This window comes from Cupressus sempervirens, chromosome 8 (assembly GCF_028749045.1).
Source record: "Cupressus sempervirens isolate cs-2001-9-10 chromosome 8, ASM2874904v1, whole genome shotgun sequence".
Classification (NCBI taxonomy): domain Eukaryota; kingdom Viridiplantae; phylum Streptophyta; class Pinopsida; order Cupressales; family Cupressaceae; genus Cupressus; species Cupressus sempervirens.
In genome coordinates this window covers 804,620,307-804,692,395 of record NC_143125.1, presented here as the reverse complement: position 1 = coordinate 804,692,395, position 72,089 = coordinate 804,620,307, and the positions used below count along the sequence as shown (strand labels likewise).

The 72,089-nt window shown below is 34.5% G+C and overlaps 1 protein-coding gene across 1 annotated transcript; it reads right to left on the bottom strand.

Annotated features, from left to right (window-relative positions):
- Positions 1–23,285: 23,285 nt before the first annotated feature.
- On the bottom strand, positions 23,286–54,035 carry LOC149544841 (coatomer subunit delta-2-like). The gene is made up of 12 exons (XM_089795413.1): positions 53,715–54,035; positions 52,631–52,745; positions 27,070–27,109; positions 26,566–26,789; positions 25,861–26,103; positions 25,589–25,763; positions 25,155–25,459; positions 24,802–25,000; positions 24,308–24,461; positions 24,103–24,165; positions 23,862–23,958; positions 23,286–23,754 (listed from the first exon to the last, which is right to left on the bottom strand). Exons 2-12 carry the CDS (start codon positions 52,631–52,633, stop codon positions 23,665–23,667), a joined length of 1,593 nt encoding a protein of 530 aa, XP_089651539.1. The 5' UTR covers positions 52,634–52,745; positions 53,715–54,035; the 3' UTR covers positions 23,286–23,664.
- Between the last annotated feature and the right edge of the window lie 18,054 nt (positions 54,036–72,089).

The window sequence follows — 72,089 nt, the reverse complement described above, 5'->3', positions numbered from 1 at the left end:
TCAGGGTATTTTTTTGTACTGGAAGATGAGAAGAAAATAACAATCTTTCTAGATAGCAACTAAGTTCCATAGATTCCACTCCAGTCAACTGTGATGACTCGTTTAGTGATAGCCCTCCAGATTCTAGCATATCACTATTGAGGAAACTGGACAGGAAATCATCTTGTTTTCAGAATAATGTCTATACTAGATATCTTCATATAGGAGGATGATCTACTTGGATATTGATAGTTCAATGACTACACTATACAATAGTGCAAATACATTGTGCTGGTAGAATACATATGCAATGGTGTAAGTTAGAGAGTTAATGTGACCAATATACGACTCCTACACTTAGGTATTAGGGGACTACAATTTGATAGAAGGATGGGTGCTAGCAACATCAAGGTGGGAGTATCACAGTTGCAATGTAGTAATGTCAGGGCATATGTCTAAATATGAGCATAGGAAGGACATTTTGCCCATTTCCAACTACCCCCAATAGTCCCTCAATGTTAACAAGTTGGTTCATATTCATTATCCTATTTTAATTCAATGCACTATAAAATTTGAATGTCCCTATATTCTAGAATTTGTCATTCACAAATGTATTAATGGTACTGGTTATTAGTTTGGTTATTGACTATCACTTCAATATTGAGTTGCCTTCATAACATTATTCTAAACTGAACCTCAAAATTTAACTTGTTATTTATATTATTTGGTATGAGAAACTAGTATAGAATTGGCAGAGATAATATTTCTTTAAATACTTGGTTATCGGGCAACTATTTGATAAAATTTATGTAGTTCAAGATTAACTTTTTTGTTTTGTTCAATTTTGTCCAAGAATATTATAAGGGTGTAGGCATAACCCAGAACCAACCTTGAGTTCAAACTCCAATAATAATAGAGCTGAGGTTTCAAAGTACAATAAATGAATATAAGAGTGAAATTTGACTTTGAAATCAACTTGTGGTGAAGTGACAGGAAGGGCCAAAGAAAGAATTTGGCGGCCAAAAAGATCATCATTATTGCAAAACCATTAAATAGGCATGGAGGAGAATAATCATTGGCATTACAAAGCCCAAGGAGCCACTTTGCATTAAATGAATAGTTCTAATAATGTACCATGGCCGCAACAAATCCATTTGCGCTACTATCAAAAAATGTGGGATGGGATAGTACAAAATGCTAACCTGCCACAAAAATCACAGAGTTAACCCATGTGAGATAAATCAGATCTGCCCAAAAAATGATGACCATAGGTGTAGATCTCTTTGTTTGAATTGGATGGCTCAGATGCTACAAGAAAATCCCCAACGCATGATTAAAACACAACCCTTGATCAATATTTTCTTTATATCAAATGGATGACTGGGATGAAGCAAGGAATCTCCCAAAGATGCATCTAAATTTGATGGCCATCACATCTTCATAAAAGACCCAAGAAATAGTAAAAAAAATACTAGTGCCATTAGATCAAAAGAATCCCAGCAAGATAAAGATCCACCACTTGGCACTAATTCATTTGTTGGCACATTTCCCAATACGTGATTGAAGAGGTAGCATACAATTTTGCAATCTCACAAAAGCAAGAAAAGTCACTCTTTGAAATAGTGAAAATGGTTAACATGATATGTTAACCCCTGCAGATACGTATGCTAACCCACAAATTGGCACATGAAGAAATCGAGCTCACTTGGCCAAAGAACAAGTTGAACCAGCTTGGCCAATGAAGGAACCGAGCCAACTCAGCTTATGAAGAGACTGGGTTATCATGAAAGTTAATACCAACCAAATCATATGTTAACCCACATCAAAGAAACTAGGCCATTGAAGATCTCTTAGATTAGTTATCAATGATGGGCTGAATGGAGGGCATAAATGGCCAACAAGACTATTAGGGAGGGAACAATCAAAAAAGAAATCATCATAGACAACACACAAACAAGATAAAGTTCATCATAGCTCATCAAATTTAATGTTTAAGTGCATGTGTGTAAGTCACATGGCCATTTCTTCAAGACTTGAATCTGATAGTGAGAAATATCATAACATCCTAAATTGCAGGTAGAATATCTAAAAAATGTTGAGAAACACTCAATGTCAAGGAGAGTGTTGAGAAACATTGTTGAATGAGTTGCTAAAGAAACACCAATGCAACAAGAAAACCCTAATAAGCTATGCAATTCATGCCCCTTAGACCTAGAAAAGAGTCAGTTCCAAGCTAGGCAACACAAAACAAGATGAATGCTATATGAGCACAAAGTGAGATAGAAATATACATAAGTGCAAGGGTCTCTAGTAGTGTCTGTTTCTAGGTTTGCACCACTTGGCAAAAAAATTCAAGACTTTTTTCAATTTTTTGAATTTTTTGAGATTTTTTTTTTGTGTGTGTGTGTAATACATCAAAGCACCTATTGCAAGGTTTTCACTAAGATGGTCATTTTTTTCAAGACATTTTATACTTTTTAGGATTTTTTCAGTATCATATATGATTTTTTGGATGTTTTAGAATGCCTTAGAGATTACTCACTCTCAAGAAAAATCACATCAATTTGTCCCAATGTCTAGAAAGGTGTAGAATATGATGGATTAGCAAGTTGGTGGATAAAAAGGAATGGATGGAGCAAGATGAATGAAATCCTCAAGGACTGACTCCTTAAGAGTACTCAAGCTAGGGAAAGATAGCCATATGAAGCAGGCTTTGGATAAGCAATGGAAGCAATGAGAAAGATAGCATGTAGGATAAGTATTAGAGGCCACTAAGTGAGATTGCATATAGGATAAGCAGTGGAAGCCAATAATCAAGATAGCATGAAACCATGTAATCCAAAAGAGTAGACATGTCAAGAGGCCTACGAACCATGTTTTTCTTTATTGTGATTAAGACCAAGGGATCAATTGGATAGGATAGTGATAAGATAGAGAAATAAGAATGAAGCTAGCTGAAGGCTATGAGTGAATGAGAAAGCACAATAGGAAACTTGATGGATAAGATAGTCAATATGCAAGGATAGCTCAACATTGTCAAGATCAAAGATGAAGAGGGAATAGATGGATGATGGAAGAATTACACATGACACCTATTTACCAAGTTTTCATCTTGATACTTATCCAAGGTGCCACAAGAAGTGGTTTTCAGCATAAGATGAATTTATTTCTTTTTACTTTTGCTACCAAGGTGCCGCAAGAGGTGGTTTTCACCAAGGAACTTTGTTTTTGAATTTTGAATTTTGAATTTTTAGAAAGAGCTCGAGCTTAGTCAATTTGGATAGTTCTCCTATAGGAAAGATAATTCATGATAATCCAAGACCATAGATAAGTATGCCCAAAGATGTTAATAGGGTGAAGGAAGAGAGATGGTAGTAGGATAAGTCTATGGAGGATAAGAGTTCATTCCTTGAAAGGATTGTAGGAGTATGGATAGTAGGTAATTGTAGCATTAAAAATATTTCATAAGGTGGTGAAAAAGTGGGGAAGATCAACATTGACACACACCTTGGAGGGTTTTGGAATGATAGAGGAATGATGCAAGAAATAGATTGAGGTTTAGATGTACGAGGTGGTAGGAGAATTTTAGAAGAAGATGTAGTGGAAGCCTTCAAAAGCTTTTGATGAAGATGTTTGGAAGAAGATGAAGTGGAAGCATTTGGAAGCTTGAATGTCAACTTAGATTTATGTTCAATATTCAAGTCTTTCAAGAAAGACTTAGTAATCCATGTAGCTTTAGATTTTTCTTTTCCTTTGGAAGTTTTAGAGTGTGTTTCTTCAATAATGGATTTAGGAACCCATATTTTCTTTGATTTAGCTCTTTGGTTAGTGGACATTTGTAGTCTATTGAATACTTATTCTTTATTTTCATTCACATGTTGATTAGATAGGACATTGTGATCTTCATTTGTAAACATATTCTTGTGTTTGTTCTTAAGTTGATCATCCAAATTGCTTCTAAAAGACTTGAGATTTGTGGATGAATAAGGCTAATACAAGTGGTTTATATGGATAGATGGATGGACATTGTTCAAGGATGTGTCTCTTTGTTGATCTTGAGGTATGATAGGAGAGCTAAGGGATGAGCTAGGAGTGAATGTAGGAGATGGAGGAACATATGGTCCCAATATGGATGGAAGGTTGGAAGGTTTTAGCTTAAATGGATAAGGACCAAGGAGAAATTTGGGAGATGTAAAGGGGTAGTGGACACTAGTACATTTGGCTTCTATTTTTTATGAAAGTTTTTAACAAGGGGCCAAATTGGCTTGTGAACTAGTTTTTTTGTTTTGTTTATGCTCCTATGTTCATTGAAATAGCCATGAACATGGGATTATATTTGAAAAAAATGAAAGTTGAAACACATTTTTCATTGTTCACAGGAGGAGGCTAGGTGGGTTTGCAAGAGGAGGCAGGTTCACATACAAAGGTAGTAAGTTTTTTTTGAGGTAATGCATTGAAATGCATAAAAAATCATGCATTCTTTAAAATCTCTACATAGAAACCCCATAGATGGCTAATTTAGGTGATTTATTTTCTAAATTATGCTTATTTTATACACATGAAATATCTTTTCTCCTTGCACAAAACCCTCTAATTTTTTTACAAGGCCATAAGCGTATTGTTTGGTAGGGGATCCCTTGAGGGCAAACCCAAATGCATATTGAGAAAGAATGGGTTACCCTCACCAAAGAAGAATCCCCACAAAATTGTTCTTCTCAAATGCATCAAGGTTAACCCAGGCTAACTAGAGAGCATTCCTTTGAAGATTGACTAGCAAATCTTTAATCTAGGGTAACCCAAGATCATTCCAATGTAATATTTTCCATGATTTCAATTGAAAATGGAGAGGTGTAGATAGAAAATTTCCAAGTAACTTTTAGGAACCCATGCAAGGAAAGAATGTGTATTTGATTACTAGAATGTGACTAGTAAACTATCATAGGGTAAGGTTTTTGAGTGTGTGAAATTGCAATAGGGCTTTGTCCATTAGATGGGTGGTTAAAATATGGATATAATATTGTGAAAATAGTATAATAAGAGTATATTGATGTGTGAAAGATCTGTATTAAGTCTGAAAACAAGATTTTTGGATTGGATATAAGAAATTACAAATTTGGAGTAGACTATCATGCAAGGGATAAAACTTGTTTTTATTTCATTTGATTAAATATATTTAGTGTGTCAAGATGGTTGGAGTTTTGGAAAATCAATAGAGATGTTTAAAAGTGTCTTTAATGGTAGGGGTAAGGAAGATACTATATGTTAAGGTTACTAGATGGTTGTGTTAACCTATATGCTAATAGGAAAGTTCAAACTTGTCAAGTTTGGGTTATGGGCAATGTAAATGCTGATCACATCATGATAAAAGTGTCTTTAGTGGTAGGGGTAATGAAGATACTATATGTTAAGGTTACTAGATGGTTGCGTTAACCTATATGCTAATAAGAAAGTGCAAACTTGTCAAGTTTGGGTTATGGGCAATGCAAATGCTGATCACATCATGATTCCTTGTAAAGTATTCCAAAGGTATAGCTTTTCATCAAAATGAACTTGTGGAAGGGCTTAGTATCCTCATTAAGTCATGCAAAGCCTGATTAGATTTGTCATGTTTTGTTGTGAAGGATGATTGGCCTGAAATAGGATAGTGTTGTGGTAGGTCAAACAAATAGAATCATGATGAATGCAAAGAATTAAATAAGGAGAGAGACAATGAACTATGAAAGAGTTTTCAAATGATACATTAATGATGTTTATGTGTATATAGGTGAAGATTGAGAACTAATCTTGTGATAGGTAATATGTATGAACACAAAATCCTGCAACCAAGTGAGGAAATGTTCTCATGCAAGTTTTTGGTTGGTGGATACAATGTTAAGGTTTGGTAATCCTATGGTCTTGATTGCAGGAGTTATGGATGATACCTTAAGAAGATAATGTTTAAAATTGCTTATGTAAAATCATTATCCATATTTTTATCAAGGGTTTCAATTTATGTCAAAAAAATTCAATTGATATTGGGATTATTCTTTTTTTTCATTTTGATAATGGATCATTAAATGTGTTTGATTAAAAAATGAAAATGTTTAAAAGTAAAAACAATCATATTCTAGTTTATAGATTGTGACAACTAATATGAAGAATCGTTTAAAAATAAATCATTAGTCCTCTTTCTTTGAATGTATTTACCATCCAAGTTCAAAATCTCGTGCTCTCTGAGCAACATCTTGATCTTCAACTAAATCTGACATTGGTTCAAACCACTTGGCGTAGAGAGTTATGCCAATGCACCCTCTTTGTTTCTCTTGCATGCAAGAAACATCATTTAACTTGTAAGATCTTCTAAAAAGTTTATACTTAGATTTGAGTCATAGTTGATCCATGAAAAGCTCACAAAGGAAGTATTTTCCTCCATTGAGTTAGCCTTCCTCCACAAGACCTCTTTTCATTGAAAATAGAAATTTGAAAAAGTAGGTTGAGACCTTGAAATGTGGCCTATACATATTGACAGCAATAGAATCGAATAAAAGTGTGTTGTGAGAAACTATGTAAGGTTTTTTTGAAGAGTTCCCTTGCTTACAAAGAAAGTGAGAAAGTATCGAACATCTTCCTGAAGCTCAACCTTAGATGAACACACCCACCACCTTTAAGAGGAAATAGTTCTTCCAAGGAGCTCTTATCAACAATAATTGGGGTTACAATCTTTGCAGATGAGTTCATATTTTAACTTGATGTGCCAAATATTTCAAACATATTCTCAATCCTATATATCAAGACGAAACTCACAAAGTTCTTGAAAAACAAACCTGTTTGAGAATTGGTGTCCCCCTTGCTATCAAGAAGTAACACCATTATATTGTCTTGAAGATTCAGTATAGGGCTGCACCAAATTGATATCATTAACAGAAATAAGAGAGTAAAAATTATAGTTGCAGAAATAGTCACTTACAAAGCAAAATTTGAATTCCACGCTGTTGTTTTTCTTCCATTTACTTCAGAAGGACTTGTCTAGAATTCTCTTTTGCCAATACTAACTAAATACAAAAGGAAAACCAGTATCATTTCTTTACACTTTACATCCATGATTCATTTTTAGCAAATAAAAGAAACATCTAATGGGTTACTCAAAAGGTGAAGCCATATGTTGGACTACAAATAAATGTGTAGTCTCAACAGCAGACATTTTAGAAGTATATATGTACAATTTAAAACAACATACCTTTAATTGACACGTATTTTCCTCTTATTCAATGTCAAACAAAGTGCTATCAAAACCTTGCTAGATGGTCTTGATAATTCATTATTGCACCATATTTGCCCCAAATTACAAACCAAAATAACTAAGGAAGGTTGAAAGGATAGAATTAGGTTTTCTTGTCTATGTGAAATTTATTAGTCTTAAGATTTGACAAGTTAAAGCTTTTCAATGGGCAGGATGTTGAATATTCAAAAGTCATTAGAGTGGATTATACAGGGCACATCGATCGCACATAGTTTGACAACAAATTAGTATCTTTTAACTTAGAATGGAAATGTTGATTAAATCAAGAACTTTCAAAATAAATTTACCAAAAAAAAAGGTTGATTGAAGTACTTTTTATTTCTCACCTATAGCTTTTGGATGAAAATCTACTGACTCAAGAACTGCATAAATGAAGAAATAGTAAAAGATTTAGTCCATATGATAGCATGCTATTCAGATATATAATTCACTTCAACCACTCAATGTTTTTGTAGAGTCTTGCTCACGCATGGATGGTAGAATCAAAATCATTTAAGTTGATTGCTTGTTAAACACATAAACTAAAAAACAAGTGAAAATAAATTACATATGCTCAATCCACCATAAATTCAAACTTAGTTGAGATGAGTTTAGGAAAGACACCTGATACTCAGATACTTCCTGGTATTGGATTGTTTCCCTCTTAATTGCATCTGCTTTCATTTAAGTTACAATGCAATTAGAACCTAATTTGATATCTCTCTATGTACAGTTTATCCCGCAGAAGGGTATCCAAACAAAATGAATGAATTTCTTGCTCTTTCAAACTATTAGTGATACATCCCAAGTTGCAGGTAGAGAGCCCTGTGCACAAAAATAAATAGATTATAGTTTCCCATTTATGTACAAGAAATGGTCATAGGTGAAGGAAAAATAAAATTGAAACAATTACGAATCCTATTGTCTAATAGATCTAAGAAGCTACTCTTTACAATTGTCTATAGATTTTAATAAACAAGTTGTGTAGGTGGAAAGAGGATGCCTTTTTCTTTAATTTTGGTAATCATAATTTGTTTTTTGGTAGGGAAATTGATTTCTCTTTGAAACTTCTATAGCACTATTCCAATTGAGATTATTCCTACACCAGCTTGGGAGCTGCAGCTGAAAGACTAAAGAGATTATTCTTTAGCATTTTGCAAAAGCAAGATTCCTTCACTTTGCACTTCCCTTGTCAATAGAATTAAGCATAAACCCACATGCCTAAAAATCCAAACAAAATTCATTTAGCTTTTCACGTGCCATATGCTTTCACAAAATTAGTACACCGACATGCTCAGTAAAAGCTTTACAACTACAAGGCTAAGACTTTGAGCTTTAGGCTGCACTTAATAAAGACCAAACTATTTTTCAAAAATTAGGGCTCCTTGGAAGAACTATTTCCTCTTAAAAGTGGTGGGTGTGTTCATCTATTTGTTTCATGTATTGTTGATCGATACTGGTCCCTACCATAATCAATGATTATATTATTATTGGTGATGTAAAGATATTCCTAACTAGTCTTGTAAAATAATTGAGAAATAATGCAAGGTTAGATAATATATGATTAGTTTATAATGTGAATATTAATGAGTGTTAAATATTAATATATTTATATATTATTTTCAATCCAACTATCACCCACACAAAGGCATATTGATTATTAATTTTGGATGTTCTTATAATATACTTGATATAGAATTTGCAAGTTACAAACAAATCATCCTTCTTCCACCAATGAGTCATTCCATTCAAGAAAGACCATGTCTGACAATATCAACGCACAAAAAAATAGGGAGACAATTGCTAGACTGTGTTCTAACTTAAAAGGAAAAGGTGATGGAAAATGTTATTGTCCTTGCAAAAATTGTAAGGGCTTAAAGACTCGAAGATATCTAATCAAAACAGCCGAGGAACATTGTAAGCAACATGGTCACATTAAAGGGGGAAACAAATTTCATCCATTGGTATGTGTTTTAATAATTTATAAAATACATAAGAAATGATTTGATGGTGACATCATGGTCATGGTTAATATAAGGTCATCATTTTGATATAGGCCAACCACCCTGGGTTTCATGTTATGGACCATGACAATTTGGAGAATGTAGATTTTGAAATGAGGAAACATGGAGGTGTGAATATAGAAGTAGAAGGTAATGATCCAATTGAAGAAGATCATGATGATCAAGATGATGATGATGATGATATTGACACAAACCTTGATGTACCTATACTTGAGAAGGCACACAAGCCCTTAGACGAAGGCTCCCAAACAACTCTTCTTGTCGTTGTATTGTTGGTGGTGAACTTGAAGGTTATGAATGGTTTATCCAACATAGCAATGACACGTATGTTAAGGTATGTCATCTTTTTTCATTTTTTTATTCGTAATTCCCTTACATTTAACATTGGGTGAATTGTGTGGCAATTAATATTCTTTATATTAACAAAAAAAAAAATTGTCGTAGGTTGATAGGTGAGTGTTTGTTACCACCATCAAACATTCTACCACTCGTACCAAGAATTAGCTATCGTTATGAAAGATATTAGAATGAAGTATCAAATAATACATGCATGTTCAAATGATCATATTATATATCATAGACAACATGAATTTGCAACACAATTCCCTATTTGTCATATTAGTAGATATTGATCAGATTGAATAACAAGAAAGGTGCCTCACAAGGTTCTTTGGGTTATTCCCGTTATTCCACATTTGCAACAATTATTCAAGTGTAATAGCTCAGCACATTTTATGGATTACCATGCACCCAATAGAAGTCAAGATGACATTATGAAAATTCCTATAGATGGTTCAACATTTAAGGAAATAGAGGGCAAATGGCCACACTTTAAGGAAGAACCTCATAATCTCAAGCTTTCATTAGTAGCAGATGGTGTTAGTCCGTTTGGAGAGATGAGATCTACTTACTCGGTGTGGCCTGTTTTTGTTATCAACAGTAACATTCCTCCTTGGATGACCATAAAGAGGGAGCACATAATGTTGGCACTGATTATTCGAAGTATTTTTTCATTTAATAGTCATCTAAATTACTTTATTATAAATAATCCATCAAAATGGTCATAATAATTATGTAATTTTTTTGTTCATTCAACTAGGTAAGTAACAAGTTAAAGATATCAATGTATATATTGAGCCCCTTATCGATGAGTTGATGGTGTTATGGAATGAGATCACCATGTATGATGTCTCTAGACCAATAGGATAGAGACAATTTCAATTCCATGCATTGCTTGTATGGACAATACATGATGCCCTTGGGCTAACACATTTTTGTGGTATGTTCTCTTCTTAACACCTCTGTTTTGGTATGTTATAGTGCTAACACAAAGTTAACATATTTAATCCAATTATACATGATTTTGTAGGTCTTCAGACAAAGGGGAAATTTGTATGTCCAGTTTGTGGTCCAGAGATGAAATCTTGTCATTCAAAAAGTTTAGAAAGTAGGTGTTCGATGAGAATAAACACTTTCTCTACAAAAATCATAAGTACTGAATTATCGAAAAACATCTTTTCAATGGGAAAGATGAGACTACATCAAAGCCATGGAGAATGACACCTCACCTATGGAAGTTGGAATACAATAAAATAAATCATAGAGGTAATGTCATTCCATCTGATGGCTTTTTCTTTGAAATTCATATTTTGATTTTGTTTACTAATGATGTAATTGATGCTCTTGAAGGTCGTCAAGGCATTAATGACCAACTTCCAAAAGAAGTAAAAAGTTATCCTACGTAATTTCGTAGGTTGGCGTACTACAAGAAACTCCCAATCGTGCATTTGTTTCATCCTATGCATATTGGAAAGAATGTAACATAGACATTATGGAAAATCATGGATGGAAGGCATAACAAAGACAAAATTGTCAAAGTTGTAGTGACATTGAAGAATCTAACCATGCAATGAAAAATTTCATTTGATCAAATAACAATCAAGAATAGATTGATACAAGTGCCCTTAGTTATTGTTGGAGCAACAAAGAAATACTATAAAAGAAGTCATTAAAAAAATATGATTTCCCATAGGATTTTTTGTGAACATAAACGATCTCATATCAAAGAAAAATGAATTTGGGCCAAGGATGAAAACACATGATTGGCATACATTTATTAAGGTGATTCATGTTATTTTCTATTCACTATATATTTGTATACTACATGTAGTTTTCATTGCATTCTTTTGTAAAATATTAATAATCCCATTTTACAAATATTGCAATATGTTCTACCTCTATCTCTCCCACACCACTTCAAGAACAATGTCAAACAAGTTATATATGATCTTGGAAAAAACATGAGGTGGTTTTCATCAAAAGAAATCAATAAAGAAGATATAAAATATTAGAAGAGAAAAATTCGTCATCTTATGTGTGAAATGAAAAAGTGTCTAACTCCAACTTTTTTCAATGCACAAGAACACTACCTCATACATCAAGTTGAGGAGATTGAATTGTGTGGACTTGCACCAACTAGGTCAATGTGGATGGTTGAGAGGCACTTGAAATTTTTGAAAGGCTTGGTTCGACAGATAGCACATCCTAAGGGTTCTATGGTGGAAGGATATATGGTATACCAAACCATGATGTACATTAGTGAATTTCTTCCTAAGTTTGCAGCAAAGATTCATGTAGATCGTATTTGGGATCAAAACTCCATTAACAAATTTGAAGGGGAGTACTTGATGGGAAAAGGTGGATTGAGGAAAGTGAAAGGTAAATATAAGATGTTATTGTAGTTAATTAATTCTAATAAATCTTCAATATAAGTTTTTTATGCTTGGTGTATATTTTTAATACAGCTGGTCAAGAGTGGGATGCAATACGTTTGTATATTGTGAATAATCTTGATTGGATGATGGTATAGATTGAACGATGTCAAAAAAATGGTTGTGTATTAACATGGGAAGGTGTTGCTTCATTGGTTACAGAAGTCCATCATAATGGATTTCAATGTTAAACTGATGGTAATTGATCTAGTAAAGGGTTTAAGAGGTGGACAGGTACGTACAAATTTATTAATGATCATCACTCATATGTTTCATATCAACTCACAATGCAAATAATTGTCACACGCTTTAAAAATTATAGGTCAAGTACCACAAAGCTATGTACTATCATGGGCACAAATTTCGCATAAAAAGCTAGATGACACTAAGAAAACTTGTGATTCTGGGATAATTGTTGTTTTTGAGGTCACTAATATATCATCTAGAAATGACATACATCCTCAACAATCTCAAAATCAATACTATAGCATCTTGGATGATATAATTGAGGGTGACTTTAACTCCTTCAAAGTAGTTCTATTTGTTGTCAAATGGTATAGGCTATGACTGAATCAAAATGATCTAGATAGAACTGTTATTCAACATGATAATGGATTTACAATGATTAATGCAAGCTCGTTTGAGCTAGTTGGAGATGAGCCCTATGTTCTTCCAAGCCAATGTGAGTATGTTTTACTCAGAGGATCCACATAAACAAGGTTGATCATTTGTTGTTAGACATGAACCAAGAGGAAGGTCGATAAAGTATAATGTTATGGAAAAAGAAGATGTTGAAGATGATGAAGATCAAGATGATGGTGATGATGATGACAATGTTGGTGATGATGATGGTGATGGTGATAGTGATAGTGATGATGATGATGGTGTTGATGATGACAGTGATGATTGTGATGATGATGACGATGACGACAATGATGATGATGATGATGATAGTGATGATGATGAGACAGATGAAGAAGATGATCAATGACACGATTGAAATGTACAAGGCATGTGATCAATGATTCCTACTATGCTTTGATCGCTAAGTACAACATACACCAATTTTTTTTTCAAAACCATATGTGCATATATAAACATTAAGTGCAACATGTCCAAAAATTTTAAGATATACATGACTCCTAATAAGCTTTTATTGTTGAGTACAACATGCACCAAATTTTTCTTTCAAAACCATATGTGCAGATATAAACATTAAGTATCACATGTCCAAATTTTTAAAGATATACATGACTCCTAGTAAGCTCTAATCATTTAACATGTGAGTGTCCTGAAATAAATTGAGTGACATGTTCATGTTGTCTTCTAAGTTATTTGTAGCTAACTTAAGAGAAATGATTAACATATGTAGGAAATTTAACCCCTTTAGTGAGGATTGTGCACAGTGACATGGATCAAACATAATTTTCTTATATTCTTCTTTTTTAAATAGACAAAGAAGAACCATACAGACATGTAATTATATAATCACTTTCAACTTAGTACATTTTATATCTCTCACATATAGACAAATAAGAATCATACACATGGGTCATGACTTGATTATTCTATGTATATTATTTAATTATTATCAAAATTCTCTAATAGTTGAAGCCAGGATGTGACAATATCTCATTTGATGGATTGCAGGGACCACCAAATAGGTACTTGTCAGATCTATCTACATCAAATGAGGGAAATGAGGGAATGGTAGATGAAAGTTCTACATGTACTATGGCCAAAATGGGGAGATCAACTAGAGGTCAAAAGATTTTTAAAAATTCAATAAATGCATGCAATTTCTCCTTGCTAAAGGGGGGTCATGTTCTTATGATAATGAGAGAAAAGGTGACATCAAAGTGCCCATTTGATACACACATATTGAGAAAGAATGGGTACCTAATGAGCTACCTCCAATTAACACTAATTTTTATGTTAATGAGAGGATATATCGCATAGCTTCATCCTCATTACATGGTTTGGGCCTATTTTCCATGGATGGGATAAAGGTATGTTACAACAAAGTTGTTGAATTGATGAAGTATGTCGGTCCTTGATGAAGTATGTCGGTCCTTCATCCTTGTAACATACAATCATATCAATTATCCATCTCATTGATAGAAGACAACATATTGCCTCAAAATGTTAACTACTATATAGAACATTTGAAATTAGGAGTTATGAATTTTTTTAAAAACAAGAATAGTGATAAAGTTTGCTAATGTAATGTACTGTTTTTAGTTTCAAATTGATGTATGTTTGTAATAATAATATATGATAACTATTTAGATGCATATCAAAGAAGGTAGACTTTAAACATGAACAAGAAGATCATAAATCATATCAAATGATATATTGCAAATGATAAACTTCTGACTTGAACAGTGATAAAGTTTATTGTTAATCAATCTTGTATCAAAGTTTCAAACTGATTAGGTATTGAATTAAGCTTGATAAACAACAAGCTGATACATAAACAAAAAACCAAAAAAAAATCAAAAATCTTAATCAATATCTTTAGCTATGATTTGGAGTTTTTATGAAAGTTTTACTAATATTTCTGTCACAATTTGAGTTCAGGATCGGGGAAGAGCACCTGCAAGAACAGAGGCAGCTACTAACCCTTCTGATGAGGATATCGCAGATGTCCCTAATTTAACATACAAGATGAAAATAAAAATAAAAATATCAATATGTAATTAATGAGAATATTTTATGATCACTAAAGTTTTTATATTTAATCTTTGTCACAAGACAATATGGATCCCCCACAGGATAGAGGCCATGAGGATGCTCTAGCTCCCACCCATTCCTTAGCGATGATAAGCCTTATTGAAATTATACAAATTAGATAGTTGAAAAATGTTATATTATTATGTTATTTTATTTAGGGTTTTGGAGTTTTTATGAGAGTTCTACTGATATTTTTGTCACAATTTGATGTTCAAGATAGGGGAAAGCACCTGCAACAACAGAGGCACCTACCCCTTCTAATGAAGATATCGTAGAGGTGCCTAATTTAACATATATGATGAGGAAATTTTTTTTTAAAAAATCAATTTAGAAATTATGAGCATTTTTGAAGATCCAAATCCAACAGAGGTGTTAAAGACGCAACATGAATTGATGGCCACAGCACGTCATTTTGAAGTAAGTATTAATGAATCTTTAATTATAACAAAAGTTCAATAAAGGTTAATTTTATGTTGTGAACTAAAATATGTATGTGTTCTTGTTGTAGGATTTTTTGCAAACTCGAGTGCCTGGTCTAGGACATCGCGGTGAGGCCGATACTAGTGGAGCTTTGACTGCCTCAAGTAAAATAATCCTTAAGTTGACAAGTTACAAGGAATTTTTTCTTTGATCGAACATTCAAAAACTTCTTAACTCTTACTTTTATTATATCATAATGTCTTTGCTAACAATGTATTGTTCACTAGGTCATCGTGTTGGAGACTCCTAGGAGGTCGACAGAGGTCCATCAGAGATTGTCAACTGTAATGTCGACAACAAGGGCCATGCAAACATCGACGCTTTCACAATCTATGCCTGATATATCCTTGTTTTTCTATATTTGGTTTTGTGTTAATTATGATTTGATAATTTGTACTTTAATCATGGGTGCATCTAGTAGTTCATTCATTGTCGAGGTTTGCAACACCAAATACCGATCATAGTACATGTATTGGTGATAATTCACCATCATTTTATGGATCTACCCATGTTTCTAGAACGAGAGCTATACGGACATCATTGTTGATTGACAACAATGAATTGATGCCTTTGAATGTCCTAAGCTTCCTGGAACTTTTAAATTATTATTTTTTATATTGTAATATGCATTTACCTATTCATAACAAGTTTTGGATTGATGATCCCATTGATATTTTTTGCAGGAAATAATTGCTTTTATAAGATGCTTTATGACCATGCACTAAAGATATTCGAGCCCAGCATACGTATAAGGTACACAACTTTTCTTTTAGTATATTCAAGGTATAGAACTTTAGTTAATTTTTCTATCTAACAATTGTGTTTTTTTTCTTAAAAGGTGGAACTTGCAAGATAAAAAATTAAAAGATCAGTTCATTGTAGATTTAGAGCATGAGTTTGGTAAAAAAATTAAGGAGAAGAGATTTTTGGAAAAAGCTGCAAAATATTTGAGCACTGTGAGGGACTCCTATAGAAGGAGTCTTGTCCACAATCCAAAGTACAAGTGTCCTCCCTTTATTTCAATGAGGGATTGAAATGCCTTCATTTTGGATGCAAAGGAAAAAATGGATGTTAAAAGAGGAGTTACACCTGCAAATGAGAGAAGGCATGCAATAGTATTAACCACAAGTACAATGTAATAATGCACTGATTAGGCATCTCTATATCTATATCATCTAACATATTTCAAACTTTTCATAGGTTGTAGGATACGTCAAAGGCAGCAAAGGCCAGGCTGGAAAGGATTGGGCAACACAAACTTGGCTCTGGTGGATATTCGAAACTTAAAGCATGAATTATAAGTAGGAGTAAACAAATTCCTGAAAAAAATTATTTATAAAATGGAAATTATTTTGTTTAATCAATAAATGTAGGGCTTTGAATTTAATTTAGAGGCCATGAGAGAACACCAAAAAATTGCCTTCAAGGAAGGCTATCAAGCCATGGCTAAATGCGTACGCCAAGCTTCCACTGGCCCAACCCAAGAGCCCCCTGCATCATGTGAACAGTTAAATATGCTATATATATATATATATATATTAGAAATTGAATACTTGAGCAACAATCTATTTGATAATAATGTGTGCATGACATTGCAATGCAACCTCCTAGTTGAAACACAAATCCTTATTATACGCCACATGATGAAGCCCTTGATGTGCATCATAATGTTGATGGAGGTGTTCATTTTCTATTTAAAAATAATTATGTAATTATTAATACAATTTAAGATCTTAAATTGAACTTGGTATAACCTTTTTTGTGCATATTTTAGAGGATACAGAATGTCATGTTGAACGAGTGCCGGAGGATGTTCAAACTGATCACCATGTAGATCATGTGGCACATTCAGGTAAAGAAAATCTATGTTTTGTTCATTTAAAAAATTTATCTTAGAGTTTATTTTGGTTAAATATTTAGGTTATTGTCATCATTATTAAACACAGAACTTGCAATTTTTAGGCATTGTCTCTTGTGTAGGACATGACACCCTTTTCTTTTGCAATTGATCTTGCGGCTTTTGCATCCAGAAGGGAGTATTTTAATTTGGAAACATGGCTAAATGACAATTTGAGCACTAATAGCGATACCTTATTTCAAGTAAAGGTTTTGAATGATGCTTATCCCTTTCAAATTGGTTACAATGAGCAATGTTGTATGCTTTTTTTAGTGACATGGATATTATTTGTTTAAAATAAATTTTTATTTAAAGGTAGTTTACCTTTCTAGTGAAAAAAAGGTGACCCAACAAATTTTTTGGTCATTAATGCATACTATTTCATGATCATTAATGCATACTATTTCATAACATTGACTGCTTGTATGTCTTTTAAGGGCTCTTCACCTTTCTAGTGAAAATAATGACTGAACAAATGTTTTGGTCACTAGTGCATACTTTTTCTTGTCATTGACTACAAGCCTATATGAAGTTTTTGAGAGAGAGAACATTATTTGAAGCATCAAATGATGCACTAGGAAATTTAGCCCAACATTTTGGACCTATAGTCAATATTTCTTTGGATACCACTGCAAGCTTCTTTAAGGTTGGTCATATTTTTCTCTCCCTTATATATTTAGAATGAATGAACGTATCTTTCTTTGCTATAGGGCTGTGATTTTTTTTCAAGTGCTTCAGTCTAATGTTGGCCAATTGGAGTTCTGAGATCTTGTGGAAGAAATGAAACGGTTACATTCTACAATGGTCCGTGTGAACCCCCAATTATTAAGTATTGGTGTTACAGAGTAGTCACCATTTGCTACTAATATTGATGAAGAGTCAAATTCTTATTTTTTGAAGATCTATGTTGGGCAATTGACTATTGATTCAAAAAAGCATGCAAACTATCTTAAATTTTTTGATTTTGTCTTATTAATTTTCAAAACAAAGCTTTCAAAAAAAGCAGTGTGTAACTAATCACATATTTTAATACCAAAATTGACAACTTTAACATCCAACTTTAATATTCACTTTGTGCTAACTAGTTTAAACAATTTTCATTTTTTATTTTCCATATTTAGGCAATGTTTAACGTGAGAATCGATCCAATTGAATTGCAATATTTTCCCCTAAGAAATGTACTCTTAGGCTGAAATATGTGAGAACGTGACAAAGTTGTTTTTATTTTTTTAATATCAGAGTACATTTCTTAGGCTGAAATTTCTTTGGTTAACCAATCTTATTTCGTACAATGTAGAACCTTACATTTTGCAAGATCTATTCTCTTATAGCCATGATTATACATTAGTGTTTATCACAAACATTCCCTCTTTAAAAATTTTTTTTTTTTAAATATTATCAGTTCAGCAAAGACACCACTGAACCTAGTTCAAACCATTTTATAAATGTATTTCAAACATTTGACCTTCAAAATGGGCAAGTAGGAGATCTTTTTCCATAGAAATTGTAATATTGCTATCAGAATTTAACTGTGTGGTTTTTGAGTTAAATTCATTAATCTATGTTTCATGAGTAGTGATTTACATGAATGCATCTCTCATGAGAATAAATGGAACACTTGGCACTCACTAGATTTAGGTGATGCTCACAAAGGTGAAGCACACAAACTTGTCATAGAAGTCACCCATTCTAGTACTACTCCAGATTGATTGCGCTTAACTGTAGAGTTTCCTCCATGGTTAAACCCACTCTTCTTGCAAGCCTAGTTGCAAATCTTCACCAAGTGTTGTATCTTATGAACCATTCATTAGAAAGCCCCTTAAGCTCATCAAATGATAAGACACAACACTTGGTGAATTTTTTTCCAATGGAGTTGCAAGCAGAGTGGGCTTAACTATGGAGGAAACTTTGTGGTTAAGCATGCTCAAGCTGGAGTAGCACTGGGATGGGTGACCTCCCAGAAAGTCTTGTTGCTTCACCTCTATGAGCATCACCTAGATCCAATGATTGTCAAGTGTTCTATTTATTCTCATCCAAGATGGATTAATGTGAATCACTACTCATAAAACATGGATAAATGAATTTGACTCAAAAACTACATAGATAAGTCCCGGTGGCAATATCACAAGAGTTAACTATCAATTATGTTATTTTTTACTTCATACAGAAATAAGATTAGTTTTTTTCCTTTCAGATCATTTAATATCATGCTAAGAATATATGTACATTTTCACTAGTATCAACCTACTAAGTCATATGTGGGCATTAATGCATTTCATTCTTTGTTTGCCACAGACTTGCTTTGAAAATAAAGTAGTAGGTAGAAATGGAACAGTATTCCAGTGCCACAAACACAAGGGGTGCTTTGGAGTCTCAATTTTTGGAAAATAGCAATGGAGTGGTATGTTTAAAATAGGACGGTTTATACATCACACACTAAGGCTTGATTTCTATGCTAAAAGTATTAAATTATCAAAATTGACTTATTTTTCCAAGCTTAATTTTCCCATTAGTATATAATGTTTAAGGGTGACCCTTTAAAATATGCCAAGTATTTTTTTATAAATGGCTAAAATAATCATGAAACTCCATCAATGACTAGAAACCATCTCTTGTTTTCTACAAAACTTTTACAATTTCCTACATGATGATTCTTGTAGTTCTACTAGAACTGTATCCTCAGAAAAAGTCTTGGTGAAAAGACTATCAAGTAGTACTCCTCATCACTACATACAATATCTAATCTCTAAGAAAGGAAATGCTCGGATTAAACAAGCAAGTTATTCAAGTTTTTTCAGTGTAATGAATGGGCCCATTTGTAAGAAACTCAACATCATCCCATCAAACGTAATGTAAGATCAATTTTTTTTAATGAAAAGATTGTTGAACTACTCAAGCATAGATTTTTTTATTTATTTTTAATCTTCATTAAGCTCAGTAAAAAAAATTTGTTATTATTATTATTATATTTTGTAATGACTAATGTTATTATTATTGAGGTAGAACACATTCCTTCTGCATTTGAAATTCATACATCATGAATTTGAAAGGCATTACATATTTTAATCGATAATATAATGTTTAAAAAAAAAAAAAGAACCAGACATCACAATTTTCACAAAAGGGACCATAGCATTTCGATGAGGATGCTATACCTACGACTTGAGTTTCGATGATTATTCGTGGAAATTACGACGAAAGGGACCATAGCATTTCCATGAGGATGCTATATGTGCGACGTAAGTTTTGGCGACTATTCGTCACCATTTTGATGAGACAAAGCATAGCATTTTGATGAGGATGTTATTTGTGTGACATGAGTTTTGATGCGTATTTGTGTGACATGAGTCTTGATTATGAGGGTATTCCCTTCAGATGCAGGAAATGTTGTAAGACCGGCCACCTCGTTGCACGTTGCTTCTCTGAAAAGGTTAGATCAAAGAAGTCACCTTCTTGGTGAATGGGGGTTTCGAATGATCACTACACAGTTTAGAAAGTTCCCTCTGGTGGGGATGGTTTGGTTGATTCTTCTCAAGATTCTTTGGTGGTGGATTCTATTATTGTTTCTGATGATTTAAATGTTACCCCTACGGCGGTGACCAACACAGATGTCACTCCTTCAGATGTTGCCACTGTTGATTCAAATGTTGCCTCTCTTGCGGCTCTATCTCAGGACAGAGCAACTATCCCTCCTACTGTTGTGGTCCAAATTTTGTGTGGTGGTAGTATTTCTTCTCTTGTTGTGAGGGTTTTGGGGGTTGGTTGTGGTGTGGTTGACTTTACGTGGCAGAAAGCTACTAGGAAAGTGAAGGATGGATGGACAACAGTAAAAAGGAAAAAAGGTCAAGCCCTCCAATCCATCGTTTGATATGTCTTTACATTCTCAAAAAATGAGACTGAAATGTAAATCTTGAGGCTCAATTTTTTTATTCTGTTGCTCGCCTAATCTTTTTGAGGCTGTCCCTTTTTGTTTGGTTCTCTTGGCCCTTTCGGCATGTTGTTTCTTTGTAGTTTGACATAGTTCAGGACTAAATGTCTTCTTTTGCAACCATGGGGTTTCAGGGTCCCATTCAAAACCTGTTTAGGTGGTAGTAGTGCTCAATGTTACTAGTGAGGCCACCTTGGTCACCTTATTTTTGGCAGGCAACCTGTTTCACCTAATGAATGTTGTATTTTTTTTGTTTGAGCTTCATTTAAAATTATTTGATCTATAAAGGGTTTCAGGCACCCTTCAAAACTTGTTTTCCTTAATAAAAAATAGTGTCACTTCTCAAATTACCCATGGTGTCTGATGAATGAGCATCCACCTGTGTAACAACAATTTTGTATCACCCAATAGTATGCCTAGAGACAATTTATATTTGATGTGTTTGCATTTTTGGATACCCTCCTGAGCAAAATAGAGACTCCAACTCTCATATTTCCATTGTTACTTTTCTAGGTTAGTATTTTGGCACAGCTCAAAAAGCGTGCATATGCAAAAAATGGATTATTTTGTTGGCAGGCCATAATTATAAAGAACTAGAGGATGTGACTTTGAGGGACAGTTGTAATTGAGTATTCAAGCACTCAAAAAAAATTAGGTCAAAATGTTTAATAAAAAATTATTGCAATTCTAAAATGTTTGAAGACCTCCTAGAAACCTTTCAGAGTTAGATTTCAAGCACTAAAAGCCTCGTACAACCACAAAAAATGTGGGACGATCATATGCCATCTATAGAGCTATAGAACACTCAAAAGAGCTTTTCGATGATGTAAATAGTTTGAAAATCAAAGCCCCAAAGCAAAAGTTGGATTTTAGAACCTATGTTTTGGTGTCAACCGCCTAATTTCAAAATGTAAATTTTATTTCTTAAGGCCCTGTTTGGTAAGCGGAATAAGAATACGTATTCTAAGATACGTATTTTGGAATACATATTCTGGAATAGAACGTATTCCTGTTCTCCGTTTGGTTCAGCCAATATTTGATGGGAATTTGCGAACCCGAAAATTTATGTTTTCTAAAATTAAAAAAAATGGAATAGGAACCCATATTCCAATAACACCTATTTTGGTGGAATTGCAAAACCCCATTTTTGGGCCAAAAATGGAATACGGATTCCATTTTTGCTTTGTATTCCAATCCCATTTTGGCGCATCCAAACGAGGAATTCAAAAATTTTGAAATACGTATTCCTATTCCGCTACCAAACGGGCCCTAAGATGAAAAGGCAATTTTTAGAGGAGTTTGGGAAAAGATATTGTGAGAATGTTTTCTCCAAAATCTAATAATATTGTAGCCAATAGGAGCAAGTAATTGGATCTATTTAGACTAAATGCAGATAATTTCTTATTTCAGATAATAGCAAATTCCCTTTTCTGTTGAATTGATTTTTGTCTTAGAGATGTACCCTCATCAATTTCATACAATTAAAAAATATCTTCCGTTTGTTATTTAATTTTACGACTCAACTTTAAAATCAATCATTGTGTGTCAAATGTCTTTAATATTAAATCGATCCACCCTTACATCTTAGACGTTTCTTTTCAATGTACTAAAATAATTTCCAATGTTAAAATATAATTTTATATTAAAAAAATTTAGAACATACATGTTTTATTTGACTACCTAAAAAGTAAATTTCTTAGGGGAGAAGACTAAAACATTCTTATTTATCAAAATGTTATTTTAAAACTTTAAATTACTTTAGTTTTCGTAGCAGCTTCTTTGGCAACCCTCTGTTTATAATTAAGATTTCAGGTACAACTTCCAAAGATGAGACCAATACCTCTACAGTCATGTTTTATTGATTTGTTAGCTCTTTAAATTAAGAAATACAGTTCATTTACTTATGCTAGTCATCATCAGCGATAACTACTTCCAGGTCACAACTATTGTAACTACATTTTCAAAAATATTGACAATTAAATCAACAAATGTTAACTACTCGGTTCTCCTTCCTAGCCCTTATTGTTATTTCAAATGCAAAATATGTGTGAATATAAAAACACAATCAAATTCATAAACCGCGGGAAGAAATTGATGGTCCCAAGTTTCTTAGTTCCTACCCAATTACAATACAATGAATTTCTGTTTTTTATATATTGCAAATATATGGCTGAGCTTTCTGAGCAATACATGTGTGCATGTGATTATACATATATAATGCAAATAGCAACTCGTCACTGTATGGCATTTGATCATAAAAGAATGTTGCTGTTCCACCAAAAAAATATCCAGAAAGTAAAAAGATACAAGAGTGAAATATTCCAAATATGCAACTCGAATTTGGCAGTACTTAACAGCACTTAACAGCAAATGCTGGTTGGAACTTGGTTCGCGCAAAACCACATTACCTAGTTAAAATTTTTTGAATGAAAAATAGCATCAAATGATGGAGGGGTGATGAATGAAAAAATCTAGTGTGGCTGGATTATAAATTCCAGAACAATTAAAAAGCTATAGCCGAAAATGAAACTCTGGAACGCATGCCTTAATGATTCTCATTTATGACACAATACTACAAAACATATTCTCAACTATCATACGACCTGGTAATTCTCTGTTATCATCTGCGTCCTATACGCAAATTTTGGGGATGGTCCTCCCTTTGTTGGCAACACGTTAGTTACCTGCAGTCATGTAGCAACATAAGGTGAACAAATAAAATCAAACTGTAAGCAGTTCTACACTGTTGTTAATGATCTTTATAACATATACAGTACAATATATGAATCACCTTGACATCACAGAAAGTCCGGGCTGCTGTGAATCCCACATCAATTGGAAAGAATGTGGATGGATCTGCTTTGGGCACAACAAACTCCATAGATCCGCTGCATAGCACAGAAATTTGAAATATGCAGATGCAGGGTAATACTGAAAAACTAGACAAATGAGAAGGAAAAGGAATCTCAAAATTCAAATATCTTTTAAATGAGCGCTAGTCATTCAAACCAATTTAAACCTCTTGTAATTACCTAGAATTAGAGTTATCTATGAGGAGGAGGGTCCACTCTAACACAGATCTCCTTGAGTCATATCTACATGAACACAAACAAAGGTTGGCCATTAGAAAATATATGCTGCGACATTCAATGTAGATATTGTTGAGCAAATTTCATATAAACTTTGGCAAAAAAAAGTAGTTACAGAAGGGAAAAACAATTTCTCAGATTTACTAACCTCCAATCTCCATCAACTTGATTGACAGTGGGTGGGTCTCGAAGAGCAGGCAAAGGTATTGAAATTATAACATTCTGTAGTTCAAACATCTTTGATGCTTCATATTCAATATTAACAAATGTTTCCCCACCTGAAATTGATGGCCAGCAATTAACTGCAAACAGTACAAGATTAAAACAGATATTAGATTCTCTATCCGGGTTAGTGTTGCACTTATTTTATGCTACACCATATGTGCCTTAAAAACAAATTAAAAATTAAATCTGACAGGAATACCACTTATGATTTTTATCTCATTTCATGTCTGTTATTGATTGGATGAATATCTCATTTCATGTCTGTTATTGATTGGATGAATATGTTTTAGATAAATCAAAACAGGTTTTAGACCATAAATTATAATAATAATTTTCAATAGCACTGAGATTGCAGAAATCGCAGAAAATATTTTAGAATAAAATATTGATATATAGTTATTTAATCTAGAATCTTACTACTCAAAGGGACGAGTGCCTCATCTGAACTTTGCATTCTCCACTTTAACAGACCCACACCCAGTGCATCTCCAGTTGGACCAGCAGGAAAGGGCCTACTAGGATCCTTGAGCCCCAGTAAATTCTCATTTGAAAACAACTCCTTGTTAATGTTTGGGTGTGTCTTGAATTGAAACCCATTATTTGCTCCTGTCTCTATCTGAAATGATATAGAGTTTAAACAACTGTCCAACTTGTTCCAACCTTTTAAATATCGAAAATAGCAATCTTTGTTGCAAGACACAAACTTGGCAATTTCACCAAATTTCCATGCACTGTTCAATTGCAGAAAGTGAAGATAATAATTTACATACCTGAACCTGTATAAATCCATCCTCCTTCTGCAATATTTGAAGAGCAAGGGTGCCTTGCAATTCTAAGTTATTCAAACCACCATCACGTTTAAGAACCACAGTGAGCTTTTCTTCTACTGTTATGGTAATAGGATCTGTTGCTAGAGGAACAGAACTTCTAGATTGGCCCACAACAGGCTGGACATCCTCGACAATGACTTCACCTTCTGCTTTCAAGGATTCCAAAAACTGGTTCGTTCTTTGAGACTTTCCTAGCTGCATTCCAAAACCCTTTGAAGGGACAGTAGCAGCTGACGAAGGTCGACCTACATAATAGGAAAAAACACAAATTGAAGAAGCATGATACCTGGATATTCAAAATAAAAAGAAATTCATCAAATGTTAAATTGGTCTTATTGTGCTAGAAATAAAATTTGTGAAGAGTGTTATATAACCTTTTGGTTTGCTTGAAAATGAATCTAAATCCAAACTTGGTCCATGACTAGAGTTGCTCCCAAAGCCACCTCCACTGCTTGATATACTTAGATCACCAAAACCACTCTCCAATCTGGTTGAACCAGTTGATTGCAATGACATTATGCCACCTTTATCAGATCTGTTCCTATCAATCTGTGACAGGACAAATGACCATAAATATTCTATTCACAAAGTATATAGTTTTTATAAAATACAATCTGATTTGTTTAAAAAAAATCTGACATCATACCCTGCTTTTATCAATCTCACTTGCTTTTCGCTTCATAACATCTTTAGTCTCATTAATCTTGCTTTGCATTATCAGCTTGTGAAGTCGTTCTTCGTGGCTTTCCATTTCACAATATTGTTTGACTTGTGCAATTGTCACACTTTCCTTGTGACCTGTTGAGATAACTTCATCAAATGCAAAGATCAGCTCAAAGGCTGTGCTGCAAACACCTTCTTCATCTAATGAAGTCGAGTATTCAGGCACCTAAAAATGGATTAAGGCATTAACTATAAAATAACAGAGCAAGAAATGATCCAAGGCAATCCAAGTTTTTTTTAAATAAAGCACTACTCTATGTATAATTGGAAGAAGAAAGATGTTAAGGACAAAAAAGACTAATTGACTAAAAACTTTAGGCTTGTTTATCTTACTAAAATTATTCAAACCTGCAACTCATATCTAATGCATGATAGTTATGAAATACTAATATCTTGCTATTTCAGCTTATAGATTGTCCTCCATTGATTTCCCTATAATAAACTCCCTAATAGGCTAATTATTGTGATTCCATCCCATGTTTACCATATGATGTTTCACCTTCATAAGGAAGGTTGAAGTGGTTTTATTGGAATGACCACCATTTTGGGATATGGAAAAAGGACATTTCAATGCAGTACCAGATCATATCATTAAGGAAAATTCGGCCAAAAACCAAGTTAAGGATACAAGCTTGGAAAGCAGTCTTAGGGTTTCCAGATCCTCCAGGATATTACTCTGCTTATTAGTTACAAGCAACAAATACAAAGCTTCCATAGGCTGGTACACATAACGAACATTCTCTGTCTCAACATAAGTATGTTGTTTTCCAATGCCAACTAATTTAGGGAAAGCTGCAAGTAATCCTTCAATCCTGATCCTAGACATGTCAACAAACTGCCTGGAAACCAGAGCTGCAAATCCACCAGAGGAATATGTTAAGATAATAGATTAACAGAATTGCACACCAATTACAAAATATTTTGATAAAAGCTTCACAAATTATAGTGTTTTCATCAGCTTATATTTAATATTTGCATAAGATGTGTAAATTAAGGAGGCTTTCACTTTGTTTTGAAAAAGGTGCAACAGAATCTATGATGAAAAAACAATTCTATGAGCAAAAATGGTATGCCAAAAACAAAATTTCTTCCTTAAAAGTTAAAACGATACGATACGAACTCATTTACATACCTTTCCCTGTTTTTGTAATAATAGATGCTGCTAGAACCACCTGGATGAGGAAAAACAAAGTACAGATCAAGAACAAAGAAGATAATGCTATTTAGTATAGGGAAAAGCATAAAATAGTTAAATATTAAAATCATTGCAATTTGATGTGTACAGGGCATTGTCAAACAAAGAAAACAGAGGATATCAAATTATCTTAAATTCAAACTGCTATGATCATCAATATTTGACACAAGTTGTTGCCAAAATAAACGTTTACAAAGTTAAATATGTGCTTTACAACATAGGCACAACCAGTTAGAATGCTTGTTAGCAGTTGAGAGCTTCATGATGATAGTGTGCCTATACGATCTGCATCCAGGGCAATGTGAATTGGATGGAAAAGAAACTATGTACATGCACTAGCCTTGTAAGTAGCAGCAATTTGCAACCCTTTGTGCAATTTTCACTACTCAGTCATGCCAATTTATTTCATGAACTAATTTGTTGCATCTAGTATCATGGTTGCCAGGATACATGAATACCATTTTAATAATTTAGGTTTGTGCCATGCACCTAAGTTATGTGTTTGGAAGTCAGGTTTTCAAATGGAAAGCAATTTTATTCAGGGTGTTCCACTTTCAAGTTTTCAACACAGCAGACTGAACCTATTGATTATTAAGATAATATCTTATACTTTCTATAATAGTCAACTACTTGTCTGTAGTCTGTCTTTCAGTCTAGATAGGAATGTTTCCTATCCTGTCTCTTTTGTCTTCAGTCCAGATAGGAATGTTTCCTATCCTGTCTCTAGTTTTGTTTCTAATTCCGTCTTATATCTTATACTTTCTATAATAGTCAACTACTTGTCTGCAGTCTGTCTTTCAGTCTAGATAGGAATATTTCCTATTCTGTCTCTTTTGTCTTCAGTCCAGATAGGAATGTTTCCTATCCTGTCTCTAGTTTTGTTTCTAATTCCGTCTTCAGTCTACATTGTTTCTTTTAGAAACAACGTCCTTGTAATTCTTTATAAGGAACACATTTGTTTCTCTGTTAATTAATTAATCATCCGGAAATCCGTTAATCTACCAACTCTTCTTGAATCTTGTAACATTGTATTAGAGCTAACACTTAAATTTTTTTTTGGAAAAATTTATAATTTCTTCTTGAAATTATTTGTTTAAATTTTTTCAAAAAAAATTTCAGTTAATTTCTCTGAAACCCGCCTAGGGTTTTCTGCCTAGAGAAAATTTGAAAATCTCAAACTAGGGTTTTACGGATTCGTGACTAGTACAAATCACGATTTTTTGGCCGAACTCCTTTGCAAATCGCATTCGACCTCGTGCCCACATTCGTTTTGGCTTTCTTTGCTGCAAATCGTGTTCCTTTTTTCAAGTATCTGCAAGGAGCTCGCAGATATTCCTTGGCGTTTGTTTCCTTGAAAAATCGCAGACGTTTTTGGCTGCCGTTTTCAGACGGCTCTGCTCCTGCTGAATCTGCATTATTTGAGATTCGACCTCCACGGCCGCCGCCTGAATTTTCACTCGAAACCCTAATTTTTGGGGTTGAAAAAATATTTTGTTTGCAGATTTTTGATGGGTTTTTCGAGAGCTCAACTAGGTTGTCGTCCGTTTTTTTGGGTGCCTCGATTTTTGTGCCTCAATTTTCGAGCCAGCGGATCCAGAAAATGACAGCAGATTCCTTTTGGATTTTTCGAGCTCTCTTCTCAGTCATTCTCTGATTCTTCTGGGTCTTTCGTATTTTTGCCTCGAACAATGTGCCTTCACAAATTTTCACAGTTGTTCATTGAAAAACGTGCCATGGCATCTCTGACAAATATTCTGCTCGAGCATAATTCCAAATTCAATGGTCGCAATTATGGAACCTGGAAGCAGCGCATCATCGCAATCTTCGAATATCGAAACACCGATCAACTTGTTCTGGGTGTTAGGCAGCGTCCGACTTCTCCGGGTCCTGATCAAGGCGAAGCTGCATTTTTCGCCTTTTGAATTTGTTTATGTTTTTATGGGTTTGTTGATTTTCTCCTCAAAAATCATTTCAAGTTGTCTGTAATATGCAAGGTTGTGTGAGATTCTGGGTTTTACCGTTTTTTCCACAAAAACGAAGTTTTGTAAATGCAACTTATTTTGAGTCATAGCACTCTTCTGGCAAAGCTTCTTGGTTTCAACATTCTGTAGATCCAAGGAGGGTCTCAGTTATCACAAAATGTTCCGACATCCGTACGTTGACCATTAAGGGAGGGTATTAAGATAATATCTTATACTTTCTATAATAGTCAACTACTTGTTTGTAGTCTGTCTTTCAGTCTAGATAGGAATGTTTCCTATCCTGTCTCTTTTGTCTTTAGTTCAGATAGGAATGTTTCCTATCCTGTCTCTAGTTTTGTTTCTAATTCCGTCTTATATCTTATACTTTCTATAATAGTCAACTACTTGTCTGTAGTCTGTCTTTCAGTCTAGATAGGAATGTTTCCTATCCTGTCTCTTTTGTCTTTAGTCCAAATAGGAATGTTTCCTATCCTGTCTCTAGTTTTGTTTCTAATTCCGTCTTCAGTCTACGTTGTTTCTTTTAGAAACAACGTCCTTGTAATTCTTTATAAGGAACACATTTGTTTCTTTGTTAATTAATTAATCATCCGGAAATCCGTTAATCTGCCAACTCTTCTTGAATCTTGTAACATTGATAATATTGTATACAATTCTTATGGCCTCAGACCAATGGCTCAACCAAGACAATTCTTAGATATATGGAAGTCTGCCTCAATATAAGCACTGCAATTTTTCAACCACCTTTGCTTGCGTGGTGGTTCTGGTAAATTATTATCTTCCATGCTTCTCTCAAGATTGTCTTACAATATGTCATCTCTGTTAAAGTGTAGCTTCAGTAGAAGTGAAATATACATTATCACAAGCATGTGAATTTGTGATTATCACTCACACACACACACAATCAATTTTATAAGATTATAAAATCTGTATTTCATATGCTCATGTTAATGTATATACTTGTCCATTCATCAGGCTGTGTTAATACTAATCAGGCTGAGTCTAATACTGATCGGGCAGTGCTAATTATAACTGGGCTGAGTTATGTTATCGGCCTCCTTAACTAATGTAATTCATGGCACCGTAGAGTCATGACTCTACATGGCCCTTGTAAGTCATGTCCCTACAGGGTCATGAAGTCCGTCTACTCCATATTTATAGATGACCGATGGTGAGATTAGGGACATCAATAACACTGGTAATGCTCCCTCACATCTGCGATCTGGTCTTAAAGTAAAGTGCTAGATAGTATCAAGAACAAGTCATAGTGTATACTTCATATCCATATAAAGCATACAGCAAGCATTATTATTAATAATATATAACAGCCTGAATTCTGTAGTGTATATTATATCTCAGATTAAAAGTAAATTTATTTCCTATTAGAGATCCTACTTACTTTTACATGATATCAGAGCCAGCCTGATAGAGAAACTTGATCTCAGAATTATTGATCTCAGAGTTATCAATTTCAGAATTATTAAATCAGATTTCTAAATTCAAAATGGTGAATCACGTAAGGCTAGCGCATAGAGTTGAAGGAGCTTCTAATTTTACATCATGGAAAATTCGAGTTATGATTGTACTAGGAGAGATGGAACTAGAAGAATATGTAGAGTCAAATAAACCAATACCAAGAAATGATCTAGATAAAACAACATGGAAAAGGCACAACAACAAAGCCATGAAGATTATTATAGATTTTGTGAAGGATCACATTATCCCCTCTATATCTAGTCTCAAAACAGCTTTTGAGATGTTTTCTACAATTAAGAATACTTTCGAAATCAACAACACTAGTAGATTGCTAACATTGAAGCAAGATCTTCTATATATCAAATGAACAATGGAGTATCAATCACGTCTTATGTCTTAATAATTTCTGAGTTGAAAGATCAACTTGCAACCATTGCAAGTCAAGTAGATGACAAAGAACTTAGCATTATAGCCTTAAAAGGACTACCAGTACCACTATCTTGGGAAACTTTTATTCATGGTCTAAGCTCTTGACTTGATCTTCCTAAATTTGAACTACTTAAAAATGAATGCACCCAAGAAGAGTTGAGATTAGTTTCTAGAGGAATCAGCCTAAATCAAGAGGGAGACATTCAAACTCTTCAAGCTAATACCAACAATAAAGAAAAGAAAAGTAAATTCAAATGAAACAAAAAAGAATTCAACAAATCTTACAAGAAACGGGATTGGTCAAAAGTACAATGTTTCAAATGTGACAAATTTGGTCACACTCATAACTTATGTCCAAAACGAAAGAAAATTCAAGCACCTCTAACAGAAATCAAAGAGGAAAAAAGATGAAAAAGAAGGAAACATTTTATCTAGTACTATCTAGTGAATTAAACCCCAACAAGAATACTTGGATTATAGACAGTGGAGCATCACGTCATATCACAAGCTTTAGAGATAAATTTGAAAGCTTCAAAGGATACTCCTCTAAAGAAGTAACCATTGGAGACAAGTCTACACACCCGACTAAAGGTATTGGATCATGTTCAATTCAGCTAAATTCAGGTATTACTCTCCAACTTAAGAATGTTTTATTTGTACCTGGTATAAAGAGAAATTTGGTCTCTATCTTCGTTCTTGTTGATCAAGGGTATTGAATCACCTTCCAAGAAGATAAAGTTCTATCTTGGCCAAAGAATTCGAATATCAAGAAAGCTATATCCATTGGATATAGTGATGGAAGTCTATACAAACTTCGTAACCAGCAAAATTTAGCTCTAAATCATGAAACATCAAACACAAATGAAATATTGCATAGAAAACTAGGTCACTTTCATTTCTGCGCTTTATCATCAATAGGAAAAATTATAACAGGGTTACCTAGCCTCAAACCTGATCATTTAGGCATTTGCAAAGGATGTGCCCTAGGTAAAAACACGAAAAAATCCTTTCCCAAAAGTGTACACAAATCAAATTTTGCACTTGAACTTATTCATATTGATCTATATGGTCCTATGTCTGTACCTTTCCTAAATAGATGTCTCTATTATGTGATCTTTATAGATGACTATTCTAGGAGAACTTGGATCTACTTCCTTAAACAAAAGGAATCAATTGAAGTATTATCTAAATTCAAAGAATTCAAAGCCCTAGTTGAAAATCAGTCCAATCATAAAATCATAACCTTAAGATCAAATAATGGAGGTAAATACATCTCAAAAATCTTTAAAGATTTTTGCATTACTGTTGGGATTAAGAGGGATTTTTTCTGTACCATATAATACTCAACAAAATGGAGTCGCAAAACGAAAAAATAGATCAATTATTGAATCAGCAAGAGCTATGATGCATGACCAAAATCTTCATATCTCCTTTTGGGTTGAAGCTTCAGGCTTTGAAAATCAGTCCAGTCATAAAATCAAAACCTTAAGATCAGATAATGGAGGTGAATACAACTCAAAAATCTTTAAAGATTTTTGCATTACTGTTGGGATTAAGAGGGAGTTTTTCTATACCATATAATACTCAACAAAATGGAGTCGCAGAACAAAAAAATAGATCCATTATTGAATCAGCAAGAGCTATGATGCATGACCAAAATCTTCATATCTCCTTTTGGGTTGAAGCTTCTAATACTGCAATTTATATTTAAAATAGATGTCCTCACTCAATATTGGAAAATACAACTCCTGAAGAAGTAGTTACAGGCATCAAACCAGACTTAAGCCACCTAAGAATATTTGGGTGTCTTGTTTATATTCATATTCCTAAAGAAAAGAGAACAAAATTAGAACCATCTGGAAAGAAGGGTATACACATCAGATATAATGAAAATCAACCAAAGGTTACAAGATCTATGTCCCTGGTCAAAGAACCATCGAAGTCAAGAGAGACATGAAATTTGAAGAAGACATTGCCTTTAAGCTTTCAAAGAATATTGATGAATCATACGCAAAAACTACTGCTGAACTAGATGAGGATCGTTCAATAGAGAATGAGAGGAAGAATGATACTGAGCATATTACACCTATTATTCCAAATTCAAAGAATACTGAAAATCCTAACAACTAAAAGAGACCACTTTGAGCTAGAAAAATGATAGAAGAAAATCATATAGAACTTGATGAAGTGGTCAGAGGAAGCAAGAAAACAAGACATCAATCATGCTACGTAGCACTACTCTCTGAAAAATAGAGCCTTCAAATGTCAGAGAAGCCTTATCAAGAAAATCTTGGAAAGAAGCAATGATTGAAGAATATCAATCAATACTAAAAAATGATGCATAGGATGTTCTACCCAGACCAAAGAATAAATCAGTGGTCTCTTCTAAATGGCTATACAAAATCAAGCATGCACCTGACAACAGCATTGAAAAATACAAAGCCAAATTTGTAGTCCGTAGATTCTTGCAAAAGGAAGGAATTGATTATGACGAAACATTTGCTCTAGTTGCCCATACACATCTACTAGAACCATCATGGCGATTGTAGCATCCAAAGGGTGGAAGATACATCAAATTGATGTCAAAACAACATTCCTAAATGGTGAAATTGAAGAAGTATATATTGAGCAAACAAAAGGATTCATCACTCGTGGAAAAAACTCTCATGTGTGCAAATTAAATTAAGCACTATATGGCCTTAAACAAGCACTCAAGGCATGGTATGAAAAAATAAACAGCTATCTCGGAAAATTAGGGTATTCCAAGGATGAAGCTGATCCTAACATTTACTTTAAAATAAATGGAGATGATATGATTATTTCTTGTATTGTATGTTGATGACTTGCTTATAATAGGTGAAAAAACATCTCATAGCTAAATGCAAACAAGAACTAACAGCAGAATTTGATATGAAAGACTTAGGACTTCTTCATTACTTCCTAGGTCTAGAAGTCTAGCAAAAGGAAGGGTACATTTCTTAAATCAAGGAAAATACATTGTTGATATTTTGACTAAGTTTGGAATGATGGATTGTAAACCAGTTACTACTCCTATGGCAGCTAACTTACATAAATTGAAGAATGACGGTTTTGAATCTGAACTTACTGATCCTACTTACTACAGGCAGATCATCAGATCACTAATGTACTTGGTTAATACTCATCCTGATATCAATTATGCAACTAACACATTAAGTCAATTCATGTGTGAAACAAAGAAGATACATCTTATGGCAGCTAAGCACATCTTACGATACCTAAAAGGTTCAGTTGATATGGGACTCAAATATGATCAAGTTGAAATCAATCTTCATGGATATTCAGATTCTAACTAGGCTGACAGCTCTATTGCAACAATTTTTTGGTTTAAAAGGAAATAGTCTTTAGTTGCCTCAAGCTCCACTGAAGCAGAATATATAACCTCGTCCATGGGAGCCAGAGAAGTTGTATGGTTACAGAAGTTGCTAGTTGGCTTGTTCAAGAAACCTTTGAAGCCAACTATCATTCATTGTGATAATCAAAGTTGTATCAAGCTTTTAGCAAATGCAGGTTTTCACAATTGATCTATGCATATTGAGATACCCAATCATTATATTAAGGACATGGTTGATCGAGATGTTATCAAACTAGAGTACATAAGTACAAATGAGCAAACAACGGATGTTCTTACCAAACCTCTTGCCAAGGTTAAACTGGAATATTTCAAAGGTAGACTTGGTATGATCAAATTGTAATTTTCGAGTTTCAATTTATGTGTGTGTTTATGCTTCTAATGGAATAGTTGCATCAGATATGTAATGAAAGATGACAAACTTTCTTAGACATATATATTCAAAAGGTAATCATTGTAAGGTGACAATCTTACAAATGATAGGCATGTTATCATGACAGATTATGTTATTGTTCTAGATATGCCGGAAGTCATTGATAACAAATGTATTATGATTAATCTAATTATTGGTCCAGTGTGCCAGAGATCATAATACATGTTATGATCATGTTCATAACATTGAGATTATGGTTATTTGACAAGTCACTATTTCAGAGTGTTAAAGTCAAGTAATCTGATATGTGTATGGATATGATTAATGTTGATATCATGTTGCGGTTCTTGAGATATGTTGATATTTCTCTTCTCCCTTCCTAAGAGGGAGTGTTAATGTGTAGCTTCAATAGAAGTGAAATATACATTATCACAAGCATGTGAATTTGTGATTATCACATATATATATACACACACTAACGTTATTACTATTATACAATCTGTATTTCATATGCTAATGTTAATGTATATACTTGTCCATTCATCGGGCTGTGTTAATACTAATCAGGCTGAGTCTACTACTGATCAGGCAGTGTTAATTACAGCTGGGCTGTGTTATGTTACCGCCTACTTAACTGATGTAATTCAAGGCACCATAGAGCCATGACTCTACGTCGCCCAAGGGCCACGTAAGAGTCATGTCCCTACGGGGTCATGAAGCCCGTCCACTCCATATTTATAGATGACCGATGGTGAGATAAGGGACATCAATAACATTGGTAATGCTCCCTCACATCTGTGATCTGGTCTTAAAGTAAACTGCTAGATAGTATCAAAAACAAGTCATAGTGTATACTTCAGATCCATATTAAGCATAAAGCGAGCATTATTATTAATAATAAATAAGAGTCTGAATTCTGTTCTGTATATTATATCTCAGATTAAAAGTATATTTATTTCCTATGAGAGATCCTGCTTACTTTTACAATCTCCCCTTTTTAAAAAGGGCCATTTACTAAAAATAGTAAGTCCGGATGTCTCAAAAAAGCAAATCAAAATCAATTGACAGTTTGGACTATTTGAAGTCTTGTTTTCCTCACAAAATATATTTAAATAAATATTTTCCCTCTTTTTAAGATGGGGACTTGGGGGGCTTCACATGGCCTGTTTGATTGACATTTAGTGGTATTTGATAATTTGGTGAAGTTGGCACTTCATTGGGAGTTGTAGAAGTTTGGAGACATTTGGTAATTCTCTCCATGGGCGTGAGATTTGGGCAACCAAATCAAGTGCTTGAATGTGGTTTAATTTATAAATGGTTTCGACTCGAAGTTTCATTATTCACTTTGTCATTTGCTAACCAAGATTGTGCTCTTCTCTAGCGAGTGTCAAACCAGTAGAGAAGGAGACAAGAGAACGGGATATTCAAGGTTTCAAGGTAGTCTAAGAACAGGGATCAGAAGATTACCAAAGGGTAGTCTAACACAGAGATTACCGGCATCCACAGCAGATTCGAATTTTCTTCACTTATATGTATATTATTTTGCAGGATAGTTCCAGAAGGTTAAGGTGTGTTGTTTGGTATTTCACTATTCTGTTTGTTGCAAAGCTCCATGGCAGCTGTGAGGCTGTAGGCTTGCTGCATTTTATATGTATTTTGCTGGTATTATTCAAATAAAACTCATTTGTAGAGTTTGTAGAAGTTTCTTGAGTAACAGTGCTGTCAACTGTGTGATCACTGTTTTGGGCCTCAATTTGGGTCTCAATTTTGTATACAGCAGTATATTACTGTTTGCAGCAATTTATGGTGGAAAATATGATATATTTACCAGATACAAATCTGTATTTTTTGTACCATATCAGTTCCAAGAAGATTTGCTAAGTTGAGTGCATTTGGTGTTCATTTCTTGAAGCTAGTTTGTAATTGTTTTTGGTTATTTGGGCAAAGTTTAGTTCAGGAAGCTTTAAAAGGTATTAGATCTGATATATATATATATATATTTGTCGAGGGACATTTCCCAATATTTAATAGCCATCCCTATGGGTCCCTTCAGATGTGACTTGACCTAACAGATACGAGGAAAACACCAAATTTGTCATCTTCTCTAGTTTCAACCTTTATGTTTTGTGTGAGAGCCTATTGCTGTTTCAAAAAAATTAACATGCATTAGCAACCATTTACTTTCCCACTTGCGTCCTTATATTACTGGCACTTCCTATCAAACTTGGCAGGTTTGTTTCTGACAGGTTGAGTGTTTTTTCTAGAAGTAACAGCCCTTTCCGTGGAGAACTTGGCTCAGCTAAAATAAGAAACACATCCCTTCCCCAAAAGACAATGGAATGTTTCACCAATACAATGCCACAGCTTTAGTTTAGACTAAATTCAATGATCAAACATGATAATGATCTTTGTAAAAGGTCTTTGATTTTCCCATTTATGGAAATCTGACTTCAGAACAGTCAAAATATGGATGATTGCTGATTGGAAGCTTCAAGAATCAAGATGTGTTAGCCAGCATAAATCTGAAAAGCACACTGTTATACTAAGAGGGGGGATGAATCAGCATAAAAACATATTTTACTGAATTAAACTTTAACCATCACAACAGCATCAATTACTGAATTTAGCAATTATGCACGTAAGAACTCAATAACACAATGTTTTTGTGGAAACCCAATGCAGGAGAAAACCACAGCAAATAATTGCTTTTATATTATTCTTTTACAATGGTTGTAGGCACCAACATACTAGAGGCTCCAACCTCCAAATCTATGAGCACAAACTCATTGGAAGTACCGAATCCCATAATTTGTAGCACCAACCCTTACCTCTGAAATTGTGAGTGCCAGCCAACTTCACACAAATCTGATTTTCCACCTTGACAATGTTGCTTACTCAACTGATGATGGATACTTCTCCAAACTTCTGCTAATAATTCTTCCAGAAATCTGCTATGCGCACTTCAAATCTACTATATTCTTTTCTTCAAATCTGCTATAAGTTTTCCACACATTTAGCATATGATGACCATAATAATCTCTTATTTATTTCACCATAAGTCTTCAATGATCTTCAACAATAATTGTGAGTGCCAACCCACTTCACACAAATCTGATTTTCCACCTTCACAATGTTGCTTACTCAACTGATAATGGATACTTCTCCTAAATTCTGCTAATAATTCTTCCAGAAATCTGCTATGCGAACTTCAAATCTAATATATTCTTTTCTTCAAATCTACTATAAGTTTTCCACACATTTAGCATACGATGACCATAATAATCTCTTATTTATTTCACCATAAGTCTTCAGTGATCTTCAACAATACATACATTTAAACTTAGTCTATATACATTTGATCTTCGTATAAAATCTGTTATGCACACCTCTTCAAATCTGCTACAAGTCTTCCACACATTTATCATACAATGACCATAATGGTCTCTTATTTATTTCCCCATGTCTTCAATGATCTTCAACAATACATAGTACATACATTTAAACTTAGTCTATATACATTTGTTCTTTATACAACATATGCCACTATTTTATAATTTTGATATCCATATATCAGATTGATAGATCTGATTATATATTTCCCTCACAGCATGCTCTTTTCTATACCCACTCCTTTCTTCACACCCTACCTATTCAATCATCCTCCCCTTATTATATCATTTTCTTTTGAATAGACATCTTCTCTAAATAGTCACATCCTTAAATAGGTTACGTCCCCATTTTAATCGCACCTTCTCAGTTTATATTATCACTGCATTGTAGTTAGTCAAGTCAAACTAATTACTTGTTGACTTCTAATTCAACCACTTTGTGACTTAATCAAATCTCTTGTTTATCATTGTTAACTTTATGTTCTCTGTACTAAAATCACTGATTAATATCAACCATCAGTTCACATAAATCACAATTTAAATAACATTAATATATTTCCTTCATGCCTTCCAATACTCTCAAAAGGTTCATGTTTTCTTTTATCTCTGGATTAAACACATCTCACTGCCTTATTAATATCACACTTCATTATACTCACTGACTTTGTGAAATGCATAACCTCTGTTTTATTCTTATAAGTCATTGGATCATATATAAAATGATATGTCCTCCAGAAACTCCAACTTGAGATGATGTGCCAGGAATAAAATATTTCCAGAATATTTCATTATGTGTCATTCACAATATACAGTGTTGTGGGCCTTGTGGCTGCTATTGTTTTAAGGATGAGGTCGAGCATCTGCCACCAGCAATGTTTGAATATTATCTCTGTCTTCACCAAAAAATCTCACTGCCTTAATATTGTCAATGACTTTGGCTGTACTTTCATGTTGCAATAGACAAATAAACTGCTGCCTTCTTTCTCTATTAATCAAACCACTGCTATATCACTGCCTACCGAGAAAGCATCATTGATGTCAAGCATGGAAATTCTTGATAACTGTTTTCTAACTTTGTTTGGTATTTGATATCCCAAATTAGTGGTTGCAATGTTTGAAAAAGTCAACCACTCATATGTTGAGCCTTTTGACCAAGGAGTATTGGATGAAACTTCTTTAACAGATTATGAAGCGTCATCTGCCATCTGATCATGATATATATCAATGATATAAATTAATGCTTTATGTATATAAATCATTTCTTATCAGGATCACTGTTCATGATAGACATTAACATTTGGATAACATGCTCACTTCTTAAATCAGACTTTAATCTTGTTTTCTTAGTTGTTTTGAAGTGTATAAATTACGGTTTCTTGATCACTTGTAAATGAACACCTCCTTTAATATTATCACTGACTTTGCTTGCCCAAATATATAATCACTGTCGTCAATAAACATTGTGTAGCCGACGGGATGTATGTCGTCGGTAAATACTGTGTAGCCAACAGGCCCTTCGGTAAGGTTCTTGTTATGTAGCCGACATGTTGTATGTAGCCGACAAATAAAGGATTACGAGCTCTTTCCGAGCTATAACATGTTAAAGGTCAACGAAGGTAACAAAGAAGAAGGAAATGAATGTCCGAAGGGATGCAAAGTAGAAGAAGGAAAGGCGGTTATGACAAAAGCTAAAGAGAAGAACATACAGTACGAACCCAAAAAAAGGAACATTCCACCATACAACTGCGCAAAAAGGAAATGTTATGTCGAACCACAGATATAGCAAAAAGGTGCCAGCAGCAAGGAAGACACATTATACGGTTTGCACAAGAAACAAAGAGGAAGGGTTTAACAAAAGCTTGTGCAATACGGAGTAAAGGTTCTAAAATCAAGAATACAGCTATTGACAGCAAGGAGTGGCAGCCGACGGAATTCATGGTACCGAGTGTCGAAAACAAACTAGGCAATATGGAATATCAGAGAGAGAGATCGTGTAACTTAAATAAACTTGATGAGCAACGATTGCAAGCGCAATGGGCCACGGAGGTGACACAGAACAAGCGCAAAGCATGGCATGATATACACCTGAAACTGAACAAGTTCCAACCAGGGCAACTAGTGTTGAAGTATGATGGACGGAACGAAATCAACCCAGGCAAGTTTAAAGTCAAATGGGTCAGGCCATACCAAATTTGGGAAGTAGGCGACAACGGAGCGATCAAGTTGTGGACGTTAGACGGGCAAAAAATACCAAAAGCAGTCAACGGTTCAAAGTTGAAGACATACCATGCTAGAATGATCCCCTTGTCATTGGAGAAGGACGAAACTCGAAGGGAGAATTAGATGTATATGTGAAGGAAAAACAAATTAAAAAGTCATGGAAGTCACCGTACAGCACTTTGAAGACATCGTACGATGTCAAGTAAGTATATCGTACGACATTTTGAGCACCACTGTACAACATCCTCTTCTCATGCACTGTACGACATTTTAAGTCCTGCACTGTAAGGCCTCATGTTATAACTCGGCAAGAGCATCATAACCGTACGGTATAGGATATGCATGGCAAGCTAGGCAAAGTCTTTTCCTCAGGCACCGTACGAAAATCTAATGACCTCCTAGAGACACTGTACGGCAGCATTATGTCCTTCAATAGACACCGTATGGCACCATGAAGTTCTCCAAACAGAGATTGTACGGATGTATGAGTGCTTCCTAGGGGTACTGCACGGCAATAGGAAATCCATAAGGTATGGCATCCAAGGCATTTCATCGTACGCAACCAGATAAAGGGAAAGGAGCTTTAACATAACATGAAGCATAGCCATACAACATCCAAGGAAGGGCAATGTGGATTTTGGTATTGTTCTTCGACCAGCTACCGTACGCAATTTAGGGAAGGAGAAGAATTTATGTGTCAAGGGATAACTAGCCTAACCCAGCAGAGGAACAAATGAAGTCTACAGGAAAAAGGAAGTGGAAGAGCAAAAAAAAAACAAAAACAACAACGACAGATCGAAACAGTTCAGAATGAGTAATGTATGATGCTGAAGGGAAGGGAAAGACAGACGCAAGCAGTTGCCAGAAAGAGTGTGGAATCGGAAGAAAATGACAAAAATGGTGTGTTGCATAGCCTTTTGTGTAGGTTTGAGAGTGCTAATTTGGTCTTGGTGGTAGGGCCACTGCCACTCGACCCCGCCCTATCTGCCCCTCGACCCCGCTAGGGGCGATGCCCCCTAGACCCCCAGTCGGTGTGATTATCAGTCGTGGGAAGTGTGACCAGTTGATGAGACCTGGAGCTGCTACAAGTATGGAGTGTCTATGACCAGAGGCACTTGGAGTAGGTGTTGGATGTGAAGTTGTCTTGGTGGATGCTTAGAGAGCTCGAGAGGAGTTGATCATCCAGTTAGAGGCAGTACAACGACACTTGGCTCAATGTACCCAAGAGTTGAAAGCAGAGAAAGTGGCATAGGTGGCTACCAAGGTTAGCTTGATTAAGGAGACAGTATTGTGTTAGCAGAGGCTATAGATGCATCGTGGGTTGGAGACCAGTTTGGTGCAAGCACAGGACAAATGTGAAGTGATGTGACAGAAACAGATCTGTCTTGTTGAAGTTAGTCAGTTAATGTATTTTGTTTGTTAATTTGTCTCCGATATTTTGTAATTGTCATCCAAAGATGACTTTTTCTTTTTTGGGGGGATGATGTCGTCGGTAAACATTGTGTAGCCAACAGGATGTATGTTGTCGGTAAATACTATGTAGCTGACGGGCCTTTCGGGAAGGTTCTTGTTATGTAGCCTACATGCTGTACATAGCTGATAGACCCCTTCGAGAAGGTTCTAAAAAGTATTTATACACCCTCTAGGATAATTGTAATCATCAGAAGCATTATGTAATCTCTTGGCATATGCGAATAATACAAGGAGTTCTATTGTTTGTGTCTATGGTCTGTATGCATTAATCTATTTACCCATGTGGTAAACAATCACTAACTTAGATACTTGTTGCTACTTAGAGACCAGTTATTACTGCAAAGATTAATTTGGTTTCCTAACAGTCTTCGTAATGGTTATCACTCTCTTAGTCACTACTTACACTTGCTTCAAATGTATTAAAACTGCATGTTCTTTTTGTCCCAAACTTAGCCATTTGTGTTTAGCAATGAACTCTCCTCTTTGATTACTGATGCATACATCTCTATTTATTCCTCTGCTCTTCATTGTAGTCTTTGCATGCTATTAATTTTATATTCATATATTGTAATCCTTCAAGCAGTCTCTTTATTATTCTCACACTAATAACAACTTACAATCGCCCGTGTACTCTTGAAATAGATGACAACAATAATTTGTCTGTATGACTTTGACATCAATGAAAATATTTCAAAACAATCTCCCCCTTTGTCATGACAATACTTTCTCATTTCTTCTAGTTCTCCCCCCTTTCTATATCTCTCCCCGCTTTGACATTGATGTCAAAGGGATGTTCATCAAGCTTTTGTCAATGATTGTATCATTAGAATCATCTAAGTGCAAACTCACATCAAATGCATAAGAATATACGACTCTCCTTGTCAAGAATTTTCTAGTGCTTCCCTTGCAAAGGATTCTTTAATGCTCCCTCTTGCTCTAGTTCTACCCTTGATGTAACTACTCCTTTAAAAGATTTCTCTTGCGAGCTTTGACATCAATGCAATCATTCCTATAACTTTCCCTTGTTTTAAAAATCCTCCTTGGTATTGACGATGAAGGAATGCATATTATACTATCATCCATGTCTTCTAAGGCATCACTATATTAGTCATTATTCTTTTAATCCTTTTCTTTTTCTTTTGCCAACAAGCATCCTTATTTTGTCTTATTCCTAGGGCTGTATGATAGTGCAGTTACAGGATCCCCCTGAAATTGTGCTATATTTTTTCCCAAACTCTTATAGGCCTTTCCCTTTGTTTGTTGTTGGCATATTTTCTCTCATATTATTTATGTGGTTCCACAAGGCCATATCTGCAATGTCACACTACGTGCCAATAGGTATTGCACTTATAGCATACAAAATTAAAATTTACTTGTAAAGGATATCAGATATAATTTCTACTTCATCCATGAAAGTTTCCAATTCGTGTATTGAATTCTCTTGCCTTGTGACCAAAGTAATTGCATGGGAAGCAATATCCATAGAAGTTATGCTGGAGTCCATATAAATGTGCTTGACTTAAAGGGAATGTATAGTTCTTAGCTTTTGGAGATGTGAATGATTTTTATGGAACTTCATCCTTTTCGCTATTTTTGTCTCTAATAGGGTTTCTCAACACTTCCAACATATCTTTCAACTTTTTTTTTAAATTTATTAGATGAATCTGCCATGCTCCTTCCTTCTTGGAATGTATAATCATGATTATTTGACTTTCCTTCATAGCCTGTCCCTGATTTGCTAATAGATGGCCTCTGGCTATCAACGATATCAATTTGGGTTTCAAAGCCCTTCTCAAATTTGAGACTATTATTGAATTCAATGGTGTTTTCATCTAAGTCCTTTTTCAAGTTTTCAGTTTCTTGTTTTAATTTAACACAATCCTCCTTCTTTGCATTTACTTTATTTTTATACTTCATTCTCAGCTTGTTTGGCTTCTTCTAGTTGAGTCCTTATGTCTTCAATAATTTTGTTTGAATTCTCTAAAATTTCTGAAATTTCTTTAACTCATATCCTGTGCTTAGTTTTTTCCCTCTTAATTTCTTGTTTTGTTTGTATGCATGATGTACCTCTTCCATGATATCTGCATCCTCTTCTTCACTTCATGCCTCATCAACATCTTCTTCTTGCTCATTGTTTGTCATCCATGACCAAAAAGAGTATTTCTTCTTCTTCATCACTACTTTGGTATTCATCATTACTTTCTTCTGATGAGAAGCTTTCTTTCTTTGGATAGAAGTTCTTTTTGTATTTATAGAATTTCTTCTTTTGATTGTACTTCAAATTTTTCTTCCCTTTTTCTTTGTATATACTTCCTCTTCATCTTCACTGGAGTCACTACTGTTTTGGGGACATTTGGAAGCATAATGCCCTACTTTTCCACAATTGAAACATTTGAAAGGAAATTTTCTCTTGTACTTTCCATTACCCCTTTTCAACTTCCTCATGAAATAAGCTTCAGCTTCATTGGTTTCACTACTTGAGCTTTCACTGAAACCCAGTATTTATTTTTGTCTTTCTTGGATGCTTTGAAGGATATTTCCTTCATAGGCGATTTGTCTTCAATCTGAATTTCATAAGCAGTAAGAATTCCATGTAGTTCATCCTTTAATAGTTGGTCTAGCTCTTTCATTTCTTCAATTGCAGACACTTAAGAATTAAATCTCATTGGCAAGGATCTTAACATTTTCTCAACAACTATTTGTTCAAGGCCCTTCATTGAATTTAGGAATGTGGACCGTGGCTATCTTTGTCATCTTTGTCTCATATCCCTTTCTTGACTTGCAATGCATGACTTTTGTGAATTCAAAATCTGGTAGATTGCAGGGTATGGCATGTTTAGCTTTGGCATAATATTCACTTTTCCTTTTTGCGGCTTCACTTGTTGGTGGTGTTAATAGAGGTGCATAACTGTCTACAACTGATTATCCAACATCAAATCCAATAGCATTTAAATAAGCTTCCATCTAGATACTCCAAAAGCATAGTTCGATCCATCAAAGGTTGGTGTTTTATGAGTTGCATAATTATCGACCAGCTGTGCTCTTTAGGATCTTCCTTTAAGTGATGAGGCTTTGTCCAAAGGAACCTGCTCTGATACCAGTTGAAGAACACACGGTTATACTGAGGGGGTGGGGTGTGAATTAGTATGAAAACAAGTTTTACCAATTTAAACTTTAACCACCACAATAGCATCAATTACTGGATTTAACAATTATGCACATTAGAAAACAATGTATACATGGAAACCCAATGCGAGAGAAAACCACGACAAATAATTACTTTTATATAGTTCCTTTACAATGGTTGTGGGCTCCAACCTCTAAATTTATGTTCTCCGTACTAAAATCACTAATTAATATCAACCATCAATTCACATAAATCATAATTTATGTGACAGTAATATATTTCCTTCCTGCCTTTCAATACTCTCACGAGGTTCATGTTTTCTTTTATCTCTGGAATGAACACATCTCAGCGCCTGATTAGTGTCGCATTTCATTATACTCACTTTGTGAAATACATGCTGTTTTATTCTTATAAGTCATTGGATATATATAATAATCGATATGTCCTCCGAAAACTCCGAGTTCAGATGACGTGCCAGGAACAAAAGGTATTGGTTAAATAGCAAACTAAAAAATAAAATTTATCAAAGCAGTTTGAAAAGAAAACTAACTGTCCCCCCTGGTAAGATATGCATTTTAGTTTGCTGTTTAGATGATGCCGGAACAAATTATTTCCAGAGTATTTTACTATGTGCCATCACAATGTACAGTATTGTGGCTGCTGCTGTTTTAAGGATGAGGATGATCATCTGCCACCAGCGATGCTTGTATATTATCTCTGTCTTCACCAGAAAAACACACAGCCTTAGTATTGTCGATGATTTCTGCTATTCATTCATGTTGCAATATACAAACTGACCATCGCCTTCTTTCTCTATCAATCAGACCGCTGTTGTATAGCTGTCTACCAAGTAAGCATCATCGATGTCAAACTTGAAAATTCTTTATCGTTTTTTCTTAACTTCGTTTGGAATTTGGTATCCCAAATTAATAGTTGTTGCTGTTTAAAAAATTCAACCACTCATATGTTAAACCTAAGTTACCAGCACATCCAGGAAATCACCAGATGCTGGTTCTGGTGCTTTTGGATGCGTGGATGTCTTTGGATGCTGCACCGGTGCTCACTGGAAGCTCGTCCAACGCATGCGGTGGCACGCAAGATGCATTTGATAGCATCCAAACTTTTTCAATGCCCATTCACTTTAAAAGTGTTTAATTGATTTTTTTAATTATATTTTTGCTCCTTTTTGCCTCAAAACCCTTAAATGGCCCTAAAAGAGGAATGGTTTATTTTTGTAAATTTCTTTGCATACATAAATTATAGTATACACTATATACATATTTCTAAATGTATATAAATATATATTTATATTTATATGTATTTAAAAAAATATAAATTTATATATGGATGCAACCAAACACACCCAAAATCCCCAAAAAAAAAAATTGTGCATCCATGCAACAGCACCCCACACCCATACCAGCATCAGTAACTTGGTGTTAAACCTTTGGCCAAGGAGTATCAAGAGAAACTTCTTTAACAGATTATGAAGTATCATCATCTATCTAACCATGGTATATATATATATATATGTCGATGATATTAATTAATGCTTTATGTATATAAAATATTTCTTATCATGATTGTTGTTCATGATAGACATTGACATGTTGATAACACACACACTTCTTAAATCAGAACTTTAATATCCTTTGCTTAGTCATTGTCAACTGTATGAATTACGGTTTCTTGATCACTTGTAAATGAGCACCTCCTTTAATAGTATCATTGCCTTTATAAACCTTGCTTGCCAAAATATATAATCGCTGACTTGGATACTTGTCGCTACTAATAGACCTGTGATTGCAGCAAACATTGATCTGATTGCTAATAGTCTTCATCAAAGTTATCACTCTCTTAATCACTGCTTTCACTTGCTTCAAATATATTATAACTGCATGTTATAATTGTCCCAAACTTAGCCATTTGTGTTTGGGAATGAATCCTCCTCTTTGATACATACATCCGTATTTATTCTGTTGTTCTTCATTGTAGTTATGCACGCTGGTAATTTTATATCCATTCATTGTAAAACAAACTCCAATTGCCAGTGTATTCTTGACATCAATGACAACAATAATTTGTCACTGATATTAAACTAAACCTTTAATAGTATCACTGCCTTAACAAACCTTGCTTGCCAAAATATATAATCGCTGAAGGATTATATATTTTATATCCATATATTGTAATCCTTCACGGAGCCTCTTCATTACTATTTTGACATTAATAACAAACTCCAATCGCCTGTGTACTCTTGACATCGATGACAACAATAATTTATCCTTGACATCAATGACAACAATAATTTGTCCTTCACATCAAGGACAATGTTTCCAACAAAACCTTCCTAGACAGCTTCAAGGTTAATTACCCACCATAAAGCTTCCATGAGAGTATTTTATGGTAACATTCACAAAATCCAAAGATAGGGAGTATGATTTTTCAAACTATGGGTAGATTAAGGCTATTTTATTGTGCATTAGGTTTCAATCCATTAATAGATTGCTGCAACTTTTCTTAAACAAAACTGGGAATACCCTAAATAGCATTAGACCACATCTCCTAGTGAATAGTATAAACCCTGCATGAATAAGCACTGCTATGAATATGGATAAACAATACCAGCTATAAAAAGATCTTTAGTTAAAGAACAACATATTTACCAGAAAGGAGAACAAGAAAAGGCAACATGACAAACATGGTGTTTTGTCTGTTGTGGATAAGAATTGGGTTTTTGTACACACACACACACACACCAATATTTTGAAATCAAGCAGGTTTTTACTACTCAAACATATTAAAAAATGGTGAATGGAGATACACCAAATTTATCTCAGAATTAGTACAATTGTTATAATTTTAAAAAAAGGTAATCAAACATGACCTTTTATCAGTAAATCATAGGTGGACAGCATGTTTCATGCCCCCAAAAATGCAAATGATAATAGACTGAAAAAGCAACATCACAGTCAACTAAGGGCATAGTATGTCCTTACTGATACCGATAATCTCAAATACCTATGAATGGCTCGATAGAGAAACGTCAGTAGAGCATACCATAACCATATTGATATCAAAGCATACCAGCTTTACAAACCACATAACAGGCCTCAAGGCCGAACTGTCAAGCATGATAGCCACTTGCAGAAAAATAAGGAACATCCTATCTCAAACATACCTTCAAACAAAAAGGGCATATTAGCACAATTAGAAACCATCCTTAGAGAAATGCAAACTAAGTTCAACATCATCACAAGCTCTGCCATGACCAGCAAAAGAATCGAAGCCTTGCAACACATTCAACTCTTTCTAGTCTCCTAGAAACATATGCCGATTCAACCTTCTTCAACAATGAACAGCTCTGTTTCTAGCAGCTTCTTTTCTCTGTGTTTTTTTAAACACTCCTAGCGTCTTCTGCCATTTCTGGATGGCTGGGTGCCATTTTCAGGATATTTCTGGATTGTCAATAGATATTGGAGACAGATTGGGGGCATTTCCGATGCATCTCCAATACATGATGGAAAACCCCTAGTGTATAATTAATTGTAATGGAAAGTGTGTTTTAAAATTTATTATACAATTTCATAAATACAGAAAAAGCAATGCTCCCTAGGGATGTGTTCTTTGCCTAAAATAAGCACCTCCCCCATGGGGGATGTTTTGGGGACATGGAGACAAATAGGAAACAACAAATATTTCTGAAACAATAAGAGCAAGTTGAACATGTGACTATAATATTGACAAGTAGTTGATGTTTGATATTGGCCCACTCATCCATAATAATCTAGCAGGCATCCCTGTCTGTGAACTCAATTGCCACTTGTAGAACGTTAAAGTCCCCAAATTCTTCTATGACATCCTTCATATTTTGAAATTGGGATTTTGTATGATTCCTCTTGAACAATCAATAGTTCTACAAAAATATAAGTGAGTTACACATGGGAAAATGATGTTGATGAGGGAGGGATTGATGTTTGATATTGCTTCATTCATTCTTTACGATGGAGCAGCCATCCCCTGTCCATGTTTGTTTAATTTCTTCCATCAACCCACTCACCTTATAATATTCTCTATCAAGGACGGTGTTGCATATGAGCTCTAGTTATTTATCCATTTCAAATTTTATCTACTACTCTCATTGCTACTCATTGTTTTACAGTTTTAGTAAACACCTCTGAGACCATCATGCAACTAAGACTTGAGAACAACCAAACAAGTTAAAAAGCAATAGCAGACTTTCCATTTGGAAAAAACACAGCAAAGAATTGACTGTCTTCATTTTTTCTGTTGATGTGTTTCTAGTATCTTCACGCCAAATTCTAAAATCAAAAGCATCGGGAAAGTATCAAATGTCTTTCCAAAGAACTTGTTAACTCCCGTATCTGTTTCTGCAAAATCTCTGTGGTTGTACTCTCATGTTCTCATAACCCTGTGTTGTTAAGCAATCTGAGATGACTTATCTGGGGCTTAATATGTTTTTCCAATCAAATAACTGTACTTCCAATCCTGATGAAACATTCTTTCTCCTCTTTGCCCTTTCCCCCTTCTCCAAATCTATTTTCCAATCAAAAAATTTGTTTTTCCTTTTTCTGGGCCATTGAGCAATAAGTTTGCTATCTATCGAAATAAAATTGAGAAATATCACCAATAATTTACCAAGTTCTCTGCAATATTTTGAAATTTCTATGTGATGACTTATCCGAGATAAGTTGACGTTACTTCTAGGGAGCCAAAAAATATCACAATAAGTAGACTTATCACAGATACTTTGAATTAAGGTCTGGCTTGTGTCTCAATCATCAATGCTAGTTATTTATGCACACAGTCATGAAGCAAGAAGTGGGAGACAATCAGATGGTCAATTCAAACAAGAAAGAGAAAAAAGTACATGCAAACAAGGAAAGAACAGATTTTGCTTCAGAGACTTTTGAAAAGAATTGCAACAAAAAGACACAAATAAAGAGAACAATATCACAGATCCTCAATGGCTAGAGTATGCAAAGCAACTATATGAGAGAGTACAAAATAAAGACATCCCTCTAGTATTCAATTCGAGAGCTAAGCTCTTCTCTTCAAAAAACATTGAAGAAGGAATTAAAAAACTTGCAATGGCTTAGGATCAAGACATAGATAGTCTCCACATGGAATACTTAAACTAGGGCTTGGAAGTCCTCACGCCTCACATCAAAAGAATTTTTAATGGGGTTATTCAATATGATTTTCTGACAAATTGAACTAGTGTTGTCATTCCCTTGCTCAAAAGTGATGAACTTTACCACATTATAATAATCAATCCTCTTTTTGATAAACTTTATAGGAGCATGATGGAAAGATGAATCAGTATTTGGCCTGAAAAGGAAGGAAGGGGGCAAAAGGGCAAACAAGCTTTAGGCCAAAGCATTCTATAATTGACCATTGCATTAACTCGGACACTTGATTAAGAATGCTTGGGATATAGAGGGAAGAGAGATCTTTTTGTGTTGCTCAAGAAAGCCTTTGACATGATACCTAGAAGCAAACTTTGGAGTAGAATGGAAAAATTGGAGCTACTGTCCATAGATTGTATGACCAAGTCTGGGCCAAAATTTAAACCAAACTAGTATTATCAGAATGTCCATTATCTCGTGCTCTATTTGGGATGCACATTGACAAATTAGAGAAATGGATAGACAAGTTTAGTGATTAAGGGTTTCACTTGACCAGCTATGTAATAAATCTACTTCCATATTCAGATATTCTTATTTTAAAGGAAAAAGCAATACAACATTCAAGGAAACACTTGAAAGCTCTAGAACTATTTTACTACGTGAGAATGCAAGTGAGCACTAGCAAAACTAAGGTCATAATATTTAACTTCAAGAGCAAGAAGGTTCATGAAAGATTTATTTTGGAAGACCCCTTGCAAGTGGTCAATGAATATAAGACCTTGGTTTACACAATAAACTCAGTTGGGGAACATGTAGATAGAAAAGGATACAAGGAGGATGGAAATTCTTATACTCATTACAAAAGATGCAGAAGAGCCAAACTATGGGACTGGAAAATTAAGAAAACTCATTTTGGGCTTCTAGTGGTTCCAATGGTGCTATATGGTTGTGAGGTATGGGATAGCAACATGTCAGCAAGAAATTGGAGACAAGTAGAGGGATTGCAAATATGTTTAATCACAAATAGCCTCAAGATTAAATCATTTATTCCATATGAGATTTTTTTGGCATAGGCCAGGGACTTTCCCTATTGAGGTGTCAACTATGTCCCGGTTGCTAAGTGATATAGGAAGATTAAAGAGCATGGAGCTGCATAACTAGCCAACAACTGCAGCAGATGAGAAATTAGACATAAGGAAGAGTGTGTCAATAAAACAAAACAACAAACAAATTTATAAGTGGGGTAATAGAAAAAAGGGAGTGCCTAAAATTACAATGGCGAAATAAACAATTATATACAATGAAAATTCAAAGAAAGTAAGCGGCCAGGGCAACTTGGGAGGAACAAAAGAACTACACGGGAATAGAAATGAAATGGAAAGCAAAAATGTTAATCGTTCAAATTAAAATAAGAACTAAGTTTGCACCAACTTAGATGTGAAACAAGATGGAGATACCTAAAGAAGATGTTATTGCACTTAAGAAGCAGTGGAGACAAAATGGCATTTGCCATCACATCGTGGAGTGTTCAGCCTACAAGGATACTCAGATCAATTACAAAGAGACACCAAATATGAATGCCTTAAGTAATCCATTTGAAGAAGAAAAGATGACAAGGGTTGCAGATCTTTTTATCAAGATACACAGCAGAAGATCCAAGATGCAGAAGGAAAAAGAGCATCAGTTAGCACCTTGTTATAGGCTTTTCTGTTTTGAGCTTTGCGTGCTTGTCTGTTTGCTCACTATCCATGGCTCCCATAGGCTGTTTGGCCTCACTAACATTATTAAAAAACATTCATTCATTCTCCTTCAATAATATTGCTGATGATTGGCCTTCCAAGAAAGCTCCACATCTTAGCCATAAAGACAGGATTTTGAAGATATCAATGCTACACCTAAAGGAACCATTTAACAATGGATCTCATCTAATCTACTAATTATTCAACAAGAAACAAGAAACTTGGGCAAATGGCCAGCACCGATGCTGCAGCTTATCAATGACAACATTGAGATGAATCTGCACAAGGGATTCTAAGGTACATTTCCAATCACTTGTCAAATTACAACAAAGCTTATCTGATATAACTACCTTCATAAGAAGTTCCATCAATCAATTCTATTAAAACAAGTCAAACATCCAATTTCTTAAATGTTCTCTAGTTAAAATAGCTGGTAACCCAAATGAAAGAAGTCACTAGTAACTAACACAAAAGTAATCGTTCTGATGCATCCTTCACTGCTGATAAAATTGATCCGTTTAGAGAAGCCTGATTTATTATGTCCAACGAGGCGTTCCAGCAGCTTAATTTTCTTCTAACAATGGATCTATATCAACTAATTCTTAACCAGATTAAATTTCAGTTGCAAATATCAATCAAATTTAGCATTCCACTAGTCAATGTTTTTTAGTTAAGTACAATCCAATTTACAAAGTCAAAAAACAGCAATATTAAATTCCAAAAATAAGGGTGACGATCAATAAGAAATCTACCATTGTGAAGAGTCTGATGATTCCAGATGTCTCTCGATTGATCTATAGAAAACTTTAATGGATGAGATCAAGCGATTGAATCACAACTACAAAACATCCGCCATAGCTTGACCTTCTGCACATTAAATGATTGCAAATAATTAAGATAATGAAACAAGAAAATGATGTGGGTTACATAGTTATATCTGTGTTTAGTGTGTTGTGGTGAAAAAAACTGGAGAAAGTGATTCAGTTTCTGTTACTCTCAAAACGTTTATCTCAAGATCAAAAAAAAAGCATAAACAAAGTCTGATGAACTCTTAAATCAGTATACAAGTGCAGAATGATCTATTAGACTTTACCAAAGAAAAATTGCACAAGATGAAAGGGATGCATAAAAATGAAATTTAAAATTTGCATATTAAACCCAAAGCAAATTCAGACTAAAAGTACATTGTTCTTTCTCGGATCTGATTTTGCAAGGAATTTAACAACTGAAATTTACATTTCTCCATGCATTAAATGGAAAAAAAAAAGAAAGGAAATGATAGCAAAATGTACAATTAAAGTCGAACAGACCATAACCTCAATTAAAATAGGATAATAGTCCCTCAGATCTGGTGGGCAAAATATACAAGGTGAAAAGAAATAAAATGTGTGAAGACTGAAACTCAACTTCGGAAGTGTATTACATGAAAAATCGAAACTACAACAAAATGCACAAAATAAGATATGTCGAACCCAAGCCTGAATTGAAAGATTTTTTAAATGTGTAATTAATAGCTATAGCAGGGGAAAAAAACACTACGCAAGTACTTACTGGAAGTCTTCGGCACATCAAAATAAAAAGCAGCAATAAATAGCACAAATAAAGTGTGGTGAACCCTAATTTAACTTCAGCATTATAAATATAATCTAGTTCGTCAGATCCAGCGAAAAAAAATTGGATTTGGTCGAAAGAACTGTATGCGAGCTGAAATTTAAGTGAATCTGCCAAAGGTAAGGAATTCGTTCGCTATGTTTGACAGAGAATGCATCAATCGATTCAACAGAAAACGAGGTTTCAGAATGAAAAGCTCAAGGATTCTAAAATTCAAGCACTGACCTTGTGAGATTTTATGGATCTATAGATTTCTCGCAGAATTCTTCGCTTTTGTGCTCTGATAAGGCTTATCGTTTGCTTTAATTTGATATTTTATGCGCTGAAGGCGTTTCTAAATGAACCGGATCGGCTGACTTCCACGATCGACAGTCTGCAAACATTTGCTCGCCGTTGCCGATTTTGTCAAGGATCCCCGTTTTTCCTTGCTCCCCCGTGGATTATTTTGTTCCGCAGGTCTCGTTATATGTTCTCCAAAATCTTGTTTGTTTTCCCCTCGCAGCATAGGCGTTCCCGACTCCACCTCGGCAGCCTTCTACTTTCCATTCACCATTTTTTAATCTTCTCGTTTAAATCACAAATACTGAAAGCAAAAACAAAAACGCAAGTCGAGGGTTTTCATCTTTGATATTATAAAATAAGCAAGGTATTCATATATTATTATTATTATTACTAATGGCATCTTGATGTGCAATAGGTATGTTGTATTGTTTTTAAGTAGTATTGAAAAATTGTTCTTATAGTCTATAGAGCATGTTATTACTTTTCAATCATTTTTTTAAAGTTTATAATCACATTTTAGGAACATGCCCATGGCAATAGAGGGGTAGATTTTATTCAATGTACTAATCTTTACTCTTTATTTCTAAGATATTTAATTTGTAGAGGTTAGCGTGACAATAGAAAGATGAAAGTAATTAGAAAACATGATCGACCTCTTCATAAAAGGAACTTTATCTCAGTTCATGATTAACAATTGTGAGCTCTAATTAAATGTGAAATTTTGCAATTGTAGCTACACATATCTAGCTATGAAGAAGATGGGGAAAAAATTGGAAAAAAAAAGAAGTTCTAAGAATGAAATTCTATCGATTACCTTACAGACATAGTGCATGAGTTATACAATACTAAACCACAATTTAAAATTAAAATTATGGGTTAACATGAATGTGATCATTCCTAGTACATAGATCAAGAATTAAAATAAATAATATGCCACCTGTGAGCCATGTATCAGATGGAGTTGTTTGGGATTAACAAGATGAAACAAGAAATTAATGTTAACAATAGAACATATATTAGAATGTCTTATTTTCAAAATATCTTTTTTCTTTTTTTTTTTTCATTTCAATTATAATAAACCATATGTGGATTTTTGTGGTTTTAAGTTTTTACTATCAAATTGTTATTTTTTCTACATTCGAATAGATTAATTCTTGTAGGGGCAACTTGAAAGGTCGAAGATTGCTCTTGGACCATTTGTGAAGGGCACTTGTTTGTGATCTCAATGTTTATTGTCTTTGCTTTCACTTATGCAATCAAGAAAGAAATTTAAGACTATAAAAATGATGATCTCTCTCTCTCTCTCTCTCTCTCTCTCTCTCTCTCTCTCTCTCTCTCTCTCTCTCTCTCTCTCTCTCTCTCTCTCTCTCGCTCTCTCAATTGTGACCTATGCAACCATTGTTGATTGTGTGAATGCTTATATTCATAGAATGGGAAAATCGAAAATTCACTTGTTCTAAGGGAAACCATTACTCATATGCTCAAAAGTCTTGCTAATAACTTAGGTGTCTATTTTCAAAGTTAGTGTAAGAACGAATGGCTACCACGATGGCTTTCATAATCTTCGCTACTTCGAAAGATTTTTTTTTTTAAATAATTTTTTTCCACTTTAGGAGAAGAGGATCAATATTGGAGCATATTCTAATTATAGTACTTCAAGTTTTGATGCCTTGGTGCCTTCATTACATCTCTAATGAATATGTGCACTCTTTTCCCTAATTGAACTCTTTGTGTATGAATAAGTTAATTTTTTGTCAGCTATTTTAAGTTTTTTGTCAGCTATTTTAATCAAGAAAACTCATGATTTCCCTTAGCTTTTCATTATCTATTTAATTAAATATTATGATGTTGTATTAAAAATACTTTACTTTAATATTTCAGTTATAAAATGAATTTTGATAAGTTAATAATGTATAATATTATTTCTTTTTCTTAAAGAAAAAGTAATTATTATATTTTTAATATTTAAATAGTATTTATATCACCCACTTATAATTAAATTTATGTTAAGTTTTGTAAGTGAATATTTCATATAATCCTTGTTGAGTCAAAAATATGATTGACTTTATCATATAATTTGGTTTTAATTGCGAGGTAATATGAAATGCCACTTATTGTAAACTTGATATAACCTAGTGAGCTAGAAAATTATATATTTCTTCCTTTTTCAAATATCATTGAAATGATCATATTTAAAAAATAAGATATTTAATTTGTAGATAAGTAATGCGCATAAATTAAATATTTACCATATTATATTTTATACATATTTTATCAAGAAAATTAAATATCAATTACAACAAAGTCTTAATACAAACCATTATTTTATAAATTATTAAATAATCTATAATTATTTCGCATATGAGCTAAGGACATTTTGGAAGATCAAGGTCATTTTTCAGTTCGATCTATTTAAGAACGTCACTCTCTTCAAGAATTGAATTTGAATGATAGTGATAGTGTCGTCATCATTTCAAGACCTTAGGTGCAATAGAGCTTATCTCCTTCTCAAAGGTGTTAATTTTCAACTATTTTTACACCAATTTTTTTATTCATACCATTTGATGCCAACATTGTGCCACAATTCTAATCATAACCAAAACAATAATCATTTTTGTGCAATATTTTTATCATCCCTATAATGAATTATATGATGTGACTCAAAATATGAATGTGAAGAAACATACAACTGAGTCTAAAAATAGCACACATAATAAAACAAAAAAAAATTAAACTATTATTCACAAGTCAGTCCTCCATAATAAAGAGTGTTAGAATGTTGGAGAAGAGGTGTTTGAGGCCTCAGCAGTTGTGAATGCATGTGATAGTTTAGTAGTTGTTTAGTTGTAGACAAGATGTTCATTGAAGATTTTATTATATATGTTCTTCATTAACAAAATTGTTCAACAATTAGAAGTTGTAAATGTGTTAAAAATCTTTGTTGTCAATCACTTTCAATTAAAAGTAATTATAGATTTCAAATTTGTAAAACATTATTGAACTTCATTCATAGTAAGATATTATAAATCCCTAAGTTCTACAATTGTTCTTCTTCGCATAAAAAAATGGTTCAAACTAATTCTAATTGTTTAAAAGATTGTGATTGTTCGCATAAAAATGGTTGAAATTATTAATTCTAACTTTATGACATAAAACAATAAGGAAAATTAGCAAAAGGGAGTAGTGGTATGAAGGACTTTTACACATCTAATTTTATCGAATCTCATTATTGGTTTCCATGTCCTTTATACTCATGTACATGTTCAAGGACATTCATTAGCTTGGAAATCGATAGAGTCTCAATTCCTCATTGTGTGTCCTTGATGCACTCAAGGAGAACCACATTTGTTATTTGATTAAAATCTTGAAATATTTTTCAAGTTAATGCACTTTATCTGAGCCTACTATTATAAGGCAATAACCTCCCAACCAACTATTTAATCGAGCTAGCCCCTACTATTCTGTGGGCCTGTCGAATACCCTTAAAATAGTAGGCACTCTAAAAAATGAAGATAGTAGGGGCTTTCCCTTTCTCTCAGATGCCCCTACGGCTGTCAGGTTGCAATAATTGCCCCAACCCTTACACGTTGAGGGATTATGGGCCCCGCACCACCGGTTGCAATAATCTATTTAGGGGTCCTTCCCTGATATATATACAGGGGGTAGGGGGTAGGGCTATAGCTCTAAAACAATAACTTTCATGTGTTCATGGGCCCTACTATTCCCCCCTATATTTTAAGGGCCCTACTATTCTAAAGGCGAGAAGCCTTTAGTCAGGGTGGGAGGCAAGACCTGCCTGACTTGGGACATGTACAATACCCTACATCTAATTGTGCTTATGTTAGTTCATGGTTACTGATCAGGGAATTACTATACACTCTCCACAATTCCTTGGTGGGCTCTAGGGCTATTTTATTGGCAATTATTGGATTGACATGCTATAACTAATTATAACCCTAAAGCAAAAAAAATCTTGTATAAAATAGCTTAGGGTTAGGCATTTCATAAGGTGTGATGCGAGAGTACTTTCTTGCAGCAATATTAAGTTGTAAGGGATTATAGATTGTAATTAGGTTGTAATCACTAGATAGTAAAATATTGGACTCGTTGTTTGGTGGATGTAGCCCAAGGATTGGGTGAACCACATTAAATCTTTGTGTCTTGTATTCTCTTCTGTGTGATTTATTATTTTATGATTATTGGTTATATTTGCATGTAATTGTTATTTATCTCTGTAGTTAATCCTAACAACTTAAATAGACACCATGTTATACATGTTTAAACTATATGCCAACAAAGGGAAAATTAATAGCACAAATGCATCTTCTGCATTATTGGGGTCATTCCATATGAAACTCTGATAAGTTTTTTTATGACACTTGTTTTCTCGTTAAACAATAACCTAATGAACTTGTGAATTGTAGTTATGTTTATTTGTATCTGTCATATACAATGTTTTTTTTATGTCCCATGTGCTTCCATTCCATTTGACTTTTAATTTATCTTGATATGTTTCAATTCTTTTGGTATATTTATTTTAAAATAATTATTTTTCAAGAACGTGAATGGAATCATAGGGATGGAAGATATAAATGGTATAGGAGAAACTATAGATGAATTTGTGGAGCATTTTGAGGTATGCATATCCAATTCACATGAAAAGGGACTAGAAATTAAAAGATTTTTGATCTTGCAAATGTTAAAAATGAAGTCAAAATGCAATATTTTTGTATTCATGATTAATAGATTGTCTAGTTATATTTATGAAGTCCAAAATTACAATTGCAAAAGTCAATAAGGGTTTAACCATGGGGATTCTATGTGATGAGAAATTAAGAAAAAATGTTTTGCTACGATGATGCATACATCCTTTGTTTAGACTGCTAAGGTTGGTTTGTAGAAGCTCATAAAAACCAACAACAAAGGCAATTATGTAGGATCATGGTGGTTTGGTAGATGAGAAGGTTTGTTTGGGATGAAGATATTTATGATCCTAGGAGAACATTTACAAGATATTTACGATTGTAGAGTAGGTTTAGTAGGAGCAAACTGGGGTATGGTACACTTATTTTTAAATTGCAAAATATTCTAAAACGATTGATGCACTTTCCATAATTATGTGGATTCAATGATATTGACTTGATTTGGAACAAATTTTTTATAATTTAAATTTATCTACAATACCTTTGTTTATTACAGCTATCAACTTTAGAACTACAGTTGAAAAAGTAAATGCATTTTTAACATTTGTTATTATGTTTGATGAGAAAGACTCAAGATTAAAAGTATTGCTAGGTGGATTCATTCCTCCTCTTCGTAGACTATGAGGGCTCGTTTGACAGTGGGAATTAGACTAAAATAGGCATCTGTAAATTCCTAAAATCTCAAATCCTATGTTTGGGTGCGTCGAATCAAAATTGAGAATAGGAATACACATTCCAATTTTGGCACAAAAATGAGCATTTTCTATTTCATCGAAATAGGTGGAATCAGAATACCTATACATAGTCCAATTTTAAATTTTCATATTTGATGAAAATTTCAAGTCCACTAGAAAGTTTTGAAACGTGTGTTGGTTGTAAAATTTTAAAATTGGAAAATGGGAAATCATACACTTCCACAACCAACAAAATTGTGGGGTTAGAAAATGAAATGCAGTAAATGTTTTCACATGTTGCTGGCGAGGTTTAGAAATGGAGACATCCAAACCGAAGCAAAAATAAAATATCATCTAGTATTTTGTGCTGGAGAACATGTTAAACAATGTGGCACAACTAAGGGAGATGCTGACCAATGTGGATGTTCTAGATATAATAATTTCTATTATGAAAAGAAAGCACCCTGGATACAAAAACTAGACCAAACTAGGTGTGGTAACATGTAATGCCTACCCCTAGTTTACTTTTCATGTTGGATTGCCAGATTCTTTTAGGTCAGTCCTATGATTAGTGATATTTGGTTACCGGATTGGATTAGATGTTATTTCAGAATTGGTTTATATATGTGATGAGTTACTTAGTTATTTCATGTATTCATGACTATTTCTATGTATGTTCATACAGTGATTTCAGGTATCTCGTTATGATAGATGGATGGATGATTCATGTGCAATTTCCATGGATGCTTACCCCATACTTACATGTGTATAGGACTTGTATGTTTTACTTTATGTTTGACATTTCTAATGTGGTTGAGGGAGGGAGTCGTAGTCACCTACTAGTCCGGATCTACATGATGCACCACTCCCCGCCATTGCTTGTTTAGTTTAGATTATAAGTGTATGTACATGCTCGAATTTTATGCAAATTACAAGTGTTGGATATCGACTTTCCTGAATTGCTGGGATGAACATGCCTTATCGCAATATCTCAATGGTAAAAGAGGGGAGATAATTCTTGAGTCCAAATCCTAACCCTAAGCCAATTGTCCTAGAAAGTAGGACAAGAATCTCAATCATTTACTCTTTTGAATTCCTCAAGTGATGTGAATTCATGATTTTGACCCTTGAGTTTGGTTTAGTACTGTGTTTGTTATTATTGGGTTTTTGTATTTAGTTTTGTTGATCTATTGTGATTTTTAGTGATAATTAAATCAAATTAAAAGGTAATTTAATGGTTTAATTAAATAAATAAAAATTATAAAGAAAAATCATTATCTAATTATATTCGATTAATTGAGAAATTAACTAAATAAAAGAATTAAATTATAAAGATTTAATTAAAGTTATAATTTTGACGTAATTATATTGATTTAATTTAATAATCATTTATTTAGGAGTTTCATTTTTATAATAACCTCTAAATATGATTATTAGTTAAATTAATATTTAAAAAATTTATTAGTAAACTACCAAAGCCTTGATTATATTAAAATTAATAATAGTACATTAGAGTATCTCTATTCAAACGGGTGTTGGTAGGAAAGAACGGAGAAGAAAACCTTCAGTCTTGTCTGGGACCGTAGTCCTTTATTATTACATTATTAGAAGGGGTATATCCCACTTGCCATCTTTCAAATTTTATTTTAAGTACAAAAAGAAAGACTAGATTCTTTTTATGAATTTTGTAATCTTCAATGATCTTTGTACCGATCATTCATAATTATGTATCCAAGATGAAAGTGACATATTTGACCAGCTCTTTATATACTTAGTAAGCACCTCTTCTTTAGCTATTTTGGATGAAATGATTGCACCTTACTAACCCGCTGATCAGTGATACAACTTAAAATGAATGTTACTGTTGTTAGTTAAAAACAATTGATTTAAAAATCCTTGAATTCATGGCTGGATATTACTTAAATTTGTTGATTAACCATATGGGACCAGATTACTGGAATCAATCTAAAATAGAGGATGATCTCTTTCAAACTCTAATATAATATTCATTTGTAATGCAAGCTTGAACCTAACATTCTTTAGACTAAATAAGAATCAATGCCAATTATTCTGAGTCCTACTTAACAAAGTTCTTAATATAGAAGCCCTGTATTTATCTGAGATTAACTAAACTTTTGTTGATCAATAATTCCTAGACATAAAGTTAGACTCCTGCCCTTACTTGTTAATTTAATGCCATCTTTAAATAACCTATTGTAATTTTTTTCCTTTTAGAATTGAATCTGTGGGTTGCCATGTGCTCAATTTAGAGTTTGATATCCAATTTTACCCTTCTAGAATGGTTTAAATCATCAGAGTTTGTTCAATTTTACTTCCAAGATTAGTATATAACTTGATAATCTCTTACATTCTGAAAACAATTCCTCTATCGTAGCTAAATCAATAACCAGATAAGATAGAGCCCAATTTTATTTAGCAAATTCAAAATGTATATTATTTGACCTTAACAATTTTTTTTGAAAAAAAGAGGGGTAAAAACTTTATTGAATAAGAGATCAAATCAGTACAAAACATAACAGGGCCTAAACCCCAGGAAACACTAGAAACCACAGAAAAACCGTAGAGGCAAAATCATTTCTCCCTGATTCCACTAACATCCTCTGACAATGTTCTCTCCAAGTCTTGACGTAACTCACCTGGCAGCTGCTCCCACTCATCAATCCGCCAACCATCTACATTTCCAGATGCCCACTTTGCCAAACTATCAACTGCCCTATTCCACTCCCTTGGAATATGGGTATAAGACACTGAATCCATCATAGAACTAACCTGTAAAATCTGTTGCACTATCAAAGACAACTCCCAACTAACATCTGAACACTTCCTCTCAAGTAGAAGATTCACAAGAACCTGAGAGTCAGATTCACAAATCACCTTGCGCCACCCCAAAGCATATGCCCTCTGCAAAGCATAAAGAATAGCCAAACCTTCCATTCTATTAACAGTATGCATCCCTTTATTGACTGAGAATATAAAAACCACCCTTCCAGAAGAGTCCCTGCCAATCCCACCTATACCAGTAGGCCCTGGGTTTCCCCTAGATGACCCATTAGTATTAACTTTCAAAATTCCATCCGGAGGGGACATCCACTTCCCTATCCTTTGGACTTTATGTTTCCCCCTTCCGCCTCTCCTAACATAGGCCGAGTCTAGAGAAATTCCTTGAATTCCAAACCTATCAACCATTATAGCATCGTCCCTCTCGAGAGGCATCACCACCTCACTTTTAGCTAAGACTGTGTCCTGAATCATTCTCAGGATTCTACTCCCAACCTGTTGAATCCCCAAAGCTTCACCCTGAAATATTCTCCAATTTTGTTCCAGCCAGAGTTGCCAAAGCAAAAAGGTAGGACCAACATACCAAACATCGTGCAAAAAGGAAGCCAAGGACGGGGGCCTCCCCAGTCTCAACCAAAACTCCATCAGAGAGGAGGCGTGAATGCACGGGCATTTCCAAACCTCCCACCAGAAATGCCATAACTGTAGAATGAAAGAGCACTGGAAGAATAAATGCATAGAGTCTTCTTCCCCACTATTACACAGGATACATCTCGACGGGCCGGAAAAACCCCTCTTCTGAATATTGTCCCATGTCAGGCACCTGTTCCAAGCTAAGGTCCAAATAAAGCAGTTACATTTTGGCCAAGAAAACTGATTCCAAACTTTCTTCCACCAATGAACCTCCCCTCCCACCAGCTACTGGGAGAGCAACTCCTGATAACCAGAGGAAACAGTATAAACGCCCTTGGGATTAGGGGACCAGGCCAACACATCCACACCCCTAAGGGCATTACAGTCCCGCCCTGAAAGAATGAACTGGAGCTCAGCTCGCTCCGCTTCCGAACCAAAAATAGGCCACTCCTCCTAATTTTTCCACCTTGCCTCCACCAGCTGACCTTGAGGGGAAAAGGATTTAAAGTCGCACACTCTAGACCATCCAGCATCACAGAAACTCTAAGCCACCCTATGCAAATGAGGATACTGGAAAACCAAGGGAGGATACCCATCCCAAGCATCATGCCAGAACTGAGCCTCTGAGCCACTCTTGCAGATCCAGTGTAAGCCACCCTTAATGAGCGCCACTCCTTTCTTGAGAGTACTCCAAATCACAAAGCCTTTCCCACACAAAATCCCTGGAAGGTACTTCAGAGACAAAATCCTAGCCCAGACCTGTTCCTTTTCCACACACCAACACCAATACAATTTAGCAGCCAGAGCGGTACCAGTCAGCACTGATTGCCTTAAGCCAAGACTACCAAACCATTTTGGACTATAGACAACCTCCCAATTGACAAGACTCCACTTGGTTGAAGATAGATTACCAGCCCATAAAAATTGTCTTTCCAAGGAATCTAATTCCCTAACAAAGCTCAACGACGCCACCTGAACCATACTCCTATAGAGAGAGGAAGAGCTTGAACCACAAATTGAATCAATTGGACCCGTCCCGCAAAGGAAAGCCAGCGGTGAGTCCAATGAGTAACTTTGGCCTAGAACTTATCAAGAATAACCTGCCATGATCCCTTAGAATGCCTACCACCAGAGATAGGAATGTCGAGGTAGAACATTGGAAGACTTCCAATTTGGAATATGAGAATATGAGCGATTCTCCTCTAAATAGAAGGTGGAGTATTAAAGAAATAAATGGAAGATTTGTCCTCATTAATCATCTGACCTGAAGCAACAAGATAAACATCCAACACTCTGCGTATATTAGAAGCCTCCCGAACGGTAGCCATACCCATCAAGGCTGTATCATCCACAAACTGTAGGTGAGATTGCACAAGGAGACCTCCACCCCATTGCCATCCCTGAATAAAGCCCACTTCCACATTATTATTTATCAACCGGCCCAAACCTTCTGCCAAAAGAAGAAACAAATAAGGAGATAGGGGATCGCCCTGTTGTAAACCTCGAGAAGCACCGAAGAGATTAGAGTGTTCCCCATTAATCAAGACTGAGAAAGAAGTCGAATTCACACAACTCAAAACCCACCGAATCCATTCCTCCTCAAAACCAAAGGCACCCAGAATCCTTTGGAGAAATGACCAACGAACTCTGTCATATGCCTTAGCCATGTCCAACTTAATGAACATAGCGTTGTCTTTAGAATTGGCCATAGAGTGAATAGTCTTAGTCGCCACAACCACCCCATCCAGGATCTGGCGCCCCGTCACAAAGCCACTCTGTTCTTCAAAAATTAACTTGGGAAGCCACTTTTTTAACCTGTTAGCTATCAGCTTAGATATAATTTTATAAACAACATTGCATAGAGAGATAGGGCGAAATTGACTAATTTGATCAGCCCCTTCCTCCTTGGGGATGAGAGCAAGGAAAGTAGAATTCAGAGCCCAGAGCATTTGCTTGTTTCTCTAGGATTCTTGAACAACTGCCAGTAAATCTATCTTGATAATATCCCAAAATTCTTGAAAGAACTCAATCAGAAAGTCGTCTTGACCTGGAGCTTTTCTTATCTTCATTTGGAAAACAGTCCCCTCTAATTCCTCCAAAGAGATGGCACTCATAAGATGCTCTTTCATTTCCAAAGAGACTAAAGAAGGAATACAATAAAGGACCTAGGCCTCTTCAACCGAGTCCCCTTGTGAAACCTCCCTAAATAGAGACTCAAAATATTGTACAGCTTCGTTGAAAATATCTTGAGAAGAAGAGAGCATCTCTCCCCTAGCATTCACCAAGGTTGATATGGAGTTACCATGTTGTTTGGCCTTAACTGAATTGAAGAAGAAAGCAGTATTCTTATCCCCTTCTTGAAGCCATACAATACGAGCTTTTTGTTTCCAGTAGATTTCCTCTCTCAGTTCCCACTCCTCCAAAGTTTTCAGAGCCCTAGCTTCCTCCTGCAACAAATAATTCGACACCCCCTCTTCCCTTAACAACCTGGTAATATCATTCAACTCAGCCTGGCCCGCATATTTCTCTTAGAAAATATTACCAAAGCAATACCTATTCCATCTTTTAAGCTGAAATTTAACATATCGTAGGAGTTTAGCAAAGATATACATTGTTGTACCAAAGGCAGGTCTACCATCCTTCCACCACTCAGCAACATAGCCATATAGGTCAGGGTCCCTTAACCACATAAGCTGGAATTTAAAAGGTGGCTTCTGAGGCAACCAGTTGGAGGAAATAACTAACTTAATAGGCTAGTGGTCCGACCCTCTCCAATCTAAAATCTCAGACCTGGATGACCATAATCCACCCACCCAAAAATAGGACACCATGAAGCGATCTAGTCTTTCCGCAATGCAATTATCTCCTATTCTTCTATTATTCCAGGTGAACTGGCCATTACTAGGCTTGATATCAACGAGATTGAGTGTCGAAATGTTATCCCGAAGAAGCATAGAGGAGGGCTCAAGTCTTGCGATACCCCCCCATTTTTCAGAGAGATCTAGAATAGCATTAAAATCTCCAGCAATAATCCATGGCAGATAAGGAAATAACCCACGAACAAAATGAATATTATTCCATGTAAGGAACTTACCTTGGAGCTCAACAGGGGCATAGACGTTGGAGAGAAGAACAGAGTCTCCTGATTCGTAGCATAGAGAGACCAACGAAATAGAAGATCTAAAGGATATCCACCACATAGGCTAGATCTTTCGAGGGTTCCAGAGGCAAGCTAGCCCCCTTGAAGATCCCTGCTCTCCAATGCACTGACATTGACCATTCTTCCACAATTTAGGAGCTATACTCATCATACTCTCAACAGAAACTTTGGTCTCCTGAAGAAAAAGAACATCAGGAGAATGAATTCTAACCAAATCTCGAACAACTTTTTGTCTAGGGCCGTTGTTCAAGCCCCTTGCATTCCATGAAATAATGATCATTTCTGGGAAGCCGGGAAATGAGAATCCAAGGTCTTGACAGCTCCTGACTCCACCAAATTCTCACCAATCATCTTAATCTTCTCCATGTCCTTCTTACGCCCACTTTTACCACTTTTCTCAGAAACCCCCTTCTTACCATCCTTCTGAAGAATACCCAAGTGAGGAGAAGACTTGCCATGCTTATCCATATCTGAAACTACACTCCTTGTAGGAAGGGCCGCACCCCCCACTTCTTGATCCCAACCAACATTTAACCCCATAGACACCTGAGCCCCTGCCTGCCCATCAGTGACCATAGGCATAGCAGGTTCAACCTATGGAGCAGGAGGAGGGTCGGAAGAGACAATCTCTTGATCAGGCTCCACAACAAATTCAGCCAAGCTACTAGATCTCGGAATAACTTATTGCTGCCCTAGCTCATCTAGGACTTCAAATCTATTAAAGGTGTCCTCCTTCTATCTCTCCATCAAAGTCCTCTTTTGACCTCTATTACAGTTGCGAGCCTTGGCTTGTACAAAGACCTCAGCATCCTTTTCCTCTCCTGAATTTGGCTTCTTCCCTTTGTCAGCCCCAAGATTGTGATGAGGAGGGGGCGGAGGCTACTGATCAACTAGCTTGGCCTTCGGGCACCTACGCAGCAGGTGGCCATATTCATGAAAAAGTCAGCACCGGAAGGGAAGGGTCTCATAATCGAGTTGTTGCACCCAAGAATGTGAGCCCGCACACAATTCAACTTCATCTGTAAATGGTCTACTCAAATCCAGCTCCACACAGATTTGAGCAAAAGTCATAACCCTTTTCCCAAGGGTTTGGGTTGAGGACCCAACCGATTTTCCCAACATCGAAGCGAGCATATGGAAAACATCTTCCCGACAACACTCTATTGGAAATCTGGGTAGTCGAACCCACACTGGAACCTGATTCGAAAGCTCCTCAGAGGGGTTAAAGCCTGCATGCCATGGCTTAACAAATAATCCAACCTAGTTGTAAAAATGGGGCCCGCCCTCAAAAACCCTACTACGATCTGCCATGCAGGTGAATGTAACCATGAAAAAGTTGTTTGCAAGCAACGTGACATCCATTTCCCCCTCTAGCTCCCAGACTCTCTGAGCCCAGTTTTCTAGAAATTGAAGGGATACTCTTAAACCTAGAAATTTATAGTATAGCGAATGCTTTGAATAGTATTCCACATCCTCAACAATCAGCTCGTAAGGGATTACCAATTTAGGTCTTTCTTTGCACCGCTCCAAGCACCCGTTAATCTTTGTGATTCAGGAACTGCTAGACAGATTTGATGCTATAACTCCTGAACTCTGAGAAAAAAGGGCATTATCAAACACCCTCACCCCTTGATTTGGCGAATGCATGTCCTCCGCATCATGCAAAACAATGTCAGGTGAGACCCCTGACGGCTCACCCCTCGTCATTCTACCCTTGCCCTGGAGAAAACACAGTAGGGGACCACGAACCAGGCGTCGCGCGCCCCACCGTCCTCACAGCCCACAAACTGACCCAAGACCAGAGAACAACCTGCAAAAAATGGCGCAAAAGACCAGGCACCCACCCTCGCGGCAATTGGAACACCTTCCTCCGCAAACACACGCACAGAAGACTCAAAACGGAGCTAGGGCACGACAGCCCTAGCTCGTCAAACTCGCACAGAAACCCATCGCGTTCATATAATATTAAGTAATTGATCTAAATAATCTCCTTAAAAAATTCAACCCTAACAAATTACACCATTTGAAGGAAGCAAAAAGAAAAAGTTAATCCCATCAAACTGATATAGAAATAATCATTTATATATATTTATTTCAACACAAATTTACTGATAGAGATCTTTGGGTAAGGGAGAACCTGAGCTTCTATACATTACTACCAAACTTGCAAGCCTCCTTCTGAAATAGGTACCAAAATTTGATGTATCAAACAACGTCCTATATACAAATCCTAACATTATTCTACATATATTGCAAAGACCCAAATCAGAGCTTACTATATATAATTGTATTCCAAAATAAGAAACTTTGGTTACATTCATATTAATTGCCTATGGTATACATGACCTAACAACCTTTGAGAACCAAAGCCTACAAAGCTATAAATGGGGAGACAAAAAGACCTAACATATAGCTGACCAAACACAAAAGGCCGAGGGCAAGATAGGAGAAACAAAACAGGGGAAACCATCAACTAATCTTTTGAAATCCAAAAACTTGACATCCAAGAATTTAATATATTTTATTAAAGACGCCTTGTGATTTAATAAGAGAGAGAAAGAATTCATTTAATAAATTTTATTTTAATTAAAATGCAAAAATTTGCACATGAAATTAAAATATAATAAAATAATTAAAGAAAATATTTCACGTGATTGCAAAACTGAAACCCTAATTGGAAAAGACTTTTTATTAAGAAATTAGAGCTTATTTCTCCACACACAGATTTGGAGGAGCCAATTTCTAAGAAGAGGGTTTTTGAAACAAAGGGATTTTTCTTGTGAGCTCCATGCATCTATTTGTTTAGCATCAGATCCAAGTAGGATCTTGTGGGTTTTGCGCAATAGTTTCTTTCTTTGAAATATATGTCTTCTCCATGTCTGAATGACATTGTTTTCAGAATTTAATTGAGTTGAAACCCTTGTTTGTGAATTTATTGTTCTTCATTGCAAAAACATCTATAAATAAATCAAAGATTAGAAACCCTTGTTTTGTAAGTTTAGAGATTCGTATTTTGATTCAAGCAGGGTTTGGAAAAGAGATCAAAATTTGATATACAAAATTCGATTGGTTGTTCGTATTTTTCCTATTAGATCTATTATGTAAATTGATATATATATATATATATATATATATATATATATATATATATAAATAATATTTTCTAAGTTACCAACTAAAATATGGATATGGCAACTTTGATAAGGGGGGTTTATGTTTTTTATGTTTAAATAAAACATATTAAAAATATATATAAATATAATGGTGGGCGAGGGCCACCACCCCCACACCCCCTTCCCTTCTCCTCTTATGGCCAAAGGCTACCAATGAGCTTTTTAAGCCCGTTGCATGACAAACTCTACTGCATCAACAAAGTTGTCACGACAACAAGCCTACGGGCTATAAAACAATAGATGGTAAGTTGTTCTTTTTAATATTTTTTAATAGTTTTATTATATATATATAATATTAATAATTATTAAATATTAAATATTAATAATAATAATTAGTATTTTATTAATAGATTAGTAATTATTTTATTAATAATTTAATATAAATAATTATTATGATCATTAATAAATTAATTGATTATTATTGAATTTTAATAATATTTAAATGGAAGATTGCTAATTAATAAAATATGTTTAGAAAGTAAATTTGACAATTGTAATTGGGAAAAATGATTATTATAGTAAACTCGTGTTTTGCTTGATGGTTCAATATTATATGAAAATAATTTGTATTACTGGGGGAATTTTATTACATCTTTTGATAATTTGAAAACCTTAGTAATTTTGATATTTTGGTAATGAAAATTGAAACCCTAGTTGTAATCGAAAAACCCTATCAACTATAATACTTGGAAACGAAAATGAAAACTTGAAAACCAATAGTGAAAATTGAACTTTTGTGTTTTCAAAACCTAATGAGTTATGAAAGTTACATTTTTATGTACTTTATTTGATGTGTGGTTTACTGGTGTTGGGTTTGGGTTTGACTTAGTTCTTTGACCAATCAGGATGTTTACCAAGGGCTTGGGGTTTTTTCTGTGATGATGTCATGGTTATATTTTGGTCATAATCTTTTATACCCGACCATGGTGATGTGTCACATGTTTCTATGACAAGTTTTGATCAGTGCTTGTTAGTGCTTTTGAGTTGCTTCTATAAAGCGGATGATCATGCATTCTAATTTTGCCAAGTGCGTCTTATGTAATTATATATCATTGAATTGGAATTGTAATTGTAATAATTCTTTGATGTGGATTTGTTGTGTATTGGATTTAGTATTAATAAAATTTATTTATATATGTGATTCAACATCATGGGACCCTTAAGAGATGTAATCTGTTTATGACAGTTGTATGAATGTGAGTTATTGCTTCCACTATATTATATTTGTTGTTGTTTAATTATTATCTTTAAAATAAAAAAATTGTTTGACAAACTTAGTGAAACTTTAGGTTAATTTCTTTTGGGTTCACGAGCGGGGCGTTACATAACACAATGTCACTTGTCTCCAAAAGTGGATAAGTGTTATGAAATTTTCTAGGAATTTTATGTTATATAATATAAAATGTGTGTTGGTTAAATATAACATGGAGAAGTGCTATGAAAATTTGCAAAAATTTATATAACATAATATGAAATACGTGTTGGTTAACTATAATGTGGAGAAGTGCTATGAAAATTTGCAGAAGTTTGATACCTATGGGTGATTTATTTGTGAGGGAAGACAATGATTTTCCAATTTAAGGAAACACAATGAAATGGAAGAATTTTCTATGGGATCAAAGCAATTGGTAAGTGATCCGAAAGCATTAATATTATCTTTGAATGGGCTCAATTCAATTCAATAGTTTCAACTCAAATTCTAATTTCATTTTCATAAAACCAAATAGAGTGTGAAATAACAAATCTAGAATAAAAAAATGCAAGAATAAAAAATCTAGAATAATAGATGCCTATTCCCAATTCCTATTCGTGTAGCCAAACAGGCCCTTAGGATTTGTGTTGGGAGAAGCTCATAAACTAGTAGCAAAGGCAAACTATTGAAGATTACATGGTGGTTTGGCAATAGAGCAGGTTCAGATGTGTGAAATCAAAATTGTGAATTCTAACCAATAAGCCTAAATTAAAAAAACTAAATCGTTTTGTCATTGCTTCTCCATGTCTTCTATCAAATCCCCTTATAAAGAAGGGAAAACCCTAGATTTTCTAGTGGAAGCTTTCATAATTCTATGCTATGCATCTTTGAGTGGAAGCTTTTGGCACTCAAATCTTTTAAAATATTTGGGATTATTATAATATTAAGAAATTTGTAATTTATTATAAAAAAAAAAAATCAGCTTACTGAAACCAATAGAAAATCAAGAAAATGTAATTTTTTCAATTACTAAAAATAAATATTAACAATCGACTATTATTTTGCTTTCTAAGAAAATTAATTCTTAGCTCTCATTGTTTAGCTAACTAATTTAATTAAAATAAATTGACCTAAATGATTGTGATAGTCTTGTCGTAGGCATGAACTAAAAATGTATACTATGTCCTGTCGTAGGCATGAACTAAAAATGTATACTATGTATTGATTCTTCTTAAATTATTTGAAACAAGTCTTTTCAAAAGAATCTTAATATTTATCCTCATTTTGCTAAAAAAGATAATAAACACCCCTAAATAAGAATGAAAGTTGTAATAGGCAAAAGGCTACATCACAATGGTAACTTGTGAGCCTCTCATGTGGGAGGTCTTAGGTTTGAATCAACCTAAGCTTAGCATATAATAATAATTAATTTGAACAAATAATTATAATTAATCTAGGCTTCATCCATTTACCAGTAAAATAAATAAATGTTGTAACAATATAACACCCTGAGACAAGAGACCTAACCGACGAAAGCAGAGGTCATCATTGCCATCATCAGTACAAAACCCTAAATGAAAGAGAAACAAATGAAAAGTAAAGGCACAAGTCAAACCAGCAACAAAACTGAAATCCATGGTGAACAAATCCAGTAATATAAAATTACTAAGATGGTTTTGATGATAATAATACAATAGACATAACAATGCAAATAACACACAAAAAAAACTATAAATAACAAATAGTGGAGTTAAAAGGGAGAAAAAAGAGAAATAATAAAATGTAAGGCTTGCAGTGTGTACAAATAAATGGCAACATAATGAAGGAAATGCAAAGGTTTAATCCAAGGGCAGAGGAAATAAAGAATAAAGAAACATGATGAACACAAATGACTACACTTTTGACAATCATTGTAAAAGTCATATGGAATATGAATATAAATTCTCCTCTGCAAGATTTCTCTAGAGCATAAGCTTCTTCTCAA

What these genes read in the sequence shown, in the direction of transcription:
- LOC149544841 (XM_089795413.1), bottom strand. An exon ending in ATTTTCAAGCAAACCAAAAG is followed by an intron (nt 25,460 to 25,588) that starts GTTATATAACAC and finishes CCTATTATGTAG; the next exon opens with GTCGACCTTCGTCAGCTGCT. An exon ending in GGCACTCGTCCCTTTGAGTA is followed by an intron (nt 24,462 to 24,801) that starts GTAAGATTCTAG and finishes TACTGTTTGCAG; the next exon opens with TTAATTGCTGGCCATCAATT.